The sequence below is a fragment of the Trachypithecus francoisi genome, unplaced genomic scaffold (genome assembly GCF_009764315.1).
Source record: "Trachypithecus francoisi isolate TF-2019V2 unplaced genomic scaffold, Tfra_2.0 Lachesis_group7, whole genome shotgun sequence".
In the NCBI taxonomy this organism is placed as follows: domain Eukaryota; kingdom Metazoa; phylum Chordata; class Mammalia; order Primates; family Cercopithecidae; genus Trachypithecus; species Trachypithecus francoisi.
The window spans coordinates 74158572-74230660 of NW_022681472.1; the positions used below are offsets into that span (position 1 = coordinate 74158572).

At 40.1% G+C, this 72089-nt stretch overlaps 1 protein-coding gene across 1 annotated transcript in view; it reads left to right on the plus strand.

The window, feature by feature from the left end:
• Positions 1-1718, plus strand: part of CCN3 (cellular communication network factor 3) — a 7783-nt gene extending 6065 nt beyond the window's left edge. Inside the window, exon 5 of the mRNA XM_033202911.1 lies at positions 189-1718. Within this exon, the coding sequence (XP_033058802.1) occupies positions 189-485 (297 nt within the window). The 3' untranslated portion in view covers positions 486-1718. The remainder of the gene's footprint in view (positions 1-188) is intronic.
• The last annotated feature ends 70371 nt before the right edge of the window (positions 1719-72089 follow it).

Sequence of the window (72089 nt, forward strand, 5' to 3'; positions counted from 1 at the left end):
TCCCAGCTAGGCTGTGGAAGCAAATACTTTTAGCTGGCTATATTGCTCAAGCAAAATTAATGTTCTGATAGCAAAGAAGAAAGACCAATAGATATTGGGTGGGCAACTAGCAGGTAATTCCATACTCTAAAATTGTCCCTCAGAGGAATAGTAGCCATTCAAAACATCACTTCTTTTTTCTTTCTTAGAAAGGAAAAAAGTGTCTCCGCACCAAGAAATCACTCAAAGCCATCCACCTGCAATTCAAAAACTGCACCAGCCTGCATACCTACAAGCCCAGGTTCTGTGGGGTCTGCAGTGATGGCCGGTGCTGCACTCCCCACAATACCAAAACCATCCAGGCAGAGTTTCAGTGCTCCCCAGGGCAAATAGTCAAGAAACCAGTGATGGTCATTGGGACCTGCACCTGTCACACCAACTGTCCTAAGAATAATGAGGCCTTCCTCCAGGAGCTGGAGCTGAAGACTACCAGAGGGAAAATGTAACCTGTCACTCAAGAAGCACACCTACAGAGCACCTGTAGCTGCTGCACCACCCACCATCAAAGGAATATAAGAAAAGCAATGAAGAATCACAATTTCATCCTTGAATCCTATGTATTTTCCTAATGTGATCATATGAGGACATTTATAGCTATCTTTTTATTTAACAAAAAATGTAATTAACTGTAAACTTGGAATCAAGGTAAGCTCAGGATATGGCTTAGGAATGACTTACTTTCCTGTGGTTTTATTACAGATGCAAATTTGTATAAATTTAAGAAAACAGGTATATAATTTACTTTGTAGACTGTATCACATCGCACTCATTATATTTTGTTGTGCACTAGTGCAATTCCAAGAAAATGTCACTATAATGACTCAGTGAAGTCTAGAATCATACTGAACATGTCGTTCGTTTTACAAGTGTTTCAACCATATATTGAGGTTTGATGGGAAGATTCTCTATTGGCTCCCTTTTTGGGTAAACCAGCTCTGAACTTCTAAGCTCCAGATCCAAGGAAACATACAGCTCTTCAACATGATGTTCAGAGATGACTATTAATTTTCTGTTTAGTTTTACACTAGGAAACATGTTTTATCTACAGTAATGATATGTTGGCTAAGTGGACTTGTGTCATAAACTTTCTCCGTTTAAGACACATTGACTCCTTTCCAATAGAAAGAAGCTAAACAGAAAACTCCCAATACAAAGATGACTGGTCCCTCACAGCCCTCAGATATTTACATACTGGAAGCGGCTGAGGCCCCCAAGTTTTTTAATTTAGCAGAAACAGATCGTATTAGCAAGGATTATCTCATCTCACTGATGAGTAAACTGAGGTCCAAAACACTTGCTTACATCCTCTGATGGCTGTTTCAAATGTGCATTTTGTGGAATTTTGAGAAAAAAAGAGCAAAATCAACATGACTGGTGGTTGAGAGACCACATATTTTATGGGAGTTTGGAATTATTGTAGACATGCCCAAGACTTATCCTTGGGCCATAATTATGAAAACTCATGATCAAGATAGATGTGTATACATACGTATATCTGGTTTGTCAGGCTACAAGGTAGGCTGCAAAATTAAATCGAGACATTCTTTTAATGCCACCACACGTGTTCCACTTCTCTCTTTTAAAGTATTTATAAAAATATAAATTGTACATTTTGTAAAATATTACGTTTAGTTTCTCTACTTGTCAGACATCACTAAATAAACATGATTTTATTGCTGTGCGACTCTGTTACTTTGGGGCATAAAAGTTGAACATTGTTGTTTACTGAAAATAAAATTTAAATGTATGAATTAAATGAGACATCAATCAATAGCATCTATTGAAAGCAAAATGAGTATTTCTGGATGAGCTTACGACTTCTTATCAGAAGGGAAACAAAAGACAACTCAATATTACTGAGTTAGATGTTTCTCACCATCACAGCCTCAACTAGCCTCCACACTACTTACTCAGACCATCATCTCAAGCCCTGATCTCTTTTTTCTGGACAACCCACTAGACACCTCTATATACTGAAATTTAAACTTGTTATCTGACCAAACAAAATTCAGCTCTGTGACTTCCTTATCTAATCAAAGGGCATCCCATCCTCCCAACTGCACAGCTTAAATGGCCAGCACTTTCTTGATCAGCGTTATCTTACCAAGTACCCAGAAAAGCATATTTCCATTGATCATGGGGAGTTGCATGACAAACTGGGCTGCCCAGTGGGCAGAGTCACAGGTAATAGAAGTTTTGTGTTTGGAAGCTTCTTGCTGATACAGTGTGGCTCTCAAGTTCTATAATTTGTAAGGAAAGATCTTTTTATAAGAGTTTTACTATTACCAACTTCACTTCCGGGGTCTGCCCCCTCCTTCCTGCCCCTCTCTTTAGCTAGTTTCTGTTTGTCCTTTAAGATGGATTAGAAAGAAACTTTGCCTTTTAGGAGTTTATTCACATGAAATTTTCAAGGACAGTAAACATGTATTGCTCAACAACATTGTGCTAAAAGCTGTACTTGCATTATGTTGTTTAACTGGCACAATAGCTCTATGAAGTAGGCATTCTTCATGTACCCATGTTATGGATGAGGAAACCAAAAAAAAAAAAAAATGTTAAAAGAAACTGGTGGATCTAGAATTCAAACCAAAGTCCTTTTACTTTCTACTTGCTAACACATGGATCCTATCAAAGATGATCTATCTTTCATCCATTAGGATGAAAAACAAAGCAATCTTCAAGCTGAGAATATAAGAAAAGATATATGAAAATATACCCCAGAATGGCATGAAACTAGGAAAAGAGTGATTTGGTTTTGTTCAAAAGTATCTATGCACATGAATCAAAAGAGACCTAGGACAGAACGTGTAACAAAATCTGATTAGTGATTACATCAGGCTAGTCTCATTTTTGTTCTTTTTTGTCACTTCTTTACCAACTTTTTTTTAAACTGAGGATATACTACCTTTATCACCAGAAAAACAAAAATTAAGGCTGACTTATGTCCCTTCTGGCATAGTTCTCCTTGCAGTTCTATTTACTCATATAGACATAGCTGCTCCTTTCAGCAGCCAAAGCATTTGTTAAGTCATTCACTTCGTTCATTCAAAAACTACTTACTGATTGCTTCTGTGTGCCTAGCATTGTTTTAGATCCTGGGAACACAGCCATGAGTAAAATAAACAATAAAAATAAACACGTTCTCTCTTCTTCCAAAAATTTACATAATGCTGTTGGGAAAGGCGGGCAAAAAAGCAGCAAACAAAGAAGGTAAATTCCAAATAATGCATAAATAAATCTGTGAAGATCATCAAAACAGGGTGATAACATAGAAAACTTCTGGGTGGCTAATTTAGCTTGAGGCAAGGAAATTCTTTCTAAAGAGGTGACATTTCAAAAGAGAAAGAGTCTTCCAGTGAGATGTAACATCTACTGTAAAACAAAACAAAACAAAACAGTGTCAGGGAGTATTAAGGACGATCCATGAGGCTAGAGTACAGAATGGGAAGAGAGGTGGGAGATGATGTATTTGCAGGGGCAAGAGTATCAGGACTTGCCTCTATCATCAAAGTTCTCACAGTATTTACAACTGATACTCTATAACCCCATTATGAGTATCTTGAGGCCAGCATTTTAGTCCTCTGTATCTGCCCAAGTCCCTGACACACAGTAAGACCTCACTGCGCATACCTGTTGAACGAATGAATAAATATATGAATGAATGGTCTCTGCATTGGCAGAAGGCAGAATGGTCTTTGAAAAAAATGTTAGGCTATCATTTTCATTATCACTATCACCTGGAGAGCTCTCCAACTTACATAAATACACACGCATGCATTCCCGAAGTTATAATTAAAGGCAGTCAGAAAATGTGGTCTGATGTACAAATACTTGCAAATTTCAGAATGTTCTAGTAATACAGCAAGGCAAGAAACATTGACTGAGCAGAGTTTAGGGCTGCAGAAAGAGCACAGGCTTGAGAATTATCCAAGCCTGGGTCTGAATGCCAGGCTTACTCTTTCCCAGCTATGGGATACCAGGCCCTCTGCACAGCCGCTGGAACTCAGTTTTCACATCTGTAACATGAGACCACGTATGGATAGGGTGACCAACTCCTCCAGTTTATCTTGTTTCAGGAGTCAGGACTTTTCAGTTATAAAATCAGGGCAATCCCAGGTAAACTGGGAGAAGTTGGTCACCCTAAATATCAACCTCATAGTATTATAACATATATTCATAAGCGCTTGACTGTGCCTGGCACACAGTAGGTCTCCAAATGGCAGATGTTGATATAAGTATTTCGTAGAGCCAAATATTTAAAGTTCAAAGACATTATTGACCTCATTTTTACATGGAAAGATGAAGAAACTCAAAGAAGTTAATGACCTATTAAGGACACAGTAAATGAAGGAGCTAGGATTCAAACTCAGGGTCTGTCTGAGCTCAGAGCCAAAGCTCTTTCCTTTACACAGTGCCACAGACGCTGAGGCCAAGTGTATTTTCAGCAACCAAAACAATTCCAACAGTTTCATTTTTGTGCTATTTTCCCAAACTATAAATGTTCTCCTTTAGTAACAGCATTGCAAAGTAGTGAGATGGTTGAGATCATTCTGTGAATGTCAAATTTTGAAAGCACTTAATTGCTGGTGTAGTGATAACTCACATTTCATTGAAAATTACTTGGAGATTTTTCTTTTCTTTTTCCACACAAAGATTCAATTCAACAATGAGGTAAGAACATCTTTAACTATACAAAGAGCTAATTTGTTACATACATATCTGCACTTGATGAGATTGTCAATGAAGCTTTGATGGAGATTTCTGGGCAGTACTAGATTTCCCTCACAATGTCTTCCTTGTAGGTACATGTTGTCATGTTTCCAAATGGGTTTCACTCCAAAATGTTCAACATCACAAGTCAAATCATCAAAACAGTATGTCCTTTTGGCTATGGACTATAGGGTTTAGTTTGACGATCCAATATTGTTGGAAATGTATTCATCTTAACCACACTGCACAGTTCTTGCAGGCATTTTTATGTTGTCTGGACCACAGAGGGTTCACAAAATTCAATTACTACTTCAATAATGCCGCTGGCACTTGCTGAACTCTGAATAATGAAGGATTATCTGCAGCCTTCCAGCTGAGGACCGTGAATTACTGTTACATTAAGCCAGCTGTTCTGGGGATAATCAGGAGATGCAAAGGGTAAGGATGGCAATGTTGTACCAGTCTTCCTAAAGAATGTGTGTCTTTCTCCTTAGGACAAAAAAACAAAGGTCTGAATTTCAGCCCAGTATACAATTCCATTCAAATGACAAGGTTTCACAGAATGAACAGCCCACAGGTCCTACTGGAAGGAACTTGGCAACAAATATTTTATAATCCAAGCAGAAAATGTGGCTTGGACTTATATTTTATTAGCCAAATCTGAGAACCAGACTCTGCTTGTAGCATAGAATCAGAAGTTTGGAAGAAGTTACAAAGTTCTTAGCTTGGGTTAAATATGGGTCAGTATGCTCCAAGCTGACCCAGGTTTGTCCTGCTGAAGCAAGGCCACCTACAAGATCCTGGGAGGACTTTGATACAGGAGATGCCAGTAAGTGGGCATTCTAGCTCCTCTGAAAGTTGAGCAGTGGCACTCTTCCACAGTAATTTGTAGAAAATCACAGTCCCCAGAAAAGAGGATAAAGACCACAAGGATCATATTGACTGTGCCATGTTACCTACCCAAATTCCATTTCATGGTTCAAGAATCCACTTTAAGTTCACCTTCCCTAAGAAGCCTTCTTCACCAGCACCCTTTTGACTACAACAGGCCTGACCAACCCTCTTTTGTACCCAACTGCTCTTTGTAACAATTACTATCATAGCAGCTGAAACACCATATCTCTGTTACTTGTTTGCATGTGTGTTTCCCACTAAACCCTAAGCTCCATGAAAGCAAGGACCTTGTCTAGTTTTCTCACCACTGTTTTACACAGTGCTTCTCAAGGTTGTTGAGCACAGTATTCCAAACAGCTAAACAGACTGAACACTTATTATCTAACCATCTAGCAGCAAAAACCCAATATTTCAGGCCAAAGTTTCAATAGCTTCTCACATTTTCTCCTAAAAATGCAAGTAATTTTTGACTTCTTCTTAGTCGATTATTCAACTTTCCCCACCAAATCTTCAAGTAAAATTGATGCTCCAGAAAAACGAACCATGTTTACACTGAGGCCTCTTGCATCTTCTTGCATATTTCATGTAGTCAAATTAGCAGTAATAATAAAAAAAAGATTCCAAATTCTCTCTCAATTTAGGTGCCATCGATTGTAAGGTATACTATTAATGTACATATCAAAAAGAAATTTTAAAATTCTGTCAATTGACCCAGGACACATCATCAATTGGAACACTCATATCACTTCCAGAATTGAAAAAAAAAAAAATCCAGTGTTTATTTTAGAATATATGAAATTTAGAAAAAAAAAAGATGAAAAAGGAGGAAATGGAGGAAGAGGAAAAAACTGACATTTATCAAGCTTATTAGGTACTAGACACTATGCAAAGTGCTGTACATAGATTACTTGATTTGCTTTAATTCTTATAGCAATCCTTTGAGGTCAGTACTATTTTATCTCAAAATTACAGATGAGGAAAATGAAGCTTTAGAAAGAAAAATAGCGTGCATGGCATCATAAACCTATTATGTGGTAAAGCCAGAATCTGAATCCTCACATTCTGAATCCAAAATGTGCATATCTACTCTGCCTTGTTGCCTATATTCTGGGTTACCTGTACTCCATTTGGAGAAACAAGTAATGATCGCACAAGAAACTTGAAAGAATGAATGAATGAATGACCAGCTACTAAGCCGTAAAGGATTTGTGCCTGCATATTGGCCACCACCTAAGGAACTTCCCCAACAGGATGCATGGGGGCCATATGTAAATCTTTTGCCAAGGAAAACCGTTGACTTAGGCCAAAAATTTTGTGACCAAGAACTGTTAGGAATATGGTCCTGAGCTTTTCAGTGGCCCCTGAAATTAAGGTAGTGGTCTTTCCTTTCTGTATTAAGTAAGTAATTGATCAATTCAACAAAAATGTAGTGATCATCTACCATATTCCAAGTCATTCGCTGGAACTGGGAATAAAGCAGTGAACAAGGCAGATACAGTCCTTGCCCTCCTAAAGCTTATATTCTGGTGGGTTGTATGAGTTTTTCTTTCAACCTTGATTCCCTGGACTGAATTATCTAGGTTTGGTTTTTTTCTTTGTTGTAGTTGTTGTTGCTTTTTGTTTTGTTTTTGGTGGTGTCGTTTTTTGCCTTTCCGCTTACCACTTTATGCTCATAGGAGTGGACTCCTTAGAATTGAGCCCCACTATTGGTGCCCCCAAATTCCAGAGGAGATCCCTAGAGCTGAGTCTGAAGCATTTCAGACCCCTTCCTGTAAGCCAGCTCATCATCTGAAGCCTCCTCAGATGCGAATTTCTCATGTGAAGGTCAGATAATTATGTAGGTCTCTCTGCAACAACCATGGGGAAGGAGAATCTCTTATACCTACTAAATACACACCTGGACAATTCCAGAAGTACACAGAAAGTTAGGGGTTTCAGAGATCTCCCCTGTAAGACCTCATTCATTACAAGAACCATCCAATCCCCAAGCCTATGTTCAACAGTGTATTCAGAAACATCATGTAGTGCTCTTTTTCCCTTTGACAGAAAGGCTCAAGTTATATTGTGCCCATATCCTTCTTGGTACTATATTATCTACCTGGAGTGTCTTCCTTGCTTTAACTTCATCTTTTGAAATCATTTTTATTGTTCAAGATCCACCCACTATGAAATGCTATTTATATTTACTAAGTTTTTCCCAATCCCCACCCTACCTCTTCAACCAAGGCAAAACGTGGTAGCAGAACATATTGGCAAACACTGAACTTGGAGTCAAAGAACCAAGCCATGTCCAAGTTGCTTAGCTTCTGGGCTTCTACGTCCACAAAATGAGGATGTTGACTTCAGCAACTTTTGTGGTCCCATCTATATTAACACTTACAGGGTATCTACTATGTGTCATATCATTTTTATAAACCTATTTTTCCTACAAGTACAAGATGAGTACTATTGCCTCATTTATTGATGAGACTGGAACAGATTCCAACTCAGGGGTGCCTGACTCTACAGCCCAAACTCTTAGCAGCATGACACACCACAGCTCCCAAGAGCTTGTGGTGCCCTTCCTCCTCTTTTTCTCTTTTACTATAATGATCATTCTAAAGGCTCACCTCATTGTAGTAGTACTGCTTCTGGTTTTTGGATTAGAAAATAACCACCATAGCCTTCAGATTCATCCTGGTCTCTCTAGGCAAGGAGTGACAAATCAGCAATGAAAATATTAATTACAATTGTATCTACACAACATCCCAGAAAATGGTAGAGACGTAGAAAAGCCAACTATGAAGCCAGTCGTTAAAACCATGTCCAACCAGGTGTGGTGGCTCACTCCTCTAATCCCAACACTTTGGGAGGCTGAGGCGGGCAGACCATTTGAGGCCAGGAGTTCAAGACTAGCCTGGCCAAAATGGTGAAATCCAATCTCTACCAAAAATACAAAAATTAGCTGGGCATGGTGGTACGCACCTGTAATGTGAGCTACTCAGGAGGCTGAGGCATGAGGATTGCTTGAACCCAGGAGGTGGAGGTTGCAGCGAGCCAAAATCACACCACTGCACTCCAGTATAGGCAACAGAGCGCGACTTTATCTCAAGAAAGAAAGAGAGAGAGAGAAAGAGAGAGAGAGAAAGGAAGGAAGGAAGGGAGGGAGGGAGGAAGGAAGGAAGGAAGGAAGGAAGGAAGGAAGGAAGGCAGGCAGGCAGGCAAAGAAAAAAGAAATCCAATGAACAAATTTTACTTCTCTTTTTATGGGACCATTTGCTTTGGCAGTCTGCTCAGATGAGATATCAAGGTGCATCTATAAATGTAAAGCATAGACTGATTCATTGAATTGGTCAGATTATTTTTTTAACAGGTCATTTCAGTCAAACAATTTGTTTGTAACCCAAGTTACTAACTAGTTATTGCCCATTTGATCTATTAAAAACAATTCATCCATTTGGTAAAGCCTCACTAACATTTTAAAAATCAATCTGTACAATGTACCTGAGAAAAAATATATTAGTTAATACCTTCACTCAATTAAAACTTGGGCATGTCCAAAGTCTGACCACACACCTCTTGTCATATTGCATTGCTCATCACAGATAAATTCTTCCAATGTTGGACACAGATTCTTTAACAAAACTGTTGAACTTCAGTACTCTCCAAAATGGTTAATGCAGTACACACTGCTCAAGGTTAGACTAAACACCAGGTCCAAGAATTATTTTCCATGGCCCTTCTTAATGACACAAAACCCTACCTTTCAACGGGCATTTTTTTTCTCACAAAACTTTGTTTTGATTTATACATTTCTTCAATTCTATGTAAGTGGGTTGTGAATTTATAAGATCCTCAAATCTCATAAGTCACACATCTTTTTCTTCAGTTTCCATCTACTCATTAGTTCTGTGTTATCTCTTATTTGAAGACTAACTTTGCAAATGTGCAGAGAAGGTATTCTATCGTATTCTGAGGGGAAAAAATGGCGTTGTTTGACTTGGATGTCCCTGGACTTTACAGTCTCACTCCAAATAATATAGTAATAGCCAAGGCCCCCTGATTTCTGCTAGGAGCCCTCAACCCCACGTTGGCTAGCTAGGTGTATATAGCATTTTGTACATGGGCTTCTAGTAAGCCTAGAAATGAACTGTCATCTAGAGATTTTTATAGGTACTTGGCCAAATTCTAAATTGCTCAGGATTTGCATCTTCTAAAGAATAAAAGCCTATTTACATGTTTGCACTATTTCAGAATTCCCGGCTAGCTACATGAGAACGTTTTAAAGGGTTGGTAACAATACAACTCGCCATGGACCGCCTAGATTAATATTAAAAAGGTGTTTCTTTGTTTCCAAGATTTTCATGTTTGCCTTCCCCCCTCTTCTCTCTCTCCAATGTATCAATGCCTTGCTTTCTTTTCTTCAAAGGTTTTTGGAAAGCACAGGCACTCCCCAGGCCATTGGTCCACTGGATGACATTGAACCTGCTCTGTGTGCTCACTGATGGCCTCTTTTCTAGGATAAACCATCACGACTGCCTTCATCAAGCTTGGAAAGTCATCTTTGGGATCATCCTTAAACTTGAGAGGTAGAAGGCAAACATAGGCGAAATCTCTAGATAACGACAACTAAGAAAGAATCTTGATCCATCAATAATAGAGTACATCAAGCAGCTTCATGCTCGATCTGAAATTATCATAGTCCTTATTATAGGTCACAGATAATACCTTATGGGGTGTGTTTAACCCTTCACATCTCTACAAAATGTCAAACAATATTCCGCACAAAATAAGCACTCAACAAACGTTAGATTAAAAAGAGGAATAAATTAATGAAAAACTAGAAGGATGTTAAGTGGAGAAATTAGAAGGGTGGATAAAGGTATTAATTAGATGAACAAATGAGAACTAGAACTTTATGACTACTATTTCCTCCTTTTTCTTTTTCTTTTTTTTTTGAGACGGAGTCTCGCTGTGTCGCCCAGGCTGGAGTGCAGTGGCGCGATCTGGGCTCACTGCAAGCTCCGCCTCCCGGGTTCCCGCCATTCTCCCGCCTCAGCCTCCGAGTAGCTGGGACTACAGGCGCCCGCCACCGCGCCCGGCTAGTTTTTTGTATTTTTAGTAGAGACGGGGTTTCACCGTGTTAGCCAGAAGGGTCTCGATCTCCTGACCTCGTGATCCACCCGCCTCGGCCTCCCAAAGTGCTGGGATTACAGGCTTGAGCCACCGCGCCCGGCCCCTCCTTTTTCTAAAAACAAAATATGCCTTTGTAAAGCTGATGCTAGAAGTGTAAAAAGTTCCAATAACATTCATCTCAGAATCTGTACAGAGTTCATACTTCCTCCCATCAAGGACTCCACATTCCTTTTCCTGGTTCTCAGCACTTCTCCTTTTGGTTCTGTGCCTCAGTGTACATTGTTTCTACTGATTCCTATTCCTAACCCTACCCTGGAACAATTTCTGATGTATATCTTTCAGCCATGATCTCCCCAATTTGCCCCTTCCATCTTCATGAGCTTGGCCAGGTAGGTTGACTCTCTTTCTTCCAACTTGTCCATCAAGTTGTGGGAACTGGATCATTTACTTGAGTTGTTAAACTTAAGACCAGCATTATTTTAATTGATACTGTTTATTCTCTTTGCCTTTGCCTGAATAACAAAGGACTCTCACATCATTGTGAATTACAGGTCTGTCTTTGCCATCAGATTTTTAATTTTGTTCAGGATTAAACCCATAGTAGTTTAAGGAAGGCAGTAACCTCTTCAACTCTATGGGAAAATGTTGTAAAAGCAGTTTGCAAATTCTAAATCCTCATTGAATTAAGTTACTATTTGCGGTCACAAGCTGCCTACACAACCCTAAGAGGTTTGAATATAAATTTGAAATTTTGATCGTCCAGATGGCTGCTATTTGAAAAAGCCCATTTGGCATTCTAGACCTAACCCCCTGAATGATTAAAGAAGCAATAATCAGGAAGAGTCAATATTTGTTATCTTGTAGACATTTTCTCTATAATGCTTAAGTACCCTAACTGTGATGCAGAGACTAAAATATTATAGCTAGATTTTTAAAAATTTGACCATATGTAAAAATCAGCAAGCAATGTGGATCATTTAACTGAAAGAATAAATGACAAGTGGCAGATAAGATAATTATCTTGGTTTTGGATATGTTTCCGTTCTTTGTGGATCATATCAAATGCTTCAGAGAGTAACTCCTCTTACAAGTATTCTTTGTGGTGCTAAGAAGGTAAAAGTTTATATGGGCAAACTTCTCTGTATCCTGATTTAATTTTAAAAGACAATATTTATTAAGCAACCAGCATGTGTAAGGTTATTCCCATAAAGGCGATATGCAAAATGCCCAAGGATCTTGATGTCTAAGATCCTCATACTTAATTCCACTAAGATGTATTATATCATCTGAGAAGTAATAACCTAACATTACTGAGCACTTTTGAAAGTCAAACATGACAATGTCCTCCTTTCCTATCACAGAAGATAGTCATTGTTAAATTCTGAAGGATATTGGAAGAATTCAATTGTATTTTTCCTCCAGCCTGGAGAGAACTCCTCTGCTGCCATTATCAGATTCTGGGTCTCTAACGGGCTGTCATTACCCCAATACTTGTGATACTTTCATTTGGCAATTTACAGTAGAGTGAGAGAGAAAATAGGGGAACTTAGCTCTCCCAATTATATCACCACAAGAGTGACATAACACACTATATCTCCCTTGAGAACCATCTTACCTTTCTTCCTCATGCCAAATATCTCCTGGGCTATGATGGGAACAAGTGAAGGATAAAGTAGGGTAGATCTCAAAAGAACAGTATGTGGTAATAGGAGGACAGGTTAACTTTGTCCAACTTACTCATTCCTTTGTGGCTCACTAGGAAAGGAAATTCTTAAAAGAAAGGTATCCTATATGAATTCTATACATTTCCTTAATATTCTTTTATTTGGTTCACACAACCCTCTTTCAAATTCTCCACTCCAATGTCCAATCTGTTTTCTCAGATAACTCTGCCTTCCCCATAAAGCCTTAACCTCTAGAAACCCAGGTGCCTCAGGCATTGGCCTGAGTTAATGGAGGTTCCACTCTACTTGGTTCTGTTTGACTTATGAGGACAGTGCTAGAAGAGATTCCTGTGGATGAAGCAGAAAGTAAATGTTTTGAATTTCATCTTTTGTCATAAAGAGGTTCAGCTGATTTCAAAAGTTTACCTAAAAAGAGAGAAAACCTCAGGGCAAGGATTGACTTTTCCTCAAAAAATAAACCGAAACCAAAAAATACAATCTATTCTGGTATCATGAAAAATGAAATGTCTCGTTTCAGCATGACGTTGACTTCACCCTTTGGGGAAACAAGGATCCTAGAATTATTGAAGGAGGGGCACATGACCTTTTCTTAGGCCTGATTGACTCTCCTCCATTTTGATAGGTCGCTCCAGTTCTAACTAGGTTAAGTTCCATTTCAAACATTTTTACATGCTTTATCTCATTCAACGTTCAAAACTACCCACCGAGCATGGATATTTCTGCCCATTTTATTTGTTAAGGTACCTTAAAAATGCTTACATTTTAATTAATGCTTCTGGCATTTGAGAGAAAAACATGCAATCTGTAAGTTCAAAAGAGATAACATATAATAAGTTCATTTGAACCATCAGCCATGTTTCCCACGAACAACTTAAACCTTTAACTGTCTCACTTTTTCAAAGGAATAGAAAGGCCTCCTCCTGGTTGTGTGACTTTTGCCCTTTTCTAGAAAGCTCTTAAGCAGTCTTCATTAGATAACTTACAGAATACAATATTCATTAAATAGACATCAATCCGTCATCATGGACCGAGAGTGTACCCATTTCTCTGTACTATAAGGCATAGAAAATACGTTATCTAACACACTTTTACAGAGTTTACAAATGATAACTCACTTTGCAGATGACTGACCTACCCAAGAAAAATTAAGAAATGAGGGTGAGCATTCTATGCTCTCTAAATCATGTTTCATTTCAATTTATTCTCAATATCCAGAAGGATAACTGATGCTTTTTGGATGAGCTCATTTAAACATGTCAAACTCTTTTTACAAAGATTAACTAGAATGTGTCAGCTACGCTGGTGGCAAAGCCATCTTGTTTAAAGTCTTCAAGAAGTAATATACAAAGCAAGATTACAACTGCTCAATCTTTAGCATGACATGCATAAAATCAATATTTCAAGTTCCTTTGGGAGTTACAGCCCAACATGCTGCTTATAAATCGTCATAATGACCTCAGCCAGCCCCTCCTGTCCAGTGGGGAAAGTGGAATTACTCAGACTTCAAGGGGAGACTTAAAGACTGGGCAGTTCACAAGGGCTGTGAATAGCCTGATGGTTTTCTAGAAGAAAAATGTCAGATGTAGAAGTTTCCTAGATGCCATGCCATAATCAGTCCCATCTGCTCCAAACTCAGAGAGCCAAAGTCACTCATTGAAAAAGCTTTGGAACAGCAAAGCATGGGCATGTTCAGAGAGCATAGTGAATGACTTCTCACTATCCAAGAGATTTCAAGTAGCAGAATTTCTAAACGTTCCATGCAGAAGAGGACACCAAAATATCCTCTGGGAGATCTTTTATATCTCACTTAGTGAAAGCAGTTTCTGTTAACTGGTCTCTCTGGATTAATCAATATCTTTAATTTCTGGACTGCTCAACTTTGTGAAAAACTGAGGTTCTCCTTTACAATTTGGACAAGTCTAATGTTTTCTGTTTCTTCCGGTGGTGTGTTGAAACTCTATCTCTACTTGAGGATATTTTAAGAACAATCTGAAGAATAGGAGCTTTAGAATTTACTAGTATAGCATTCTGAACCAGAGATAATTTTAGTCCCCAGACAATATTTAGTAATATCTGGAGACATTTTTGATCATAGCAAACTGAGGGAGGACTGCCACTGGCATCTGGTGGGTAAAGGCTAGGGATAATTCTAAATATCCTACACAAGACAGCCCTCCACAGCAAGAAATTATCTGCCCCAAAATGTCAATAATGCCACGGTTGGAAAGCCTTGCACTCGCAAAATGGCAAAAACCCAAGTTTGACCAATGGCCAAAGCTCAATTTTAACCACAGATAAAAATTCCCTCATACCATGTTGCAGGAAGCAGAGTAAGAAAGCAGTCTAATTATTTCAATGGTGAATAAGAAATCTCTGAAAAGAGATGTTGCCGAGACCACTTTTGTGACACAATCAACCAAGCTAAAAGAAAAAAAGGCCTTCCAGTTGGGTCTTACAATACAACTTGGAAAAGTAAATGCCAGAGACAACTGGAAAAAAGAATTGATGCCCAAACAGATTTCCCTGTTGTGATGCATGTTAACTGACTTAAGAGCCTCCAAGTCCCCAAAGTGTAATTTCCAGAAAAATTGAAAGAGGAGGATAGAGGGGTTAAGTTAAACATCGACTGTGAGTTGCTCTTACACTACAGTTGAAGAGAGATCTTGAAATATATTTTTCATTCATTTTCTCTCTTTGTGTCTCCCTGTGTGAGAAACATGGCATGCACAATTGGCGCCTATATTATCCTCTGGCCAATACTTTATCCCAGTTGCCTTAGCAACTGTCAATATTTGTCTGGTATGTCACAGCCCCAGTTGGCTGATGGCTGGTTGAACATCTACTTGTAAAGTTTAGGGAAGAGAGACACCCAGTGGTCTAAATTAACTGAGTTGCTGAAAGCCATTTCTTGCTTCATTTTATTTCACTTCAGAAACATTTATTAATTTTTAAATCTGATCTGCTGTTAATCATCAACAATCCCCACAGTTAAACTTATGAAAGCAGAAAAGAACACGAGTTGGCACACTTACTTTCTCTGTAAAGGGCCAGACAGTAAATATTTTAGGCTTTGTGAGCCATATGGTCTCTGTTGAAACTATTCAATTCTTCCGTTGTAGCACAAAAGCAGCATTAAACAATATGTAAACAAATGAGAATGGCTGCATTCCAATAAAATTGTACTTACAAAAGCAGATAGCAAGCCAAATTCAGCCCATTAGCAACCGTTTGTTAACCCCTGCATGAGAAGATAGAATGTATATGCTCTTTCAATCTGCACATACAACTGCCCCTTTCCCTCCCCCAAATTTTAAGGCAACTGGAAGAATCACTGCAAAAAGACACATCAATATTCAGTCACTAACATTAATACAACTATTTAGCATGTTCCAGACACTGTTCTAAGTGCCACAGTCACAGCAATGTAGAAGACAGTTGCTCTGGACCAAGTGCTGTATCCCCTCAAAATTTAATGTTGAAATGTTGAAATTCTAGTCTCCAGTGGGATGGCATTTGGAGATGGAGCCTTTGGGAGATAAGGAGGTATTGAGGGTGGAGTCCTCATGACAGAATTAGTGTCTAAGAAGAGACAGGCTGGAACTTACTTCATCTCCATCCTTCTGCCATGCAAGATTACAACAAGCTGGATATCTACAAAGCAGCAAGAGGGCCCTCACAAGATACCAGACTGCCAGCACCCTGCCTTCCCAGCCTTCAGATTGTGGAAAATAAATGTTTGTTGTTTAAGTGACCCAGTATCTGATATTCTGTTACAACCACCCAGACTAAGACAGCAGTTAAAGACCTCTCTGTCTTTGTGGAGCTTATATTTATAGTTAGTAACATAATATATAAATAATAGGTTTTGTAAATCAAATGATAGTAACTACTGTTAGAATATTTCAAGGCAGAAGCGGGACAGGGAATAATGAGTTTTTAAAAATGTTGTAGATTGGATTGCATTTCCCCCCAAAATATTGAAGAACTAGTTCCTTGTACCTGTTAATGCAATATTATTTGGAAATATGATCTTTGAAGATGTAATCAAGTTAGGAAGAGGTCATTAGGTAGGCCCTAATCCGGTATGACTTGTGTCCTCATAAGAAGATGAAATGCCACATGAAGACAGACCCTGGGAGAGTCCCATCCGATGACAGAGAAAGAGACTGGAGTGATGCAGCTGCAAGCCAAGGAATGCCAAAGATTGCTGGCCATATTCAAGCTGGGAGGAGGAAAGAAAGGATTCTCAGAGGACCATGGTCTTGATGACACCTTGATGTCAGCTGGTTTGCCTCCAGAACTGTTAAGGAATAAATTTCTGTTGTTTTAAGCCACACAGTTTGTGGTACTGTGTTAAGACAGCCCTAAGAAACTAATACAGGAACAGAGAGAATTGTTACTGTTAAAAGGGTGGCAAAGAAAGGCTTCAGTGAGAGGGTGAAGGAGCAACTCATAGGGATGTGTGCGACAGTAATCAAAGCAGACGAAACAGCAAATGTTAAGGCCCTGAGGCAGGAGGATCACAAGGGTGTTCTTGTGCCTGGGGCAAAGTGAGCCACAGGGAGAAAGGGGAGTAATAAATCAGAGAGATAAATGGAGCAAGATGAAAAAAGTCCTGTGGGTCACTGCATGGAATTTGGCTTTTATGCTGAGTGAAATATGATATTAAAGAATTTTGAGTAGAAGAGTGACATGTCATATGACATTTATGAAAAGCATTGTTCTGGCTGTCCTATTGAGAATATACCCCATAGAAGCAAAGATGGAAGTAGAAAGACCTATTATGAGGATACTGTAATTAACCAGGTGAGAGATGCATGGGGTAATAGTGGAGGTGGTGAGAGGTGTAGGATTTGTTGTTAGAAGAGAATCTACTGACATATTAGATATGAGGTGTGAGGAAAAGTGAAGGTCAAGGATGAATTCAAGGGTTTTGCTTCAGGCAACTTGTAGTTTGAACTTGTGATGAGGAAGACTGGGATAAGAGGAAATTTCCTTGTAGGGGTGTGTCAAGAGTTCACTTTTGAGCATGTTATGATAGGGATATTATTAGATAAATAGTTAGATCTCTGAGTCTGGAGTTCAGGAGAAAGTTCTAGGGTGAAGATTTTAAATGTGGGTTATAATTAGTACAGGTGGTCCTCAGCATTTGTGAAGGATTTGTTCCAGGACCCCCCCTTACATACCAAAATCTGCAGATGCTCAAGTCCCTTATGTAAAATTACATGGTATTGGCATATAACCTACACACATCCTCTCATGTACTATACTTTAAATCATCTCTAGATCATTTGTAATACATAAAACAATGTGAATTCTATGTAAATAGTTGTTAAACTGTATTGCTTAGGGAATAATACAAGAAAAAAAGTCTGTACATGTTGAATACAGACACAATTCTTAAAATATTTTTTATCTACTATTGGTTGAATCCACGGATGTGAAATCCATGCATATGGAGGGCCAACTGTGCATAAATGGTGTCTAAAGCCATGAGACCAGATGAAGTTAACAAGGAAATTAGCGTAGATGGGGTAGAGAAGAAGAGTATTTAATTGATTGAGCCCTGGAGGACTACAACCCTCACTATTAAGTCTACAAACAGAAATGAGCCAGTTAAGAAGATAAGAAACTGCTTGAAAAGTAGGTAAATCAAGAGATCATACGGTTCTGAAGCCAAGAGAAAGACAGACATGAAAATGTGTGTTAAATACTAGTAGCTTAACACATAGGAAATATGTAAGTTAAGTGCTTATAATCAGAACTGAGAGCTGGCTGCTGGATTTATCAGTGTGGAGATCATAAATAGTCTTGAACATATAATTTATCATCCAAATAACGTCACTTTAAAATAATAATTTCAATTATTATTATTTCAGTAATATTCAAATTATTATTTCAATAATAATAATTGAAAACTTATTCCTAGAGAATAGGCAAGGGCCAGTATTTTCTCCACAAATTAAGATGTACAGTCACCCTTGTCATGAAAATATTAATAAGAGCAGTTTTATTGGTGTGACAGGATATTTGACTGAATGAATTAGAGTCTATGGATAATGGATGGAGAGAAACAGGGGACAGCGATTGCAGATAACATTTCAAGGAAAGTAAAGAGAATGACATAGTCAGAGGTTGGTTAGCAAATTCAAAAGTATAGCTAGAGAGGAGAAAAAAGTTATAGTGTTTTATAGCACTATAGAGTGACTATAATAAACATCAATTTATTGTGTATTTTCTTTTTTGTTTGTTTGGTTTTCTGTTTTGGTTTGGTTTGGTTGGTTGGTTTTTTGTTTGTTTGAGACAGAGTCTCACTCTGTCACCCAGCCTGGAGTGCAGTGACACCATCACAGCTCACTGCAGCCTCAATCTCCCAGGCCCAAGTAATCCTCCCACCTCAGCCTCCCAAGTAGATGGGACTACGGGAGCACACCACCACACCCAACTAATTTTTATGTTTTTTGTAGAGACAGTTTCACCATGTTGCCCAGGTTGGTCTTGAACCCCTGATCTCTAGGAATTTGCCCGCCTCAGCCTCATCAAAGTAAAAACTTTGAAGCCACAAGAGGAGAAGTTCTGCAAGTTCCTACAGCATCATCTAGCCATCTGCTTGAATCTGTGCTTATTTTCTGCCTTTCCTCCAGTTATTATGGATAAAATGTCTATATGCTTATATAAGGCCAAGCCTTCTGTTTGTGCTCTATCTCTGTTGACTCCAGTAATTCTCTCTCCCATCTCCCTACCCTCAGGCAATTTCTTTCTTTCTTTTTTTTTTTAATTGAGACGGAGTCTCACTGTGTCGGAAGGCAGTGGCATAGTCTTGGCTCACTGCAACCTCCATCTCCCAGGTTCAAGTGATTCTCCTGCCTCAGCCTCCAGAGTAGCTGGGATTACAGGCAAGTGCCACCACACCCGGCTAATATCTGTTTTTTTTATTAGAGACGGGGTTTCATAATGTTGGCCAGGCTGGTCTTGAACTCCTGAACTCAAGTAATCCGCCTGCCTTGGCTTCCCAAAGTGCTGGGATTACAGATGTGGTGAGCCAACACACCTGGCCCAGGTAATTTGTCTCTGTTTTTCTATTTGGTGACTGTCTAGAGCCCAAGTCTTTGACCTCAAATTCCAGTTAATATCAGATAAATGAATGAGAAATGTTTGTAATACATTTGCATTCTGTATAAAAGCTGAATTTTTAGGTAAACACAAAATATGTACATATTTTTAGATCATTCTGAAGACAGTGTGACCTAAATGATTATTTTTCCTACCTGGAGAAGAATTTCACATTTAAGTGTCAAAGTGCTGGGATTATAGGCATGAGCCACTCTGTCCAAATATTGTTTATTTTCAAATATCTAGAAAAGCAGATTTTGAATGTTGTAGACATAAATAATAAATGTTTGAGTAATGGGGTATGCTAATTACCCTAATTTGATCATCATATATTGTATACATGTGTTGAAATAGCGTACTATACCCCATAAATATGTACAATTATTATGTGTAAACTAGAGATAACAATTTTAAACTTAAAAAAATTTGAAGAATGATATGGGGTAAACAGGTTGGTTTGGGGTTATTGTTGTTTTTTCAATAATGAAGTACATTATAGAATGTTTATATGCCGATTGGAATTACCTAGGCAAAGAAGAAAAAAAAATTACCTGAATTAGGGGTGGGGAGATGGGAGACAGAATTGCTGAAGTCATGGGATCTTGGGCACAAACAGAAGGGTTGGCCTTATATAAGCATATAGACATTCTCTCCATAAAAACCGGAGGCAAGGCAGAGAAAATAACCAGATTCAGGTGGATGGATAAATAATGTGGTGGGAACTTGCAGAACTTCTCTTGTTGCTTAACATTTCTCACCCTGATGAGAGTGAGGAGGAGAGAAGAAGAGGGAGCAGGAACTAGAGGTGGAGAAGATAGACTAGGGGTAAAATAGGGGAACTTGTAGGCAGCACTAAGGCTGGTTGGATTGGATAGGGCACAATCTATTGACATTGGGAGTGCGATCAACCTAACCCAAGGTAGTCATGGACTGTGTGTGGGGGAGCACTGATTTCCCAAGGAAAAATCTGAAATTGAGGAAATACTAGATGAAGGTGGAATGAATACCGGGAAGGCAAGCTCAATAGGCTGTAAGTTTTGATGGGTTTTGTTTTGTTTTGTTTTTTGGTTTGTTTTTTGAGACAACATGTTGCTCTGTCATCCAGGCTGGAGTGCAGTAGCACAATCTCAGCTCACCGCAACCTCTGCCTCTGGGGTTAAAGCAACTCCCCTGCCTCAGCCTCCCAAGTAGCTGGGATTACAGACAGGTGCTACCATGCCCAGCTAATTTTTGTATTTTTGCAGAGACAGGATTTCACCACGTTGGCCAGGCTGTTCTCAAATTTCTGACAAGTGATCCACCTGCTTCAACCTTCCAAAGTCCTGGGACTACAGGCATGAGCCACCACACCCAGCCAATAGGCCATAAGTTCTGGTCCTGGCTTTTTCATTTATTATCTGTGTAACTTTGAACAAGTTCCTTAACTTCTTTGAGCCTCTGTATGCTGATATACAAAATGCAGATCGTAATACCTGCCTCACCATGACAGTTGACTGAGATAGCATATGTACAAACACTAAATACTGTTTTCCATAAGGGCTTTTGAATGGAAAAGATCACCTAATTTTGCTGCTGTTACATAATAATTACATTATTATTATTATTATGCTTTCAAAATATTTGGCCACTGTCTATAGGCCGAGTCTTTGACTTCAAATTGCAGTTTATATCAGATAAATGAATGAGAAATGTTTATAATACATTTGCATCCTACAGGAAAGCTAAATTTTTAATTAAACACAGAATATATACATATTTTTAAATCACTCTGAAGACAGTATGACAGAAATGACTTTTATTTCTACCTAGAGAAGAATTCCACATTTAAGTAGCAGGCCTAAAGTCCTTCCAATTCTAAGTTTCTATATACAAGTCTACTCAGGTTTATTCAGATCAATGACTTATCAGTTTTGCACAAATTGCTCCCTGAATCCAACAGTGCAGTAACTCAAAGTCACCATGTCCTTCCTGTCTCCAGACACAAATGAAGTGACCTTTACACCTATAACCAAAATTTCTGCTCTTGACTGCTAACTTCATCTTTAGACTTTCTCTTGATCTCTCTCTCTCTCTCCTCCCTTACACACACACACACACACACACACACACACACACAATCCTTTCCTCAAGGATTTTAATAATGTTCCAAAACATTCGCATATGCTCACAATTCAGTCTGTTAGCTATTGACACCATTTGAAACTCTTCTACAGTCTTTCTATCAGGTTCTGATTTCCCTGAGTCAATACTTGTCCCTAACATTGCTTTAGACAGACTTCTCATTGTCATTGTTAACAACCCACCTGGAGAATGCCAGTACAATATACAAGGGAGCTGTCACAGGAAGCTGCCAAAGCTCATCAAGTTTCAAGTGTCAGAGATGTGCTGGGTTCTGGGCAGAGGTGAGGAGAGGGAGCAAAATTAGAATCCTCAGACTCATTCATTTATTCAACATTAATTGACCACCTGCTGCATATAGCAGTGAAGTTTAGTGGTTAAAAGTAAGGACTTTGGTGTCAGACATTCCTGATTCAAGTCATACTCTGCCACTTATGAGTTTTGTGATCTTGGTTGGGTCCCTTATTCGCTCTGTGCCTCAGTTTACTTTTCTGTAAAATAAGAATTATAATAGATCTCTTTTGTGGAGTTGCTATGAGAATTATATGAGATAATCTATGTAATATTGGAACCTGGATGGAAATACAGCAGTTTTTATCCTCGCCTAGGTTCCAGACTCTGATTTGACTCTGCGGATAAAAATGTTTATTACATCTGCAGCATTTTGTCGTTTTAAACACACCCAGCAAGCCCACTCAAGAACCAGATCAAGAACAATTCCAGAGATCTATAGGAATATTTGAGAATTACTTTAGGCCAGTGTTCTTTCCATTCATTTAAAACCATTTGACATCTTGGCTTCCGAAGGTCTTTGTTTTGTTTGGCTTCATACTTTGGTCTTTCTCTTTGCCTTGAGAAGACTTTTCCCCCCATACTTTTTGGGAGTGGTGAAAATTTTAATCCCTTCGTTATTTCTTTTATCTTTACCACAGTACTCTCAAAATATAGTTTAAATGTGCACATGTCTTTCTCCCCATTGCTTCCATGCTGGTTCAAGGCACAAACAATTCTTTCCTGGACCATTTCAGGAGCTCTCTACCTAATCTTCCCATTTACTTTCTAACCATGTTCTATCGTTTTCACAACAAAGCATATGTATTATTCATTTCTGTCTTTAAAATCATTCAGCAGCTCACTGTTTTTTTTTTTTTATCAAAACCCAAATTCATTACTATAAGGTGGAGAAGATAACTCACAATTTACTAAAATCTCTTAATCTCTTCTTTCCTACCATAGAAATGGAGTTGTGTCAGAGAAGCAGCTGCCAAGTCAGGGTTACAACCCTGTGGCTACATGTCACCTGTGTGTTAGTTATCTACTACTGCATAACAAATCACCCTGGAACATAGTATTTAAAACAATTAAAACGTATTATTGTGTAGTTGCTGTGGAGCATGAATTCAGAGGCAGCTTAGTTGAGTGATTCGGGCTCAAGGTATTTTATGAGCTTGCAGTCAAGATGTTGGACAAGGCTGCAGTCATGATGTTGGACAAGGCTGCAGTCATCTGAAGGTTTGATTGGAGCTAAAAGATCCTCCAGCCTCATTCATGTAGCTATTGGCAGAAGATTTCAGTTTCTTGCTGTCTGATGGCCAGAGGATTGACTTCTTTGCTATGTGGATCTCTTTATCGGTGAGTATACTCATAACATGGCAGCTGGCTTCCTCCAGAGCAAGTGATACAAGAGAGAAGCTAGCAGGAATTCACAGTGTCTTTTATAACCCAGTCTCTGAAGTCACAAAAGACCATTCCCCCACTCTCTTTTCTATTCATTAGAAGTGAATCATTAAATCAAACTCACACTCAAAGGGTGCAAAATTTGGCTCCACCTTTTAAAGAGATTGTTAAGAAAAAGTCATAGACATATTTTAAACTGCCATACCTGTGACTGGTTTTCCCAATAGAATGTGAGCAGAGGTGAGTTTTACTACTTCTGAGTCAACTCTTTTAAGAAGCAAGTGGCTTCTTTCATACTCTAGTTCTCCTTTCATTGGCAGGGTGCAAAAATGTGACTAGACCCAGGAAATGGCAAAGCCAAATGATGATTGCAGGGCCATAGGTTTCTGAATCAATATATTGAAGGGAGCTTCCCAACTACCAGACACTTTGGATATGAACTTGAATGAGAAATAGAATCCTTTTGTGTTTGAGTCTTTATTTTGAGGTCTAATTGTTAACAGCAGTTTAGCCTACCCTTACTTACACTTATGGCTTACAAGGCCTGGCATTAACCAGCCCATCCTTACTCTCAGACCACTTTCCTTGAACCATCTAACCCAAGTTACAACAGTGTCCTTCAGTTACATGAGCATCCCAAGGTCTCAGAGTCTTTCCAGGTGCTTCTGTCTCTGCTGTTGCCTCCTAACATTACATGGCTGACTCCTATCACCCATTGGGACTTGGCTTAATTACAAACTCCTCAGAAAAGATTGGTCCGGCCATTCTAATTAAATAGCTCTCTACCTTATGCACACCATTCACTTATTCTATAGCACTTATCATAAACTAGAATTATACATTTATTTATTTGTTTAATGTCTATCTCGCATATTAGTCAGTTAGCTCCTTGAGGCTAGAGTCCATGTGTTGATGTGTTGTAGAGTGTATATATATATTTTTGTTTTTCAAAATATTCGCTTCCTCATCCAATGTGAGAATTTCATATTCCCGCCCTATTGCAGTCAGATGTGGTCATGTAACTCTCTTTGGCCAATGAAATATGAATGTAAATTACATGTGCCGTTTCTGAGAAGCAGCTTTAAGTTCTTCTTCTTCTTCTTTTTTTTTTTTTTAGACGGAGTCTTACTCTGTTGCCCAGGCTGGAGCGCAATGGTGTGATCTTGGCTCACTGCAACCTCTGCCTCCTGGGTTCAAGCTATTCTCCTGCCTCAGCCTTCCAAGTAGTTGGGATTACAGGTGAGCGCCACCATGCCCAGCTAATTTTTGTATTTTTAGTAGAGACGGGGTTTCACCATGTTGGCCAGGCTGGTCTTGAACTCCTGACCACTCGTGATCCACCCACTTCAGCCTCCCAAAGTGCTGGGATTACAGGCATGAGCCACCATGCCTGGCCAGCTTTAAGTTTTTCATCTGGTTCATCTAACACTATTTCTGCTCAGGGAGAGGAAGGATTAAAAGGGAAAGTCATGAGTTGCTGCTTTTCTTCTTAAATTGAAGTGAAATTCACATAACATAGAATTAACCATTTCAACATGAAGAACTCTGTAGTAGATAGTACACTTATTAGTTGTTTTTGTTACTAAGTAACTCAGAACAATGTGAGGCTCCTACTGAAAGCAATTATCAGAGAATTTGGAAATGGAAACTACTAGGAAATGCCCCCTACCTGGTAGATTATACTGGTTGGAGGTCAAGATCCCCATGCCCCATCACATGGGAGAATGAGAGAAAGGGAAATTCCTGAATTTACTAAAGATGGCTGGGGTACAAAATTAACTATAAAATAAAATTGGAAAGGAGATACTCTGTATAAATTTAGGGTTTCCTTTGAAATTGTAGTTATCCCAAAGAAGGTAAGAATGACCAAGTAACTATTAAAGCTCTAGTTATCAGAATTTTCCCCATTGGATTTAAAAGATTTTGAATGAATGACAGATCAGTCTCTTTTCATACACTCCCACTATCAGGTAGCAAAAGGGAGAAACTAGCCATGAAAAGAGAAGAGAGATATGGAAGTGAGGATTAGAGGTGCTGACTGGCTCTCAGTTTTATTTGAACTTTTAAATCATCCTGTCTTTCATCTAGAGAATAATGATGTTGGGAAAATTTCCCCGTTAGAATAACTTTACCGCAAATAAAGAACAATGAAACTAGCAAACCCTTAGTCAAAATTTGGAGGAACTCACAGCTTGAAGTATTAGAAGATTACTATAAATTTCTCCCCAAAGCTATGATTTCTGTTTCACAGAAGAAATATGCCCAATGACTACAATATTATAAGTTAGAATGGATATCAGTTCCAACATTTTTATTTCATAGGTAAAGACACTGGAAACCCCTGACTCCACTCAACAGAAATATTTTTGATCCTGGATAGAGTTACTAGGGACATATTCCAATAAATCTTTATGAGTGTATTTTTAATGTCAGCATAAGCTAATTCATTAATATAAATTAGCATTTCTGCCAGTTAATAGAGAAAAAAGAGGAACAGAAATATAGCTACATACAATGATCTATTCCTTCCTCATGAGTTTTATAAATAATATTTGATCATTGAAACAAAACTTATAACATCTGAAACTCAAGACAATGATATTTAAAAGTGTAAAAGGTAAAAGGAACCTAAATGGAAGTAAGGTTTCCACGTTTTACTTGAAGTAATAAAGTACTGATACATTGACTGCAATGTCACATATGTATATTATAATATCCAGAGCAGCCGCTAAGATAATTATACAAAGATATGCACCAAAAAGCACTATAAATCAATCAGTGGAGGCCAGGTGCGGTGGCTCACAACTGTAATCCCAGCACTTTGGCAGGTCGAAGCGGGTGGATCACTTGAGGTCAGTTCGAGATCAGCCTGGCCAACACGGCAAAACCCCATCTCTACTAAAAAAAAAAAAAAAATTAGCTGGGCATGGTGACGCACACTTGTAGTCCCACCTACTCAGGAAGCTGAAGCAGAATTGTTTGCACCCCTGAGGTGGAGGTTGCAGTGAGCCGAGATGGCACCACTGCACTCCAGCCTGGGCGATAGAGTGTGACTGTGTCTAAAAAAAAAAGAAAAAAGAAAAAAAAAGACAGAAAGAAAGAAAGAAAAAGAAAAAGAAAAGAAAACAAAAAGCCCTGACACTAGGTAATTTATAAAGAAAAGAGGTTTGGTTGGATAAAGGAAGCGTAGTGCTGACATCACTCAGCTTCTGAAGAGGCCTTGGGGAGCTTTCAGAATAATGGCAGGTGAGTGCGAAGCAGGCATGTCATGCAGCCAAATCAGGAACAAGTAGGGTTGGGTGGGGGGAACTGCCACACACTTTTAAATGACCAGATCTTGCAAGAACTAGCTCCAAACCACAAAGACAGCACCAAGCTATGAGAGATCTAGCCCCATAACCCAAACACCTCCCACCAGGCCCCAACTCCAGTACTGGGGATTACAATTTAACGTGAGATTTGGGTAGGGACAAATATCCACACTATATCATGTTTCTTGCTTTCCAGTCACACTAAGCCTTCTTTAAAGAATAGTTTATGCTCCCTTCTCTACTTAATTGTTGTATCTTACTTATGGCTGCAAGAAACAGACTACTCAACTAAAAATTTCCCCAAACAAATTGGATTCTATTGACTCACATAATAAGCTAGGAGATAGATGGCCCCCAGCATTGGTTTAATGCATAATAATATGTTCAGATATGTAAGTTCATTCCTCTCTTTGATTCCCTCATCCTCAGATGGTGGTCTCTTGTCTTTAAGAGCATCTCCATGGTTATAAGATTGCCACTGCAACTTCAGGGATCACATCCTTACACAACTGCTTCCATAGACAGGAGGAACAGGAGGAACAGGAGACAAGGAAGAAGGCTCTTCTTAAACATTGTTTTCTTTCTCTTTTCTTTTTGCTTTTTCTTTTTCTTTTTTTGATAGAGTCTTGCTCTGTCATCAGGCTGGAGTACAGTGGCACAATCTCAGCTCACTGCAACCTCTGCCTCCTGGGTTTAAGTGATTCCCCTGCCTCAGCCTCCCAAGTAGCTGGGACTACAGGTACACGACACCATGCCTGGTTAATTTTTTTGTATTTTAGTAGAGACGAGGTTTCACCACGTTGGCCAGGATGGTCTCGATCTGACCTCGTGATCTGCCCACCTCAGCCTCCAAGAGTGCTGGGATTACAGGCGTGAGCCACCATGCCCGGCCCTCTTTCTTTTCATCCATGAGAAAACATTCCCTAGCAGTCTTCCTGTAGTTCCCCTTGATCAGATTTAAATCACATGGCCATCTCTACTAACAAGGAAAACCACAAAAGCATTTTAAGACTATCTCAGCGGGAGACCCTGCCTGTAGGGAAGAAGTGAAGAGAGTGACCCTTGGTAAATTGGCCAGCAGAATTGGCTATGTTCACCAGCCTTTTACATTAAAGACAGAGAGTGTCTGGGGAGTGCAGTGGTCGGTCATGCAAACTTTAAGCCCCTTTTCTGCTTGAACCTTATAGAATTTTAACATATTGACTACTTCCTTCTTCCCACAAATTTCTACTGGAACAAGTAACTTCACATCACCCTATCCTAATGTCCCAGTATCCCTGTGCCCTTTTCCATTCAGTCTTGCTTTTCCATTGTGTCTTAAATGTAAATAAGCCTTTTTTTTTTTTTTTTTTTTTTTTTTTTTGAGACAGTCTCACGCTCTGTCACCCAGGCTGGAGTGCAGTGGCGAGATCTCAGCTCACTGCAACCTCCATCACCCAGGTTCACACAATTCTCCTGTCTCAACCTCCCAAGTATCTGGGACTACAGATGTGCACCACCATGCCTGGCTAATTTTTGTATTTTTAGTAGAGACGGGGTTTCTCCACGTTAGCCAAGCTGGTCTCAAACTCCTGAACCTCAGGCGATCCACCCACCTTGGCCTCCCAAAGTACTGGGATTACAGGCGTGAGCCACCATGTCCAGCTGTGAATAACCTCTTATCATTCTGCCCTTGGCTCTATTCTTTTCTTGCCCTGTATCAGTCCGTCATGTCCTTTTTAGATTATAGGTTGCTTTGAGAAAATGGAAGAAATTATCTTTAAAATGCACAAACCCACAACCTATAGGTGAGTGTATAATTTTGGGGAATTTAGGGACCCCCTAAAACCCATCCATCAATCACTTTAGGGCTCCCTGGTCCATACTTTGGAAGTCCCTGCTCCATGCATTCTCCCTGGGCACTCTCAATAATGCCATGTTTTCAGCTCCATCCAACGTTCCTCACATAGGTAGCACCACCTTAGACCTCTTTGTTGAGTTCCAAACTTATAATTTCAACTATGTAGTAAAATCCCTCTCAACATTTATTGTAGATGTTTCGTACCAACCTCATCCCAAAATAGACTATCTTTGATCATTATCCCTCCTTGCTCCGGTCTGCTCCTCCCCTTATATTCTTTCTCTATGTTAATAAGATTTTTATCCAAGCAGATCAGTTCTGAGTAGTGTCACCTCCCATTTTTTCCCCTCTCCTACATTCAGTTGGTCTCCATGTCCATTCAAGGGTATTACAAAGGCTCTCTGGAATTTGTCTCCTGTTCTCCGTCTCTCCTGCAACATTCTGAATAGGTACTTCATGATTTTCTTCCTGGGTTATCACATCAGACTTATACTAATGATTCCCTCCTTTCATCCCCGCTCCATGCTAACACCAGGGATCTCTCACTAAAACCAAATTTTAATCACTTTCCAGATTAAAATCTACTGTAACCCCCATTTCCAACACAAACCAAAATTCCTTAGTATTACATCCGTGTCTTCACATTGTCTGACTCTTGTAGCCATCTCCTTCCAATATTTTCTGTCAGCACCCCACATGTAGCCTATGCTCAGGCCACTACTGCCAAGTGCCTGAGTAAGCCATGTGTCTCGCTCATCCGTGTACCTCATCCACCTGGAATTCCCATCGCCTACTGCTCTACCTAATAGATGTATAGTCACCCTTTAAAGCATAAATCGGCCGGGCGCGGTGGCTCAAGCCTGTAATCCCAGCACTTTGGGAGGCCGAGACGGGCGGATCACGAGGTCAGGAGATCGAGACCATCCTGGCTAACACGGTGAAACCCCGTCTCTACTAAAAAATACAAAAAACTAGCCGGGCGAGGTGGCGGGCGCCTGTAGTCCCAGCTACCCGGGAGGCTGAGACAGGAGAATGGCGTGAACTCGGGAGGCGGAGCTTGCAGTGAGCTGAGATCCGGCCACAGCACTCCAGCCTGGGTGACAGAGCGAGACTCTGTCTCAAAAAATAAATAAATAGGAGGGGCGGAGCAAGATGGCCGAATAGGAGCAGCTCCAGTCTCCAACTCCCAGCGCGAGCGACACAGAAGACCGGTGATTTCTGCGTTTTCAACTGAGGTACTGGGGTCATCTCGCTAGGGAGTGCCGGACAATCGGTGCTGGTCAGCTGCTGCAGCCTGACCAGCGTGAGCTGAAGCAGGGCGAGCATCGCCTCACCTGGAAGCGCAAGGGGGAAAGGAATCCCTTTTTCCTAGCCAGGGGAACTGAGACACACAACACCTGGAAAATCGGGTAACTCCCACCCCAATACTGCGCTTTAAGGAAACAGGCACACCAGGAGAATATATCCCACACCTGGCCGGGAGGGTCCCACGCCCACGGAGCCTCCCTCACTGCTAACACAGCCGTCTGCGGCGATCTATCCGCAAGGCAGCAGCGAGGCTGGGGGAGGGGCGCCCGCCATTGCTGAGGCTTAAGTAGGTAAACAAAGCCGCTGGGAAGCTCGAACTGGGTGGAGCTCACAGCAGCTCAAGGAAGCCTGCCTGTCTCTGTAGACTCTACCTCTGCGGACAGCGCACAGCTGCAGCCCATTAGGGGAAAGAGCGGGGGCGGTGCAGATGCGAACGACTCTGTCTGACAGCTTTGGGGAGAGCCGTGGATCTCCTAACGCGGAGGTTGAGATCCGAGAACGGACAGACTGCCTGCTCAGGTGGGTCCCTGACCCCTGAGTAGCCTAGCTGGGAGACATCCCCCACTAGGGGCAGTCTGACACCCCACACCTCACAGGGTGGCGTCACCCCTGAGAGGAAACTTCCAAAGAAAGAATCAGACAGGTACACTCGCTGTTCAGCAATATTCTATCTTCGGCAACCTCTGCTGCTGATACCCAGGCAAACAGGGTCTGGAGTGGACCTCAAGCAATCTCCAACAGACCAACAGACAGTCCTTCTGACTGTCAGACGGAAAACTATCAAACAGGAAGGACACCTATACCAAAACCCCATCCGTACGTCACCATCATCAAAGTCCAGAGACAGATAAAACCACAAAGATGGGGAAGAAGCAGGGCAGAAAAGCTGGAAATTCAAAAAATAAGAGCGCATCTCCCCCTGCAAAGGAGCGCAGCCCATCGCCAGCAACGGATCAAAGCTGGTCAGAGAATGACTTTGACGAGATGAGAGAAGAAGGCTTCACTCCATCAAACCTCTCAGAGCTAAAGGAGGAATTACGTACCCAGCGCAAAGAAACTAAAAATCTTGAAAAAAAAGTGGAAGAATTGACAGCTAGATTAATTAATGCAGAGAAGATCATAAACGAAATGACAGAGATGAAAACCATGACACGAGAAATACGTGACAAATGCACAAGCTTCAGTAACCGACTCGATCGACTGGAAGAAAGAGTATCAGCGATTGAGGATCAAATGAATGAAATGAAGCGAGAAGAGAAACCAAAAGAAAAAAGAAGAAAAAGAAATGAACAAAGCCTGCAAGAAGTATGGGATTATGTAAAAAGACCAAATCTACGTCTGATTGGGGTGCCTGAAAGTGAGGGGGAAAATGGAACCAAGTTGGAAAACACTCTTCAGGATATCATCCAGGAGAACTTCCCCAACCTAGTAGGGCAGGCCAACATTCAAATTCAGGAAATACAGAGAACGCCACAAAGATACTCCTCCAGAAGAGCAACTCCAAGACACATAATTGCCAGATTCACCAAAGTTGAAATGAAGGAAAAAATCTTAAGGGCAGCCAGAGAGAAAGGTCGGGTTACCCACAAAGGGAAGCCCATCAGAATAACAGCAGACCTCTCAGCAGAAACTCTACAAGCCAGAAAAGAGTGGGGGCCAATATTCAACGTTCTTAAAGAAATGAATTTTCAACCCAGAATTTCATATCCAGCCAAACTAAGCTTCATCAGTGAAGGAGAAATAAAATCCTTTACAGATAAGCAAATGCTTAGAGATTTTGTCACCACCAGGCCTGCCTTACAAGAGACCCTGAAGGAAGCCCTAAACATGGAAAGGAACAAGCGGTACCAGCCATTGCAAAAACATGCCAAAATGTAAAGACCATCGAGGCTAGGAAGAAACTGCATCAACTAACGAGCAAAATAACCAGTTAATATCATAATGACAGGATCAAGTTCACACATAACAATATTAACCTTAAATGTCAATGGACTAAATGCTCCAATTAAAAGACACAGACTGGCAAACTGGATCAAGAGTCAAGACCCATCAGTCTGCTGTATTCAGGAGACCCATCTCACATGCAGAGACATACATAGGCTCAAAATAAAGGGATGGAGGAAGATCTACCAAGCAAATGGAGAACAAAAAAAAGCAGGGGTTGCAATCCTAGTCTCTGATAAAACAGACTTTAAACCATCAAAGATCAAAAGAGACAAAGAAGGCCATTACATCATGGTAAAGGGATCAATTCAACAGGAAGAGCTAACTCTCCTAAATATATATGCACCCAATACAGGAGCACCCAGATTCATAAAGCAAGTCCTTAGAGACCTACAAAGAGACTTAGACTCCCATACAATAATAATGGGAGACTTCAACACTCCACTGTCAACATTAGACAGATCAACGAGACAGAAAGTTAACAAGGATATCCAGGAATTGAACTCATCTCTGCACCAAGTGGACCTAATAGACATCTATAGAACTCTCCACCCCAAATCAACAGAATATACATTCTTCTCAGCACCACATCGCACTTATTCCAAAATTGACCACATAATTGGAAGTAAAGCACTCCTCAGCAAATGTACAAGAACAGAAATTATAACAAACTGTCTCTCAGACCACAGTGCAATCAAACTAGAACTCAGGACTAAGAAACTCAATCCAAACTGCTCAACTACATGGAAACTGAACAACCTGCTCCTGAATGACTACTGGGTACATAACGAAATGAAAGCAGAAATAAAGATGTTCTTTGAAACCAATGAGAACAAAGATACAACATACCAGAATCTCTGGGACACATTTAAAGCAGTGTGTAGAGGGAAATTTATAGCACTAAATGCCCACAAGAGAAGCAGGAGAGATCTAAAATTGACACTCTAACATCACAATTAAAAGAACTAGAGAGGCAAGAGCAAACACATCCAAAAGCTAGCAGAAGGCAAGAAATAACTAAGATCAGAGCAGAACTGAAGGAGATAGAGACACAAAAAACCCTCCAAAAAATCAATGAATCCAGGAGTTGGTTTTTTGAAAAGATCAACAAAATTGACAGACCGCTAGCTAGACTAATAAAGAAGAAAAGAGAGAGGAATCAAATAGACGCAATAAAAAATGATAAAGGGGATATCACCACCGACCCCACAGAAATACAAACTACCATCAGAGAATACTATAAACACCTCTACGCAAATCAACTAGAAAATCTAGAAGAAATGGATAATTTCCTGGACACTTACACTCTCCCAAGACTAAACCAGGAAGAAGTTGAATCCCTGAATAGACCATAACAGGCTCTGAAATTGAGGCAACAATTAATAGCCTACCCACCAAAAAAAGTCCAGGACCAGATGGATTCACAGCTGAATTCTACCAGAGGTACAAGGTGGAGCTGGTACCATTCCTTCTGAAACTATTTCAATCAATAGAAAAAGAGGGAATCCTCCCTAACTCTTTTTATGAGGCCAACATCATCCTGATACCAAAGCCTGGCAGAGACACAACAAAAAGAGAGAATTTTAGACCAATATCCCTGATGAACATCGATGCAAAAATCCTCAATAAAATACTGGCAAACCGGATTCAGCAGCACATCAAAAAGCTTATCCACCATGATCAAGTGGGCTTCATCCCTGGGATGCAAGGCTGGTTCAACATTTGCAAATCAATAAACGTAATCCAGCATATAAACAGAACCAAAGACAAGAACCACATGATTATCTCAATAGATGCAGAAAAGGCTTTTGACAAAATTCAACAGCCCTTTATGCTAAAAACGCTCAATAAATTTGGTATTGATGGAACGTACCTCAAAATAATAAGAGCTATTTATGACAAACCCACAGCTAATATCATACTGAATGGGCAAAAACTGGAAAAATTCCCTTTGAAAACTGGCACAAGACAGGGATGCCCTCTCTCACCACTCCTATTCAACATAGTGTTGGAAGTTCTGGCTAGGGCAATCAGGCAAGAGAAAGAAATCAAGGGTATCCAGTTAGGAAAAGAAGAAGTCAAATTGTCCCTGTTTGCAGATGACATGATTGTATATTTAGAAAACCCCATTGTCTCAGCCCAAAATCTGCTTAAGCTGATAAGCAACTTCAGCAAAGTCTCAGGATACAAAATTAATGTGCAAAAATCACAAGCATTCTTATACACCAGTAACAGACAAGCAGAGAGCCAAATCAGGAATCAACTTCCATTCACAATTGCTTCAAAGAGAATCAAATACCTAGGAATCCAGCTTACAAGGGATGTAAAGGACCTCTTCAAGGAGAACTACAAACCACTGCTCAGTGAAATCAAAGAGGACACAAACAAATGGAAGAACATACCATGCTCATGGATAGGAAGAATCAATATCGTGAAAATGGCCATACTGCCCAAGGTGATTTATAGATTCAATGCCATCCCCATCAAGCTACCAATGACTTTCTTCACAGAATTGGAAAAAACGGCTTTAAAGTTCATATGGAACCAAAAAAGAGCCCGCATTGCCAAGACAATCCTAAGTCAAAAGGACAAAGCTGGAGGCGTCACGCTACCTGACTTCAAACTATACTACAAGGCTACAGTAACCAAAACAGCATGGTACTGGTACCACAACAGAGATATAGACCAATGGAACAGAACAGAGTCCTCAGAAATAATACCACACATCTACAGCCATCTGATCTTTGACAAACCTGAGAGAAACAAGAAATGGGGAAAGGATTCCCTATTTAATAAATGGTGCTGGGAAAATTGGCTAGCCATAAGTAGAAAGCTGAAACTGGATCCTTTCCTTACCCCTTATACGAAAATTAATTCAAGATGGATTAGAGACTTAAATGTTAGACCTAATACCATAAAAACCCTAGAAGAAAATCTAGGTAGTACCATTCAGGACATAGGCATGGGCAAGGACTTCATGTCTAAAACACCAAAAGCAACGGCAGCAAAAGCAAAAATTGACACATGGGATCTAATTAAACTAAAGAGCTTTTGCACAGCAAAGAAACTACCATCAGAGTGTACAGGCAACCTACAGAATGGGAAAAAATTTTTGCAACCTACTCATCTGACAAAGGGCTAATATCCAGAATCTACAAAGAACTCAAACAAATATACAAGAAAAAAGCAAACAACCCCATCAAAAAGTGGGGAAAGGATATGAACAGACATTTCTCAAAAGAAGACATCCATACAGCCAACAGACACATGAAAAAATGCTCATCATCACTGGCCATCAGAGAAATGCAAATCAAAACCACAATGAGATACCATCTCACACCAGTTAGAATGGCAATCATTAAGAAGTCAGGAAACAACAGGTGTTGGAGAGGATGTGGAGAAATAGGAACACTTTTACACTGTTGGTGGGATTGTAAACTAGTTCAACCATTATGGAAAACAGTATGGCGATTCCTCAAGGATCTAGAACTAGATGTACCATATGACCCAGCCATCCCACTACTGGGTATATACCCAAAGGATTATAATTACTCTACTACAAAGACACATGCACACGTTGTTTATTGCGGCACTATTCACAATAGCAAAGACTTGGAATCAACCCAAATGTCCATCTGTGACAGACTGGATTAAGAAAATGTGGCACATATACACCATGGAATACTATGCAGCCATCAAAAAGGATGAGTTTGCGTCCTTTGTAGGGACATGGATGCAGCTGGAAACCATCATTCTTAGCAAACTATCACAAGAAGAGAAAACCAAACACCGCATGTTCTCACTCATAGGTGGGAACTGAACAATGAGATCACTTGGACTCGGGAAGGGGAACATCACACACTGGGGCCTATCATGGGGAGGGGGAGGAGGGAGGGATTGCATTGGGGAGTTATACATGATATAAACGTCATGCACATGTACCCTAGAACTTAAAGTATAATTAAAAAAAAAATAAATAAAAATAAATAAATAAATAAATAAATAAAATAAAATAAAGCATAAATCAAAGGCCAGCTCCCTTTTATACCATCCTTGACCTGCCCTCTCTCCTTTCTTTTAATTTTATGCGAATTCATATTATTGAATTTATCCCAGTGAGTAGTAGTTTTTGTTTATGATGTTGTAAACCCCATAATATTCTGAGCACTTTGGGAGCACAAGTCATGAGTAATTAACCTTTCTGACTGTCAGACAGCAAATGTCAATATGTTGGTGGAAAGAAAGAAAAATTTTAGTTTGTATATGATTTTTTATAATGAAGTAGGTTTTATTTCTTCGGCCAATATTATGTACATTTATGAGTGATTGGAATGTTTTCTGGGGAAAGGGAAACTTTCTTGGATTTCTGCATGGGCAACTTTGACTTCAAAAAAAAAAAACCGTAGTCTCTGCATTTCAGAATACCCAACACACCTATTTGTTGAATACCACCTCAATTTTCTTCTTTGCTCTGGCAGAAAGTGACCACTAGGGGGCATTATAGTTGCATATATTTATTTGTACACATTCGAGTGATTTATCATCTTAGGGCAAAAACTAGTTTTGAAAACAAAAAGCTCTTTATATCTACATTTGCTTAGCTATTTTTTTATTTTTCCTAGCAAATTAAAATGTAAATGTCCTGCCCCTTATCTCCATTCTTCATACCAGTCAGAAATCCTTCCACAAATAATTGTATTTGGAATATTTCCAAAGAAGAAACTGAACTTCTTGTTCCTCTTGTGACTCTAGCGATTTCTTCATTTATCACTTTATCTCCAAGTCTCCAATTATGTGCAAGCCACAGAAGATATGAAAGACAGAAAATTTTTCAACCAGCATTTATTGGGCACCAGGCCCTGTACTGGAGTGTAAAGGTACAGGAAAAGTAAGAGGTGGTGTTACCCACACAACGGATAGATTCAATTGCTTGGCAGGTGACAGCCCAATGACCATGACCAAGAAGGGCTTAATAAAGGGATTTTATTATTTGCAACAAGGAAGGAGGACACCACAGACAGTTCCCCAAAACAATGCCTCCTAGAACAATGGTGAAAACAGGGCTGTTATGAGGCTGGCTGGCTGAGTCATTGTATGCAGAGATGGAGTCAAGTCAGCTCAAGTGCAGTCACTGATCATTCTTCCACATGTGTCGCATATATAGAAAATGGTGAGTAAGCTCCTCCTTGGCCAGGGCTTTTAGTATGGCAATGAGTTCGCCAAAATTCATCTCCAATTCAGGCATCTCTGGATCCAATTGTTTTTTGTTTTTCTGGGGCTGAGTTTCTTCCTGGAACTTTTTGAAAAAACAAGAACTCAAGGTGCAACAGTTACACATGGTTACTTTTTCACAGTTGTACCCCCAAAAACTTGGGGACCCTGGGTTACAGTGGTATGTATCCACCATGAGTGGGAAAGGTCGGTTACCCACAAAGGGAAGCCCATCAGACTAACAGTAGATCTCTCGGCAGAAACTCTACAAGCTAGAAGAGAGTGGGGGCCAATATTCAACGTTCTTAAAGAAAAGAATTTTAAACCCAGAATTTCATATCCAGCCAAACTAAGCTTCATCAGTGAAGGAGAAATAAAATCCTTTACAGATAAGCAATGCTGAGAGATTTTGTCACCACCAGGCCTGCCTTACAAGAGACCCTGAAGGAAGCCCTAAACATGGAAAGGAACAACCGTACCAGCCATTGCAAAAACATGCCAAAATGTAAAGACCATCGAGGCTAGGAAGAAACTGCATCAACTAATGAGCAAAATAACCAGTTAATATCATAATGACAGGATCAAGTTCACACATAACAATATTAACCTTAAATGTCAATGGACTAAATGCTCCAATTAAAAGACACAGACTGGCAAACTGGATCAAGAGTCAGACCCATCAGTCTGCTGTATTCAGGAGACCCATCTCACATGCAGAGACACCATAGGCTCAAAATAAAGGATGGAGGAAGATCTACCAAGCAAATGGAGAACAAAAAAAAGCAGGGGTTGCAATCCTAGTCTCTGATAAAACAGACTTTAAACCATCAAAGATCAAAAGAGACAAAGAAGGCCATTACATAATGGTAAAGGGATCAATTCAACAGAAGAACTAACTATCCTAAATATATATGCACCCAATACAGGAGCACCCAGATTCATAAAGCAGTCCTTAGACACCTACAAAGAGACTTAGACTCCCATACATAATAATGGGAGATTTCAACACTCCACTGTCAACATTAGACAGATCAACGAGACAGAAAGTTAACAAGGATATCCAGGAATTGAACTCATCTCTGCACCAAGCGGACCTAATAGACATCTATAGAACTCTCCACCCCAAATCAACAGAATATACATTCTTCTCAGCACCACATCGCACTTATTCCAAATTGACCACATAATTGGAAGTAAAGCACTCCTCAGCAAATGTAAAAGAACAGAAATTATAACAAACTGTCTCTCAGACCACAGTGCAATCAAACTAGAACTCAGGACTAAGAAACTCAATCAAAACCACTCAACTACATGGAAACTGAACAACCTGCTCCTGAATGACTACTGGGTACATAACGAAATGAAAGCAGAAATAAAGATGTTCTTTGAAACCAATGAGAACAAAGATACACATACCTGAATCTCTGGGACACATTTAAAGCAGTGTGTAGAGGGAAATTTATAGCACTAAATGCCCACAAGAGAAAGCAGGAAAGATCTAAAATTGACACTCTAACATCACAATTAAAAGAACTAGAGAGGCAAGAGCAAACACATTCAAAAGCTAGCAGAAGGCAAGAAATAACTAAGATCAGAGCAGAACTGAAGGAGAGAGAGTCACAAAAAACCCTCCAAAAAATCAATGAATCCAGGAGTTGGTTTTTTGAAAAGATCAACAAAATTGACAGACCGCTAGCAAGACTAATAAAGAAGAAAAGAGAGAGGAATCAAATAGACGCAATAAAAAATGATAAAGGGGATATCACCACCGACCCCACAGAAATACAAACAACCATCAGAGAATACTATAAATGCCTCTACGCAAATCAACTAGAAAATCTAGAAGAAATGGATAATTTCCTGGACACTTACACTCTCCCAAGACTGAACCAGGAATAAGTTGAATCCCTGAATAGACCAATAACAGGCTCTGAAATTGAGGCAACAATTAATAGCCTACCCACGAAAAAAAGTCCAGGACCAGATGGATTCACAGCTGAATTCTACCAGAGATACAAGGAGGAGCTGGTACCATTCCTTCTGAAACTATTCCAATCAATAGAAAAGAGGGAATCCTCCCTAACTTATTTTATGAGGCCAACATCATCCTGATACCAAAGCCTGGCAGAGACACAACAAAAAAAGAGAATTTTAGACCAATATCCCTGATGAACATTGATGCAAAAATTCTCAATAAAATACTGGCAAACCGGATTCAGCACACATCAAAAGCTTATCCACCATGATCAAGTGGGCTTCATCCCTGGGATGCAAGGCTGGTTCAACATTTGCAAATCAATAAACGTAATCCAGCATATAACAGAACCAAAGACAAGAACCACATGATTATCTCAATAGATGCAGAAAAGGCTTTTGACAAATTCAACAGCCCTTTATGCTAAAAACGCTCAATAAATTCGGTATTGATGGAACGTACCTCAAAATAATAAGAGCTATTTATGACAACCCACAGCTAATATCATACTGAATGGGCAAAAACTGGAAAAATTCCCTTTGAAAACTGGCACAAGACAGGGATGCCCTCTCTCACCACTCCTATTCAACATAGTGTTGGAAGTTCTGGCTAGGGCAATCAGACAAGAGAAAGAAATCAAGGGTATTCAGTTAGGAAAAGAAGAAGTCAATTGTCCCTGTTTGCAGATGACATGATTGTATATTTAGAAAACCCATCGTCTCAGCCCAAAATCTCCTTAAGCTGATAAGCAACTTCAGCAAAGTCTCAGGATACAAATTAATGTGCAAAAATCACAAGCATTCTTATACACCAGTAACAGACAAGCAGAGAGCCAAATCAGGAATGAACTTCTATTCACAATTGCTTCAAAGAGAATAAAATAGCTAGGAATCCAGCTTACAAGGGATGTAAAGGACCTCTTCAAGGAGAACTACAAACCACTGCTCAGTGAAATAAAAGAGACACAAACAAATGGAAGAACATACCATGCTCATGGATAGGAAGAATCAATATCGTGAAAATGGCCATACTGCCCAAGGTGATTTATAGATTCAATGCCATCCCCATCAAGCTACCAATGATTTTCTTCACAGAATTGGAAAAAACGGCTTTAACGTTCATATGGAACCAAAAAAGAGCCCGCATTGCCAAGACAATCCTAGGTCAAAAGGACAAAGCTGGAGGCGTCACGCTACCTGACTTCAAACTATACTACAAGGCTACAGTAACCAAAACAGCATGGTACTGGTACCACAACAGAGAAATAGACCAATGGAACAGAACAGAGTCCTCAGAAATAATACCACACATCTACAGCCATCTGATCTTTGACAAACCTGACAAAAACAAGAAATGGGGAAAGGATTCCCTATTTAATAAATGGTGCTGGGAAAATGGCTAGCCATAAGTAGAAAGCTGAACTGGATCCTTTCCTTACTCCTTATACGAAAATTAATTCCAGATGGATTAGAGACTTAAATGTTAGACCTAATACCATAAAAACCCTAGAAGAAAATCTAGGTAGTACCATTCAGGACATAGGCATGGGCAAGGACTTCATGTCTAAAACACCAAAAGCAACGGCAGCAAAAGCCAAAATTGACACATGGGATCTAATTAAACTAAAGAGCTTCTGCACAGCAAAAGAAACTACCATCAGAGTGAACAGGCAACCTACAGAATGGAGAAAATTTTTGCAACCTACTCATCTGACAAAGGCTAATATCCAGAATCTACAAAGAACTCAAACAAATATACAAGAAAAAAACAAACAACCCCATCAAAAAGTGGGGAAAGGATATGAACAGACATTTCTCAAAAGAAGACATCCATACAGCCAACAGACACATGAAAAATGCTCGTCATCACTCGCCATCAGAGAAATGCAAATCAAAACCACAATGAGATACCATCTCACACCAGTTAGAATGGCAATCATTAAGAAGTCAGGCAACAATAGGTGCTGGAGAGGATATGGAGAAATAGGAACACTTTTACACTGTTGGTGGGATTGTAAACTAGTACAACCATTATGGAAAACAGTATGGCGATTCCTCAAGGATCTAGAACTAGATGTACCATATGACCCAGCCATCCCACTACTGGGTATATACCCAAAGGATTATAAATTACTCTACTACAAAGACACATGCACGCGTTTGTTTATTGCGGCACTATTCACAATAGCAAAGACTTGGAATCAACCCAATGTCCATCTGTGACAGACTGGATGAAGAAAATGTGGCACATATACACCATGGAATACTATGCAGCCATCAAAAAGGATGAGTTTGCGTCCTTTGTAGGGACATGGATGCAGCTGGAAACCATCATTCTTAGCAAACTATCACAAGAAGAGAAAACCAAACACCGCATGTTCTCACTCATAGGTGGGAACTGAACAATGAGATCACTTGGACTCGGGAAGGGGAACATCACACACTGGGGCCTATCATGGGGAGGGGGGAGGAGGGAGGGATTGCATTGGGGAGTTATACATGATATAAACGTTATGCACATGTACCCTAGAACTTAAAGTATAATAAAATAAATAAATAAATAAAAAACAAATTTAAAAGGACAGGCCATAAATTTTCACGATTGGAAGCCTATTTTCTACAAAACAATTAATCCTGCATAAAAATATACCTTCTAAATGGAGGAAGAAAAGGTAAACTTCAAGTTCTCCTTTAAAAAAACAATGAAGAAAAATGAAGGATAATCTCAAACTGATTGAGGGACAAGTAAGAAAAGGCAAAAGCTGAAACTGCATTAAGACCAGTCACCCAAAGTTAAGAGCAACCTCTGCCTTCAAATAATAGCAAATACACATTTTCTCTGGAAGAAAGTATCCTTAGCTTAGATTCTGAGAATCCCCACAAATTAAAACCAACTATATCTGAGCTTATACTCAAAGATCTCCAAACACACAAGATAAGCCACCATGAGTGAAAGTCATTAGAAGCAACAAATCTATGATTTTGAGACTTTACTACTATAGATATTAGAATTGTCAGACACAGAATATAAAATAGCTAGGTATAGACAGTTTAAATAAAGCTAAGATAAAAATTAGTCAAAGAGCAAAATAATGAGCCCACAGACTTGGAAAACAACAAAGACAACTTTTTTTTTTTATTATACTTTAAGTTCTAGTGTACATGTGAGTAACGTGCAGGTTTGTTACATATGTATACTTGTGCCATACTTGTTACATATGTTGGTGTGCTGCACCCATCAACTCATCAGCACCCATCAACTTGTCATTTACATCAGGTATAACTCCCAATGCAATCCCTCCCCCCTCCCCCCTCCCCATGATAGGCCCTGGTGTGTGATGTTCTGCTTCCCGAGTCCAAGTGATCTCATTGTTCAGTTCCCACCTATGAGTGAGAACATGCAGTGTTTGGTTTTCTGTTCTTGCGATAGTTTGCTGAGAATGATGGTTTCCAGCTGCATCCATGTCCCTACGAAGGACACAAACTCATCCTTTTTTGGAATACTATGGAATACTAAAGAATTCCTTTATGGAATACTATGGCTGCATAGTATTGCATAGTGTATATGTGCCACATTTTCTTAATCCAGTCTGTCACTGATGGACATTTAGGTTGATAGCAAGTCTTTGCTATTGTGAATAGTGCCGCAATGAACAAACGTGTGCATGTGTCTTTATAGCAGCATGATTTATAATCCTTTGGGTATATACCCAGTAATGGGATGGCTGGGTCATATGATACTTCTAGTTCTAGATCCTTGAGGAATCGCCATACTGTTTTCCATAATGGTTGAACTAGTTTACAATCCCACCAACAGTGTAAAAGTGTTCCTATTTCTCCACGTCCTCTCCAGCACCTGTTGTTGCCTGACTTCTTAATGATTGCCATTCTAACTGGTGTGAGATGGTATCTCATTGTGGTTTTGATTTGCGTTTCTCTGATGGCGAGTGATGATGAGCATTTTTTCATGTGTCTGTTGGCTGTATGAATGTCTTCTTTTGAGAAATGTCTGTTCATATCCTTTGCTCACTTTTTGATGGGGTTGTTTGTTTTCTTCTTGTAAATCTGTTTGAGTTCTTTGTAGATTCTGGATATTAGCCCTTTGTCAGATAAGTAGATTGCAAAAATTTTCTCCCATTCTGTAGGTTGCCTGTGCACTCTGATGGTAGTTTCTTTTGCTGTGCAGAAGCTCTTTAGTTTAATTAGATCCCATTTGTCAATTTTGGCTTTTGCTGCCGTTGCTTTTGGTGTTTTAGACATCAAGTCCTTGCCCATGCCTATGTCCTGAATGGTATTACCTAGGTTTTCTTCTAGGGTTTTTATGGTAGTAGGTCTAACATTTAAGTCTCTAATCCATCTGGAATTAATTTTCGTATAAGGAGTAAGGAAAGGATCCAGTTTCAGCTTTCTACTTATGGCTAGCCAATTTTCCCAGTACCATTTATTAAATAGGGAATCCTTTCCCCATTTCTTGTTTTTGTCAGGTTTGTCAAAGATCAGATAACTGTAGATGTGTGGTATTATTTCTGATTTCTCTGTTGTGCTCCATTGGTCTATATCTCTGTTTAGGTACCAGTACCATGCTGTTTTGGTTACTGTAGCCTTGTAGTATAGTTTGAAGTCAGGTAGTATGATGCCTCCAGCTTTGTTTTTTTGACTTAGGATTGTCTTGGCAATGCGTTCTCTTTTTTGGTTCCATATGAACTTTAAAGCAGTTTTTTTCCAATTCTGTGAAGAAAGTCATTGGTAGCTTGATGGGGATGGCATTGAACCTATAAATTATCTTGGGCAGTATGGCCATTTTCACAATATTGATTCTTCCTATCCATGAGCATGGTATGTTCTTCCATTTGTTTGTGTCCTCTTTTATTTCACTGAGCAGTGGTTTGTAGTTCTCCTTGAAGAGGTCCTTTACATCCCTTGTAAGTTGGATTCCTAGGTATTTTATTCCCTTTGAAGCAATTGTGAATGGAAGTTCATTCATGATTTGGCTCTCTGTTTGTCTGTTACTGGTGTATAAGAATGCTTGATTTTTGCACATTAATTTTGTATCCTGAGACTTTGCTGAAGTTGCTTATCAGCTTAAGGAGATTTTGGGCTGAGACGATGGGGTTTTCTAAATATACAATCATGTCATCTGCAAACAGGACAATTTGACTTCTTCTTTTCCTAACTGAATACCTTTGATTTCTTTCTCTTGTCTGATTGCCCTAGCCAGAACTTCCAACACTATGTTGAATAGGAGTGGTGAGAGAGGGCATCCCTGTCTTGTGCCAGTTTTCAAAGGGAATGCTTCCAATTTTTGCCCATTCAGTATGATATTGGCTGTGGGTTTGTCATAAACAGCTCTTACTATTTTGAGATACATTCCATCAATACCTAGTTTATTGAGCGTTTTTAGCATGAAGGGCTGTTGAATTTTGTCAAAGGCCTTTTCTGCATCTATTGAGATAATCATGTGGTTCTTGTCTTTGGTTCTGTTAATATGCTGGATTACATTTATTGATTTGCATATGTTGAACCAGCCTTGCATCCCAGGGATGAAGCCCACTTGATCATGATGGATAAGCTTTTTGATGTGCTGCTGGATTCAGTTTGCCAGTATTTTATTGAAGATTTTTGCATTGATATTCATTATGGATATTGGTCTAAAATTCTCTTTTTTTGTTGTGTCTCTGCCAGGCTTTGGTATCAGGATGATGTTGGCCTCATAAAATAAGTTAGGGAGGATTCCCTCTTTTTCTATTGATTGGAATAGTTTCAGAAGGAATGGTACCAGCTCCTCCTTCTACCTCTGGTAGAATTCAGCTGTGAATCCATCTGGTCCTGGACTTTTTTTGGTTGGTAGGCTATAATTATTGCCTCAATTTCAGAGCCTGCTATTGGTCTATTCAGGGATTCAACTGCTTCCTGGTTTAGGCTTGGGAGAGTGTAAGTGTCCAGGAAATTATCCATTTCTTCTAGATTTTCTAGTTGATTTGCGTAGAGGTATTCATAGTATTCTCTGATGGTAGTTTGTATTTCTGTGGGGTTGGTGGTGATATCCCCTTTATCATTTTTTATTGCGTTTGAGTCTTCTCTCTTTTCTTCTTTATTAGTCTTGCTAGTGGTCTATCAATTTTGTTGATCGTTTCAAAAAACCAACTCCTGGATTCATTGATTTTTTGGAGGGTTTTTTGTGTCTCTATCTCCTTCAGTTCTGCTCTGATCTTAGTTATTTCTTGCCTTCTGCTAGCTTTTGAAAGTGTTTGCTCTTGCTTCTCTAGTTCTTTTAATTGTGATGTTAGAGTGTCAATTTTAGATCTTTCCAGCTTTCTCTTGTGGGCATTTAGTGCTATACATTTCCCTCTACACACTGCTTTAAATGTGTCCCAGAGATTCAGGTATGTTGTATCTTTGTTCTCATTGGTTTCAAAGAACATCTTTATTTCTGCCTTCATTTCGTTATGTACCCAGTAGTCATTCAGGAGCAGATTGTTCAGTTTCCATGTAGTTGAGCAGTTTTGATTGAGTTTCTTAATCCTGAGCTCTAGTTTGATTGCACTGTGGTCTGAGAGACAGTTTGTTATAATTTCTGTTCTTGTACATTTGCTAAGGTGTGCTTTACTTCCAATTATGTGGTCAATTTTGGAATAAGCGCAATGTGGTGCTGAGAAGAATGTATATTCTGTTGATTTGGGGTGGAGAGTTCCGTAGATGTCTATTAGGTCCACTTGGTGCAGAGTTGAGTTCAATTCCTGGATATCCTTGTTAACTTTCTGTCTCGTTGATCTGTCTACTGTTGACAGTGGGGTGTTGAAGTCTCCCATTATTATTGTATGGGATTCTAAGTCTCTTTGTAAATCTCTAAGGACTTGCTTTATGAATTTGGGTGCTCCTGTATTGGGTGCATATATATTTAGGATAGTTAGCTCTTCCTGTTGAATTGATCCCTTTGCCACTATGTAATGTCCTTCTTTGTCTCTTTTGATCTTTGATGGTTTAAAGTCTGTTTTATCAGAGACTAGGATTGCAACCCCTGCTTTTTTTTGTTCTCCATTTGCTTGGTAGATCTTCCTCCATCCCTTTATTTTGAGCCTATGTGTGTCTCTGCATGTGAGATGGGTCTCCTGAATACAGCAGATTGATGGGTCTTGACTCTTTATCCAATTTGTCAGTCTGTATCTTTTAATTGGACCATTTAGTCCATTTACATTTAAGGTTAATGTTGTTATGTGTGAACTTGATCCTGTCATTATGATATTAGCTGCTTATTTTGCTGGTTAGTTGATACAGTTTCTTCCTAGCCTCTATGGTCTTTACATTTTGGCATGTTTTTGCAATGACTGGTACCAGTTGCTCCTTTCCATGTTTAGTGCTTCCTTCAGGGTCTCTTGTAAGGCAGGCCTGGTGGTGACATAATCTCTAAGCATTTGCTTATCTGTAAAGGATTTTATTTCTCCTTCACTTATGAAGCTTAGTTTGGCTGGATATGAAATTCTGGGTTTAAAATTCTTTTCTTTAAGAACGTTGAATATTGGCTCCCACTCTCTTCTGGCTTATAGAGTTTCTGCCAAGAGATCTGCTCTTAGTTTGATGGGCTTCCCTTTGTGGGTAACCCGACCTTTCTCTCTGGCTGCCCTTAACAGTTTTTCCTTCATTTCAACTTTGGTGAATCTGACAATTATGTGTCTTGGAGTTGCTCTTCTTAAGGAGTATCTTTGTGGCATTCTCTGTATTTCCTGAATTTGAATGTTGACCTGCCTTACTAGGTTGGGGAAGTTCTCCTGGATGATATCCTGCAGAGTGTTTTCCAACTCGGTTCCATTTTCCCCCTCACTTTCAGGCACCCCAATCAGATGTAGATTTGGTCTTTTCACATAATCCCATACTTCTTGAAGACTTTGTTCATTTCTTTTTCTTCTTTTTTCTTTGGACTTCTCTTCTCATTTCATTTCATTCATTTGATCCTCAATCACTGATAATCTTTCTTCCAGTTGATCGAGTTCGTTACTGAAGCTTGTGCATTTGTCACATATTTCTCATGTCGTGGTTTTTATATCTTGTCAGTTCGTTTAAGGCCTTGTCTGCATTGATTATTCTAGTTATCCATTCTTCCATTCTTTTTTCAAGATTTTTAGTTTCTTTGTGCTGGGTACGTAATTCCTCCTTTAGCTCTGAGAAGTTTGATGGACTGAAGCCTTCTTCTCTGAACTCATCAAAGTCATTCTCCATCCAGCTTTGATCCATTGCTGGCGATGAGCTGTGTTCCTTTGGAGGGGGAGATATGCTCTTATTTTTTGAATTTCCATCTTTTCTGCCTTGCTTTTTCCCCATCTTTGTAGTTTTATCTGCCTTTGGTCTTTGATGATGGTTACGTACTGATGGGGTTTTGGTGTGGGTGTCCTTCCTGTTTGTTAGTTTTCCTTCTAACAGTCAGGACCCTCAGCTGTAGGTCTGTTGGAGACTGCTTGAGGTCCACTCCAGACCCTGTTTGCCTGCGTATCAGCAGCAGAGGCTGCAGAAGATAGAATATTGCTGAACAGCAAGTGTACCTGTCTGATTCTTGCTTTGGAAGCTTTGTCTCAGGGGTGTACCCCTCTGTGTGAAGTGTGGGGTGTCGGTCTGCACCTAGTGGGGGATGTCTCCCAGTTAGGCTACTCAGGGGTCAGGGACCCACTGAGCAGGCAGTCTGTCCCTTCTCAGATCTCAACCTCCTTGTTGGGAGATCCACTGCTCTCTTCAAAGCTGTCAGACAGGGTTGTTTGCATCTGCAGAGGTTTCTGCTGCTTTTGTTGTTGTTGTTGTTTAGCTATGCCCTGTCCACAGAGGTGAAGTCTACAGAGACAGGCAGTCCTCCTTGAGCTGCTGTGGGCTCCACCCAGTTTGAGCTTCCCAGTGGCTTTGTTTACCTACTTAAGCCTCAGCAATGGCGGGCACCCCTCCCCCAGCCTCGCTGCTGCCTTGCAGTTAGATTGCAGACTGCTGTGCTAGCAATGAGGGAGACTCCGTGGGTGTGGGACCCTCCCGGCCAGGTGTGGGATATAATCTCCGGGTGTGCCGTTTGCTATGACCCTTGGTAAAGTGCAGTATTGGGGTGGGAGTTACCCGATTTTCCAGGTGTTGTGTGCCTCAGTTACCCTGGCTAGGAAAAGGGATTCCCTTCCCCCTTGCGCTTCTCAGGTGAGGCGATGCCTCGGCCTGCTTCAGCTCTCACTTGTCGGGCTGCAGCAGCTGACCAGCACCAACTGTCCGGCACTCCCTAGTGAGATGAACCCGGTACATCAGTTGAAAATGCAGAAATCACCCGTCTTCTGTGTCACTCTCGCTGGGAGCTGGAGACTGGAGCTGTTCCTATTCGGCCATCTTGCTCCACCCTCTCACAACTTTTAGGAATAAAATAACAGTTGTTTAAATATAGAACTACATACATGGATAAAAGAGCAAAATAGACATAACAGAAGCAATTAAAGATAGATCTCAAGAAGATATAGTGAATGTAGCACAAGAAACTAACATGGAAAATATATAAGTCGAGAAATACAAAACATAGAATTAAAATGCCTGATTTCTAATCAAAGTTCCAGAAAGACAGAACAGAGAGAGTTAAGAAAGTGCAGTATGTGAAGAGATAATGCCTTAGAACTTTCCAGGAATAGTCGGATTTATTATTTTATTTTACTTTTTTATTTTATGTTGAGACAGAGTCTCTCTCTGTTGTCCAGGCTGGAGTGCAGTGGCACAATCACGGTACATTCCAGGCTCTACCTCCCAGGCTCAAGCAATCCTCCTACCTCAGCCCCCCCAAGTAGCTGGGGGTTCCTGGAACTACAGACACACATCTGTAGAGATGGGGTCCCATTATGTTGCCCAGGTTGATCTTGAACTCCTGGGCTCAAGTGATCCTCCTACCTCATTCTCCCAACGTGCTGGGATTAAAGGCATGAGCACCTAGCCTAATCAGATTTAAATTAAAGTCATGAATCTCTAGATAACACAAAGTACAATATGTTAAGCAAGACATATCATCTATGTAATACTCTATCACACATGGTACAGGCTGAAGTGCTGTAACAAAGAGATCCCAAGTTACAGTGGGATTAGGAAGATGAAATTTCATTCATTATCACAAAACAGTCCCACAGGTTGGTAGTTTAAGGGGCTAGTAGCTCTGCTCTTCAACGGGACTCAGGAATGAAGTTCTGCCAGTCTTAAATTTAACTTTTGTTCTGGGTCCTAGACAGTTGCTCTGGTTGTCACTAATTCCTAGCCATTAAGAACAAAGGAGAAAGAAGCCCACAAGCTTTAAGCATATGACACACATGTTGCACACATCACTTTGAGAAGAAAGTAGCCCAGCTTTTGACAACCCCATGGGCTGGCATGCCAGATTTGAAAATGGAGGCGCCCCAGATATAATCTTTTTTGTCCAGTAATTTTCTTATATGGGGATTTTTCAAAGTAAGCAAAGGCGAGGGTGGGGCTGGAAAGCAAAAGTTTCCTGAATTTACAGCCTTATGGTTCTGAGTTCTCATGACTTCACAGTATAAAAGCCTCACCATCTAGCAAAACCTGAATCTAACAATCTTAAGGTTTCATAGTTCAGTTTTAAGGTGAAACAGGTTCTCAATGTTTGGTCCCAGGAAACTTCTAAAGGGTGAACCCTGAATCACCTTCAAAGCATTTAATGACATTGAGCCAAATCTGCAACCAAAATCCCAATATAACTTCTGATAAAACCAATATCTCAGTCTTATGGCAGCAAGGAGGTTGGGGTTGGAATGAAAAGAAGTAAAATCACCTTGGACTCTTGGTTTTTTAATGGCCTTAATAGAGAGATCAAATTCAAAACACTACTCTAAAACAGATCACATCCTGATTGGTACTGATTAGCACCCCCATCAGAGCTACCAAAAAGGGTGTAGAACATTCCCTCAGCCAGTGGAGCTGAAGCAAGACCCAATTACATGCTATTTACATGAGAAATATTTTCAGTATAAATGGATATGCAGAATGTAAAAGTACAGAAAAACATGTGGAAACACTTAAGAATAAGAATGTAGATGTATTTTAAAATAAGATAAAGTATATTACAATAAAAGTTGTCATCAAAAAGAAGACCACTCCATAATGTCAACATAGTTAATTCAACAAGAAAAGATAACACTTCAAAATGTGTATGCCCTTAATATTAGAGCTTCAAGAATATAAACCAAAAATTGACAAAAACTGAGAAATAGACACATTAACAATCAGAATTGGAGATTTTAATATACATCTCTACATATTTGACATAAGTGTATTAAAAATCAATAAGGATAGGCCGGGCACGGTAGCTCATGCCTGTAATCCCATCACTTTGGAAGGCTGAGGTGGGCCGATCACAAGGTCAGGATATCGAGACCATCCTGCCTAACATGGTGAAACCCCATCTCTACTAAAAATACAAAAAAAAAACAAAAAATAGCCAGGCGTGGTGGCGGGCACCTGTAGTCCCAGCTACTCAGGAGGCTGAGGCAGGAGAATGGCGTGAACCCAGGAGGCAGAGCTTGCAGTGAGCCAAGATGGCACCACTGCACTCTAGTCTGAGCGACAGAGCGAGACTTCTTTGTCTCAAAACAAACAAACAAACAAACAAACAATAAGGATATAGAAGATGTGAATACTCTATCAACCGATTTAATCTAATTTAAATTTGCATAAGACTACACTAAATAGCTGCAGAATACACATTCTCTCAAGTGCACCTGGGAATATTAACCAGGATCTCCCATGTGGTAGATCATAACACGAGCTTCAAAAATATTTTTTAAAAGTCATTTCACAGAGTGTATTCTCTGACTAGATCACTATTGAGTTGAATTCAAATCAATAACAGACCGAGTGCAGTAGCTCACACATGTAATCCCAGCACTTTGGGAGGCCGAGGTGGGTGGATCACCTGAGGTCAGGAGTTTGAGACCAGCCTGACCAACGTGGGGAAACCCTGTCTCCACTAAAAATACAAAAAAAAAAAAAAAAAAATTAGCCGGGTGTGGTGGTGAGTCTCTGTAATCCCAGCTACCTGGGAGGCTGACGTAGGAGAATTGCTAGAACCCGGAGTCAGAGGTTGCAGTGAGCCAAGATCAAGCCACTGCACTCCACCCTGGGCAACAGAAGGCAAACTCCATCTCAAAATAAATCAATAAATCAATAACAATACAAATATCTACAAAATCTCCAATATATTGGAAAAAAAAAACAGTTAAACATCTCTTAATAGCTCCTAATCAAAGAACAAATCACAAGGAAAATTAGAAACTATTTCATACTAGATGATAATAAAAATATAAAAGACAGAGAGGGCAAAATGGCTAACTAGACACAGCCCAGTGGAAGAGCTGCCACCTAGGGACCAAGACGACTGGCGCACTCCTAATAGATCTTCAGAGAGAAGGCACCAAGAACAGACAGAGGAAACACACAGAAGCTGGGCTTCAGTGGAAGGACCTAGGAATGCTGCATGGGGCTACTATGCACCAGGACTCACTCTTGGCCGCTAGCAATTTTGGGAGAACCAGTGAATTGAACCGTCAAGAAGAAATCCATTCTCATCACGGGCCTCTGGAATTACAGCAGGAAAAGACCCCTTGACCACCACAAACACTCGAGTTGGCAGGAAGAGCTCCTTAGAGAAGTGGTAGGGGTAGCACGCCAGCTGATGTGGAGCCCAGAGGGTTTGGTGTGGGAGTCTCCATAGCGGAGCACCGCCAAAGAAGCCTATCTCCCCAGGCTTGACTTCCTTCCACAGGAGACTTCAGCCCTAGGGGAACTGGCAGACCTGAACTCTGCAGGGATGTCTTGCCCATCAAATGAGCTGTTGCACTGGAGCACCCTTTGGTCTGCCGGCCTCTCCCAGGGCCCCAGGCTGGCCACGGCTACTTGCAGGACAGCCTCTGGCACCCTGGGGGCCAGCATGATAGCTCTAGCACTGGCAGGCCATGACTTACCTGCAGAGAGCTCTAGCAGGGTGGCCCACACAGTCATGCACCAGCCCACCCATTCCCTCCCCACAGTACATCTTCCCCCAGGCACAAAGCAACTCCCTAGATTGCTTTCCCTGAATGTGTGCATGGAAAGATTCTTCCCTTCCTTGCTCCACCAGCACATGTGTGTGTGTATATCCTGTCCTGCCACTGCTACAGTGAGAGTGTAGACTACCCCCAACCCCTCCCACCTCCCCCACTCCCGCCACTGACCACCACTGCAATCAAAGCCTTGGTAGGCACAGAGCCAGCCAGTCCCACCCCCACCAGCAACCTGCCTTTGTGCCAGTACTGCTGCAGGAGTGAAACTAGGCACAGAAAACAGTGGACCCTCCCCAACCCTGAGCAACCACCCCTGCCTTTGGTGCACAGAGGACATACAAAGAACTGCACCTGCCAGCACCCTGCCCCCATACCAACACAACCACCAGTGTGACCCCATGCACAGTTGCCAGCAAGGACCATCCTCCAGCCCTGCGAGTCACATTGCCTCTGCCACAGTAGTGAATACCCACACAGAGGCAGGCACCCTGGTACCTGCTAGCACTCTCCCTTCAGCCAACAAGCACGCACCCCACTGCACTGCCACCACTGCTGCCACTGCTGCTGGCAAGTGCAAACAAGGATGGATCCCACTGCCACCACACTACAAAATACTGTGGCTGACACCACCCATTGGAGTGTAGTAACCAGCAGTCCAGGAGCACCTTGCGCCCCACCCCAGCACAATAGATTCTTAACCTCAAGGAGACAGAGAGCAAAGTTGGGCCCTGACAAAAATTCTCTAGAGTTAGAGCTCATAGTCCTGGAGCTGAGAGCTGAGTGGTGCCTCCCTAAAATCTTCCAGAAACAAAGCCAGTCAGCTGAATCCACCTCATATACATTCAAACCCTTAAGTCATCAAATAGAATAAAATTTCTAAAAACCCATCCAGAGGTCAGCAACTTCAAAGACTGAGGGAACATCAACCAACAAAGATGAGAAAGAGCAAGCACAAGAACCAACTCTGCAACTCAAAAAGCCAGAGTGTCTTCTTTCCTCCAAAACAACAACACCACTCCAGAAAACATTCTGAACCAGGCTGAGTTGGTGGAAATGACAGAAATAGAATTAAGAATATGAACAGGAATGAAGGTCATTAAGATGCAGGGGTATGTTGAAACCCAATTCAAGGAAGCTAAGAATCATAATAAAGCAATACAGGGGCTGACAGACAAAATAGCCAGTATAGAAAAGAACGGAACAAACCTGATAGAGCTGAAAAACATACTACAGAAATTTTATAATGCAATCATAAGTATTAATAGCAGAATACACAAAGTAGAGGAAAGAATCTCAGAGCTAGAAAACTGGCTTTCTGAAATAAGACAATCAGACATAAATAGAGAAAAAAGAATAAAAAGGAACAAACAAAACCTTAGAGAAATATGGGATTATGTAAAGAGACGAAATCTAGAATTCCTTGGTGCCCCTGAAAGATATGAGAAGAGTGTAAGCACTTCAGAAAACATATTTCAGGATATCATCCAAGAGAAATCCCCCAACCTAGCTAGACAGGCCAACGTTCAAATCTAAGAAATGCAGAAAACCCCAGTAAGATGTTTCACAGGAAGACCATCCCCAAGACACATAATTATCAGATTCTCCAAGGTCAGAATAAAATGAAAGAAAAAATGTTAAAGGCAGAAAAGTCAGGTCACCTGCAAAAGAAGGCCCATCAGACAAACAGTGGACTTCTCAGCAGAAATCCTATAAGCCAGAAGAGATTGGGGGACAATATTCAACATTTAAAAAAAAAAAAAAAGAAAAGAAATTTCAACCCAGAATTTCACATCCAACCAAACTAAGCTTCATAAGCAAAGGAGAAGTAAGATTCTTTTCAGACAAGCAAATGCTGAAGGAATTCATTGCCACCAGATCTGCCTTACAAGAACTCCTGAAGGAAGCGCTAAATATGGAAAGACCATTACAAGTCACTGCAAAAACACACTTAAATACACAGATCAGTGACACAATAAAGCAATGACACAAACAAGTCTGCATAATAACCAGCTAACTTCATGATGATGAGGTCAAATTGACACATATCAACACTAACCTTGAATGCAAATGGGCTAAATGCCCCCAATGAATAGGCACAGTGTAGCAAGGTGGATAAAGAAACACGACCCATTGGTATGCTGTCTTCAAGACACTCATCTCACATGCAATGACACCCATAGTTTCAAGATAAAGGGGTGTAGAAAAGTCTACCAAGCAAATGGAAAACGATGAAAAGCAGGAGTTGTAATCTTAAGACAAAACAGACTTTAAACAAAGGGCAAAAAAGACAAAGACAGGGATTACATAATGATAAAGGGTTCAATTCAACAAGAAGACCTAACTATTCTAAATACATAAGCACCTAACACAGGAGCACCCAGATTAATAAAGCAAGTTCTTAGAGGCCTCTAAAGAAACTTAGACTCCCATACAATAATAGTGGGAAACTTCAACACTCCACTAACAGTATTAGACAGGTCATTGAGGCAGAAAATTAACAAAGATATTTAGTATCTGTACTCAACACCAGATCAAATGGATCTGATAGACATCTACAGAACTCTCCACTTAAAAGCAACAGAATATACATTCTCCTCATTGCCACATGAAACATACCCTAAAGTTGATCATATAATTGGACATAAAACACTCTTCAGCAAATGCAAAAGAAATGAAATCATAACAACCATTCTCTCAGACCAAAGCACAATCAAATTAGAAATCAAGACTAAGAAATTCACTGAAAACTATACAATTACATGGAAATTGAATAACCTTCTCCTGAATGGCTTTTGGGTAAATAATGAAATTAAGGCAGAAATCAAGAAATTCTTTGAAACTAATGAGAACAAAGATACAACATATCAGAATCTCTGGGACACAGTTAAGGCGTGTTGAGAGGAAAATTCATAGCACTAAATGCCAACACCAAAAAGTTAGAAAGGTCTCAGTTTAACAGTGTAACATCACCACTGAAGCAACGAAAGAACCAAGAGAAAAACAACCCAAAGCTAGCAGAAGACAAGAAATAACCAAAGTCAGAGATGAACTGAAGGAAATTGAGACACGAAAAAATATTCAAAAGATCAGCGAATCCATGAGTTAATTTTTTGAAAAAAATAATAAAATAGATATGCTGCTAGCTAGACTAATGAAGAAGAAATGAAAGAAGATCAAAATAAACAAAATTAGAAACAACAAAGGGGTAATCATTGATTCACAGAAATATATATCATCATCAAAGAATATTATGAACACCTCTATGAACATCAACTAGAAAATCTAGAAGAAATGGGTAAATTCCTGGACAGACACCCTCTCAAGACTGAGCCAGGAAGAAATTGAATCCCTGAATAGACCAATAACAAGCTCTGAAATTGAATCACTAATAAATAGCTTACCAACCAAAGAAAAGTCCAGGACCAGACAAATTCACAGCCAAATTCTATCAAATGTACAAAGAAGAGTTGGTACCATTTCTACTGAAAGTATTTCAAAAAATGAGGAGGAGGGACTCCTCCCTAACTCATTGTATGAGGCCAGCAACACCCTGATACCAAAACCTGGCAGAGACAAGACGAGAAAAGGTAACTTCAGGCCAGTATCTTTGATGAACATCAATGCAAAAATCCTCAACAAAATACTGGCAAACCAAATCCAGCAACACATCAAAAAGCTTATCCACCACAATCAAGTAGGTGTTATCCTTAGTATGCAAACTGGTTCAACACACACAAATCAATAAATGTGACTGATCACACAAACAGAACTAAAGACAAAAGCCACATGATTATTTCAAAAGATGCAAAAAAAGACTTTCAATAAAATTAACACCCCTTTATGTTAAAAACTCTTAATAAACTAGATATCAAAGGAACAGATCTCAAAATAATAAAAGCCATCTATGACAAACCTACAGCCAACATCATACTGAATGGGCAAAAGCTGGAAGCATTCACCTTGAAAACTGGCACAAAACAAGGATGCCCTATCTCACCACTCCTATTCAACATAGTACAGGAAGTTCTGGCCAGAGAAATCAGGCAAGAGAAAAAAAAAGGCATTCGAATAGGAAGAGAGGAAGTCAAACTATCCCTATTTGAAAATGACATGATCTTATATCTAGAAAATCCCATACTCTCAGCCCAGAAGCTCCTTAAGTTGATAAACAACTTCGACAAAGTACCAGGATATGAAATCAGTGTACAAAAATCACTAGTAATCTTATACACAAACAACAGTCAAGCCAAGAGCCAAATCAGAGCCATTCACAATCACTGCAGAAAGAATAAAATACCTAGGAATTCAGCTAACCAGGGAAGTGGCAGATCTCTACAAGGAGAACTATAAAATGTTGTTCAAAGAAATCATAGATGACACAAACAAATGGAAAAACATTCTATGTTCATGGATAGGAAAAATCAATACCGTTAAAATGGCCACACTGCCCAAAGCAATCTATAAATTCAATGCTACTCCTATTAAACTACCAATAACATTCTTCACAAAACTAGAAAAAAACAATAAATTCATATAGAACCGAAAAAGAGCCTAAACTGCCATGGCAATCCTAAGCAAAAAGAAAAAAGCTGAAGGCATCATGCTACCTGACTTTAAACTATATTACAGGGCTACAGTAACCAAAACAGCATGGTACTGGTACAAAAAACAGGCACATAGACCAATGGGAACAAAACAGAGAGTCCAGAAATAAGGCCACATGCCTACAACTATCTGATCTTCAACAAAGCTGACAAAAACAAGCAAAGGGGAAAGGAATCCCTATTCAATAAGTGGTGCTGGAAATAACTGACTAGCTATATGCAGAAGATTGAAACTGGACTTCTTCCTTACACCACACACAAAAATTAACTCAAGATGGATTAAAGACTTAAATTTAAAACCCAAAACTATAAAAACTCTGGAAGACAACACAGGCAGTATCATTCTGGACATAGGAATGGGCAAAGCTTTCACGACAAAGATAATAAAAGCAATTGCAACAAAAACCAAAAATTGACAAATGGGATCTAATTAAATAAAAGAGCTTCTACACAGCAAAAGAAACTATCAACAAATAGACAACCTACAGAATGGGAGAAAACTTTTGCAAACTATGCATCTGAGAAAGGTCTAATAGCCAGCATCTGTATATTTGAATGAGGAACTTAAACAAATTTACAAGCAAAAAACAAACAACCCCACTAAAAAGTGGGGATAAAATATGAACAGACACTTTTCAAAAGTAGACATACATGCAGACAACAATCATATGGAAAAAAAGCTCAACATCACCGATCATTAGAAAAATGCAAATCAAAACCACAATGAGATACCATCTCACACCAGTCAGAATGGCTATTATTAAAAAGTCAAAAAAATTACAGATGTTGGTGAGGTTGTGGAGAAAAAGAATGCTTATATATTGTTTAGTTGGAGTGTAAATTAGTTCAACCATTATGGAAATCAGTGTGGAGATTCCTCAAAGACTTAAAACAGAAATATCATTCCACCCAGCAATTTTATTACTTGGTATTTACCCAAAGGAATATAAATTGTTGTTCTATTATAAAGACACATGCATGTGTATGTTTATTGTGGCACCATTCACAACTGCAAAGACATGGAATCAACCTAAATTTTCATCAATGGTGGACTGGATAAATAAAATGTGGCGGCCAAGTGCAGTGGCTCACGCCTGTAATCTCAGCACTTTAGGAGGCCAAGGTGGGTGGATCACAAGGTCAAAAGAAGACCATCTTGGCCAACATGGTGAAACCCCATCTCTACTAAAAATATAAAAATTAGCTGAGCATAGTGGTGTATACCTGTAGTCCCAGCTACTAAGGAGGCTGAGGCAGGAGAATCACTTGAACCTGGGAGGTGGAGGTTGCAGTGAGCCAAGATTGTGCCACTGCACGATCATGTCCTTTGCAGGATCGTGGATGGAGCTGGAAGCCACCATTCTTAGCAAAGTAATGGAAGAACAAAAATACAAATACCACATGTTCTCCCTTATAAATATAAGTGAGATACCATCTCACACCAGTTAGAATGGCAATCAAAAAAATCAGGAAAAAACAGGTGCTGGAGAGGATGTGGAGAAATAGGAACACTTTTACACTGCTGGTGGGACTGTAAACTAGTTCAACCATCGTGGAAAACAGTGTGGCAATTCCTCAAGGATGTAGAACTAGAAATACCATTTGACCCAGCTATTCCATTACTGGGCATATACCCAAAGGATTATAAATCATGCTGCTATAAAGACACATGCACATGTATGTTTACTGCAGCACTATTCACAATAGCCAAGACTTGGAACCAACCCAAATGTTCATCAATGATAGACTGGATTAAGAAAAGGTGGCACATATACACCATGGAATACTATGCAGCCATAAAAAAGGATGAGTCCCTGTCTTTTGTAGGGACATGGATAAAGCTAGAAACCATCATTCTGAGCAAACTATCACAAGAACAGAAAACCAAATACCGCATGTTCTCACTCATAGGTGGGAATTGAACAATGAGATCACTTGGACACAGGAAGGGAAACATCACACACCAGGTCCTATCGTGGGGAGGGGGGAGGAGGGAGGCATAGCATTAGGAATATACCTAATGTAAATGACGAGTTGATGGGTGCAGCACACCAACATGGCACATGTATACATACATAACAAACCTGCATGTTGTGCACATGTACCCTAGAACTTAAAGTATAGTTAAAAAAAAAAAGCTCATTGGTGGAAAAAATAGAGATATGTGAATAAAATCTATGGTTTCGCTAGTGGTATTTTATAAACATTTAATTCGTAGTTTTGATCATTGTATCAATTATGTTAGATGTTAAGGGAAAACTGGATGTAGGCTATATAAGAACTCTGTAATATTATGCCACTTTTCTATAGGTCTAAACATTTCAAAATAAACAGAAATATAAATTATATAAACTTACGATTGATTAAAAGTAGAAGATAATAAACTACTGACATATGCAAAAACATGGATGGATCTCAAAAACATTTCCAGAGTCAAAAAGAGCACATGCTGTATAATTCTATTTATATGCACTTCTAGAACAGGCAAAATCAATGGTGATAGGAATCTTATCTGTGAGTGTCCCTGGATAGGAAGGGACTGACTGAAAAGTCTGCGTTCATGGAAATATTCCGTATCTTAATTGGGGTGGTGGTTACATGAGTGTTTACATTTGTAAAATCTCATGGAACTATATACTTTAAAGGTTGTATTTATTATATGTGAATTATACCTCAATAAAGTTGCTTTTTAACAAATCGTGGAGTGGAAAAATGAATAAAAAAGAAGTACTTATAAAATATATGAAGCATAAATTAAATAGCACTAACTTGGTCAAGAACAGGCTTGGGTTTGTTTAAAGCTTTGAAAATAACCATAACCCCCAAATTGACCCTAACCTTCTGAGCACTGAAACTGGGAAATGTTCTAAATTTCCAGGAAACAAGGGTGAGAGCAGGCTGTGCCCACACCTCCAGCTAGTTCTGGCCTCCATGTATATTTGAGATTAATTTACAACTATTAAAGCATGCTAATAAACGATCAGAACTTATGGCACCACGCAAGGCTCGCTTTGAAGTTCAGACCATTTCCTTCCTCTGCTTGGAAGCACTTGAGGCCAAAAACTGCTGTGTTGTCCAAACAGCCAGTTATGCTGACCTGAAATCAGGCTGGGCACTGTATCCAAAGAGTTAACCCAAGCACACCCTGGTGTCGCCATCACCCACACCTCCAGTCCCAAACAAAGATCTGCAGGGGGGCTGCCAAGTCTAGAAAGCCATTGACAGGGAAAATCTAGATGACAGGAAAAAAAATGGAGAGAAGATGTGGAAAAGGTTGACTTTGAAACCTCTTTCTGAGATCATTAGCAATGAAAGAGTAGGGAGATGGAGAAGAGATTAATCTGACTTGGAGAAAAGAGCCTGAACTTAGGTATCAGAGGGGTCAGAAATCTGGAAAATGAACTCTTGGAAAACCTATTTAAACCCTCTGGGCTTCAATTTCCTCACCTGAAAAAAAAAATGAGCACATTCATGACATAAGGAGACTCTTCTTTTGAGTGGCCCTCCCTTGAGTTCTGTTGGGTATGAAGCATTTAAGGAAAAGGCTGGGTTTTTCATGTCTCCCAATCCAGTGATTGGACTTAAATGGGTTTGATCTTCACAGGTTTCTCTGATTGACAACTTCCCTTTTTGTTTGCACTGTTTAGCCCACTGATTCTCAAAAGTTGGACTCTGTATACCACCCTGCATCATACCTCCTAAAAATTAATTTTAAAAGACAAATTTCAGGAGCCCCACCACGACCCTGCCCAAGACTCCCTGAAGAATCTCTAGGGGTGAGAACAGAGAAATGTGCTTTTTAAAAAGATATTGTTTTTATTTTGGAATAATCCCAAACTCACAGAAAAGCTGCAAACACAGTTCAAAGACTTTTTAATAAAGCCTTCAGGATTCAGAAGCAAGTGTGATGCTTCAACTTCCCAAATGTGCATATCCTACAAGCAAGGACATTCTCCTGTAACCACAAAGCAACCATCGGAATCAGGAAGTTAGGCCTGGCATAGTGGCTCATGCCTGTTATTCCAGCACTTTGGGAGGCCAAGACAGGCAGACTGCTTGAGCTCAGGAGTTTGAAACCAGCCTGGGCAACATGGTAAAACTCCTACTCTACAAAAAAAAAAAAAAAAAAAAATTAGGCAGGCATGGTAGCACATCCCTGTAGGTAGTCTCAACTACTCAGAAGGCTGAGGTGGGAGGATCATCACTTGAGCCCAGGAAGTCAAGGCTGCAGTGAGCCATGATTGCACCACTGCACTCCAGCCTGGACAACAGAGCCAGACCCTGTCTAAAAAAGAAATAAAAATAAAAATAAAAAATCAGAAAGTTAAGACTGACACAGTCCTACCATTAATCTTCAGGTCTTGTTCAACTCTCACCAACTATCTCATTCAAATAAAAAGAAATCATATATTGCATTTAGTTACCAAGTTTCCTGAGACTTTTTCAGTGTGTAACAGTTTGCTTTTTCTTGACTTTCATGATCTCAATTCTTTTGGAAGTTACAGCAAGTTGTTTTGTGGAATATTCTTCAATTTAGGTTTGTATAGTCATGTTTTTTCATGATTAGATTCAACCTATCCACCCTTTGCAGAAGTAGCATGAAAGCACTGCCGAACTCTTCAATGCCTCTTATTAGGGGGCACCTGATTTCAATTTGTCCCGCTACTGATGATGTTAATTTTATCACTTAATTGAAATGGTGTTTCCTAGGCTTCTCAACTATTATTTTTTTCCTTGCAAATTAATACGTATTTTGAAGAAAAGAGGTTTAAGACTATGTAAATATTCCATTCCACCCCAAATTTTCCATTTATTCATATATTTATGTCTGTATCAAATCTAGTTTTTTACTTTACTCATGTATACATTATCACCTATTTATACTAATGTATATTACTGTCATCCCCACTTCCCACTAAAAAACCCTTCAAACTGGCTGTGATGTTTCTTTGATGAGACTCCATTATTGTTTGAGCATTCCTTTGCTTCCTTGAGAATGTTCTAGGTTCATGTTACATTTTCCCTGCTCTAGACCTGAAATCAGCCATTTCCTCAAGGATCCCTGGCTCATTTTACTGGAAAACAATATTTAGAAGCCAAGATGTGGGTGCTAAGCATGTTTCCTGCTACTGGGATGTCTCAGTGGACAGAGATGGGGAGTGTGTGTGTGTGTGTGTGTGTGTGTGTATATGTATACCTATACCCATGCATTCCTATATTTGTTTATATATCTCTATGTATTGAAAACCATACCAGGCGCAGTGGCTCACACCTGTAACACCAGCACTTTGGGAGGTTGAGGCGGGTGGATCACCTAAAGTCAGGAGTTCGAGATCAGCCTGGCTAACATCGTGAAACCCCGTCTCTACTAAAAATACAAAAATTAGCTGGGTGTGGTAGCACATGCCTGTAACCCCAACTACTCAGGAGGCTGAGGTCACTTGAATCCAGGAGGCTGAGGCTGCAGTGAGCTGAGATCATGCCATTGCACTCCAGCCTGGGTGACAAGAGTGAAATTCTGTCTCAAAAAATAAAAATAGAAGAGAAAACTGGCCAAGCACAGTGGCTCACACCTGTAATTCCAGCACTTTGGGAGGCCGAGGTGGGCAGATCACCTGAGGTCAGGAGATCGAGACCAGCCTGACCAACATGGTGAAACCCCCTCTCTACTAAAAATACAAAAATTACCCAGGCATGGCGGCAGGCACCTGTAATCTCAGCTACTTGGGAGGCTGAGGCAGGAGGATCGCTTGAACCCAGGAGGCGGAGGTTGCAGTGAGCTGAGACCATGCCATTGCACTCCAGGCTGGGTGACAAGAGTGAGATTCCATCTCAAAAAAAAAAAAAAAAAAAAAAGAAAGAAAGAAAAAGAAAAAGGAAAGAAAACCATAAGGTCACGATATACTTCCAATTTCAATTCAATACCACCAAATTAATTTGAGTATTCTTTCTTTCCATATTTGTGACTCCTTTCTCCAACAGGGAAATCTGACTCACTTATCTTTAATATGTTTACATACATGAGCAATCCCACTTTCTGTGCCAAATCTCTCCTCTTACACACCACCCCCTCCCCCATATAGAATGCCCCTCACCCACTCAGGCATCAACACTCAATCCAGGGTCATATCGTCATGCAAACATCCTCCTCATCTCACTTGGTTTCTGACTTCACACGCCAGGGTCCCTCATTCAAGAAGATGCCCTCCTCCCCCTGATTCTACCCTAGATCACCCATCTGGGGGTGCTATCCCCATTACGCCCCATGCATAGACATCTTCTTCAACCCAGTCAGGCCCCACACTCTGCCCCTCTTGCATGGATGCCCTCTTCACCTTGCCTAAGCTTTGGGGACCACACTTCGACAAAAACTTCATGAAGATTTCAGTGTCCAACCTGAGTTAAACTTTTTAGCATAAAATCAACTCCAACAGAGCTCCTGAGCTATGTAAATGTCAAGTGTAAAATACTGTGATGAAGGCTGATGAATCAGCTCTCATTATCTGACCAATTCATGAAGATCTCTACTTTCTTCCTCCATTAGAGAATCCTGGCTGCTCAGGAAAATAGGACATGAAATTTACATTTCAATTTGCAATTCCATTAAAGTAATAACAGCAGCCAAGGGACACTTTATTGCTACCCTTGCCACATTATCAGTGGCCTGGGACCAAGCTTCCAAGTGCATTTATTGATATGATGCCTGTAGAAAAGATACAGAATCCTTTGTGTTCTTTTGTTATGGGGTATGGAAATCAACTTTACATAGATCCTGTGTGTTCTTGGTTTATAAATGGCAGTCCTGCATATGGAAATAAGAGTAGCGTCTGCCTCCCTCTAGCTCATGTAGCCACTCCTAGGTACCAAGACAAACAGAGATATTGTCTACAGATTTCACCAGACCAGTAATAAGGAGCAAAGAAGGCAAGAAGCAGGGGAGAGAGAGAGGCACAAAGCAAGATGACAGAAGCAGTAGAAACACAATGACTGCAGATGAAACATGTGACCATCTCGTTGCTCACTCTACCAGCCATTCTTCTCTCATCAGCACCTGAGGCATTCCACTCCTAATGGCTGTTTCTCAGCAGCACACAGCATGTCCAAGTCTCTTCCAGCTCTAAAAATCTGTCTCTTTGACATATACAGTTCTTTCTTCATCACCCTTTATCTCTGACTCTCTTCACAGCCAAGCTACTTTTAAAAAGAGCATTTGATACTGTTTTCACTTTCTCACCTCCTTTCACTTTGCTCAGTTTTGAGCCAGCCTCTTTCCTTGCCATTTCTGAAGTTGCCATTGCCAAAATCAGCTATTTTCATCCTGTTGCTAAATCCAACAGACAAATATTTATCAATCTCTACACATTAGCCTTTTCAAGATTATCTGTCTCTGCATACCATTTCCTCCTTCTTTAGAGTCTGGCTGCAATTGGTTTCTGGAGCATCACTCCCTCCTGGTTTTTCTTCTATCTCTATGGCTGCTCCTTTTTAGTTTCCTCCACTTTTACCTCCCATCCCCTGCCAAGGTGTTCACAAAAGTTCAATCTTCTGTCCCCTGAGTGATCACATGCACTCACTCTCCTGCCTTTAACACAGACAGTGAACCCAGATCTATATCTCCTTCCTGGAGCTCACTCCTAAAACCCAGTTCTCTAGACAAAACTGTTAATGTGCATCTCTGTTGCATCTCAGAGTGCTGGAGAATTCATCTCAAACCTAGCATGTCAGAAATTGAACTCTTTAGCCAGAAACACAAAATCTATGCCTCCTATATCACTTTCCTTCTTTTGGAGCACCATCAATGTAGAAACCAAGCCAGAAACCTAGACATCTTTCTGGACTCATCATTCTCCCTCACCTTTCACACCAAGTCCCACTGAGGCTGCCTCATAAACATCATTTGACTCTCTCTTGTGCATTTCTGCTGCCACTGACATAATTCAAACACTCGACTTCTCTGAATCTAGTCACTGAAATAGCCTCCAGACAAGCACTAAACATGTCCTTTTTCCATCAATGTGGACTTTCTTTCTTTTTTATTTTGTGGTTTTTGTTTTGAGATGGAGTTTGACTCTTGTTGTGCAGGCTGAAGTGCAATGGAATGATCACAGCTCACTGCCACCTCCGCCTCCTGGGTTCAAGCAATTCTCCTGCCTCAGCCTCCCAAGTAGCTGGAATTACAGGCACCCGCCACCATGCCTGGCTAATTTTTTTGTAATTTTTAGTAGAGATGGGTTTTTGCCATGTTGGCGAAGCTGGTCTCGAACTCCTGACCTCAGGTGATCTGCCCACCTCGGTCTCCCAAAGTGCTGGGATTACAGGCATGAGCCACCACACCCCACCTCTTTTTTTTTTTTTTTTCTTTTTTTGGTTTGTGCCTCAGGCTGTAGTGAAGTGGCACAATCGTGGCTCACTGCAGTCTTGACCTCATGAGTTCAAGTGATTCTCCCATCTCAGCCTCCTGAGTAGCTGGGACCACAGGCACACACCACCACATCCAGATAGCTCTTGTATTTTCTGTAGAGACAGGGTTTCATCATCCTGCCTAGGCTGGTTTTGAACCCCTGCGTTCAAGCTATTCACCTCCCTCAGCCTCCCAAATAGTTGGGATTACAGACGTGACCCATCGTGCCTGATCCAGCTTGGACTTTCGAAACTTCAAATTATTCTAATCCTCTGCTTAAACTTACTCAAAAACTTCCTATTGCCTGCAGAATAAATTCCAAAACCCTTAGCAGAATGTTCAAGGTCCTTTATGATCTGGTAGCAACCTAATTCTCAAGTTTCATCCTTTAAGACTCCCTAGCTTGTATGCAATGAGTCGGTCCCGCTAACATTTCCTGTCATCCCAGCAATCCATTATTTATATGAGCTCCTGCCTTTGGACATGCAGTCTCCTTAGTAAAGAACTCATACTTCACTACGCCTCCCTCTAACTAACTAACCAGCACTGTGAGGATACAGTCAACTCCGTTTTTTCCCACTTATCATGGTAAGCCCAACAGAGCACTCTGCATGTAATGGGTATGCACTAAACAGATGCCGTCAATCACTCCAATCACTAGTCTATGAAGGTGACTGCAATGGCTGGGTCTGGGCCTCTGTCCACATTTGCCAAGTGGGAAAGAGGGCATTGCTGGAGACATTTTAGAGAAGAGAGGTAGCAAGCTCTTGCAATCCTGCTGCTGTGGCTCTGGGCATCCTACTCTGGTAACATTGCATATTTGATGAATGAAAGGTTGGCCCAAAGTTTCTAAACAGGATTTTAAGAAAGAAAATATTTTTCCCCATTCTGAGAAGATGGCATTTTTCTTTCTCTTTGGAGAAAAGATCAAGTTTAAAGATCAGTTTCCTCAAAGAGCTAAAGATTTTTGTAACAGTTTCATACTGAATCTGTAACCATAGCTGGCCTTATTCCATTTCCAAGTTGGTCGGTATTATTGAAGAGTAATACTCAAGCCTGTGGTTTTCTGGGAGAAAAAAACAAAACAAAAAACAACTCCTAAGAATAACAGAATAACAGTTGAAGGAAACAAATGTTATTTCAAAGGTGTTTCGCCTCACTGACTGAACTTCCCAGGTGAGCACATGGCTTCTGGAGCAGTCCTGGCATTAACAAGCCAGCATCTCCCTATTTGTCTAGGAGGAGGAGGTGCCCTTACCCTTGAGCTACAACTGCACTGAAGCCTCAGTTCCAAAATAAGAACTACTCCTTTCCCATCTTTCCTTAGTTGGCTGGCCCAGGCAGAACTTATTTTTGTTCTTTTTTATTCTTTCCTACATCCAACACCCACTTGCACACACGCACACACACACACACACACACACACACAGAGGCACATACTCACATTTTTCTTCTTTCTCTGAGAACATTCACTGTTTTAGATTTATGCCATATCCTTGCAGAGTTACCTTTCATTCTTTATTTTTCTTATGGTTCAGAAATAGAGAGTTTGGATAACTCCAGTACAATTATTTCCATTTCTAGACAAGATTGTATTAATAGCATGAGCTTTGAGGTCAGACAGAGCTATGCTCATATCCTGGTGCTAACACTTCCTGGCAACCTCAGTCAAGTCACTTAATTTTACATTATAAGTAAATTAGGATGCATCAATTTGGGACAACATTGAACATTATTATAAATATGAAAAATATTTACAGTGCTATACAAACACAAAATGTCTTTCATTATCAATAAAACGAACATTTGTAGAATGCTTTTTAGTTGGCAAAGTCCTTTACAAATATATTTTCTAAATAAGGTAACGACTAATAATGATCTCAATTGGGTGATATTCTCATAAGTTTTATTCTACACATCAATAATACCAGATAGCCAACAGTGACTTGCTGAGGGTCATACACTTAGTAAACAACAGAATCAAGACATAGCCTCCGGAATCCATGTGATAGTTTTTATTTTAAAGATAGTTTTAAATGTCAGAAAATAATGTAACTACATTATGGAAAGTTTACAAGATTCAGAGAAATGATCTCAAATCTTGCACTGTAAAATAAATAAATAAATAAATAAATAAATGGTACTTTCTCCTTCTTACCTCTCCACCCACCCCATCTTATTTTATATAGTGGAAAACAGTTCTCCTGCTATTCGCCCACTACTGCCTAACAGTCCCACCGTCGGTAAATTCATGCCATCTTCCTGAACCATTCCCTTCCTTTGGGGCATCCATCGACCCTAGGATTTTATCTCATTTTCATTAAAGAATAAATATTTATTTGAGTAAGTGACGATACTGTGATGAGAGATGGATAAATGCCCTATGAATCCAGCTCATAATTCTCTTCTTTCCCCCATCACCTGCCAAGATCCCACCACCTACACATCTGTAGGCTCAACATCTGCCCATTTTTTCTAACTCCTATGATCTGCACACTTCTCTTTTAGAGTCAAACACATACAAGGGTATTCCTTGATCTAAGTTCTCATTTGGAGCTGTTCCATTTTTAGACAGCCGAAAACTCAGAACCTATGAAGTCTAACAAATTTGAGTTCAACCCTGAAATCTATTACTTATTATTATTGTAACATAGAGCAAACTGGTTATTAGCTACCATCCTCAATGTGCATATATAAACTGGGAAATATTTATAATTAATATTTGATCATCAGCGGATCAATTTGAAGTTATATTCAACGATAGAACTTCCATATTCTGAATAAATCTCAAGGTTTAATACAGCTCAGACTCAAATAAATATGCCAATCAATAAAATGGTTGTTACAAAAATTATTACTGAAATAATTCCATATGTTACTTTCATCTCTTAGAGAAAATTCAGTCAATAATGCAAGGAAAACTTTAAAAAATCTCCTTTATTCTTCTCTCCTATTCTCCCATCCTACAGCTGTTCTAGGGTATAAGTGCACTCTCTGGCTCTTTCTTGTGTGCTCTCTCTCTCTCTCTTTGTGTCTCTCTCTCTTTCTCTCTCTCTCTCCTCTCTCTCTCTCTCTGCCATTTTGCCAGGTTTGCTTCTTCTTCTGTGTCTTTTTCAGCTCTTTAAAATGTAGGTTGGTCTTGCTTCACTGACATTTTCTTTTTGGCTTCACCGTCTGCCATATCTATGGATCATATTCTCCGCAACAAAGGAGAAGACGCTGAAGAATATCTCTTTTCCATCTCCTCCCACCCCTGCAGTCCTGTCTTTTCCTCTCCGATTTTTCTAACTAGGCTTTAAAAATACTTTTTTAAAATCCTTAGGAACCAGATGGACTGGATTGGGCAGGGAAGGGAATGCAATTTATGAGCACATGCAAAATTCTGTATGTATGAAGAGAAAGAAAGTTTGAAAAAACGTACATATGTTAAAATGGGGGCTTCCTAAACCTTATTTATCTATATTCAGGGTAGCAAACTGTGAAATAAACCTCTCTATCCCTAATTTTCTATCCTGGCAATTCTTTCTGCTCTCTGCTCAGTGTGGTCACAGGCCCCCAGCTTTTAGCTTCTTTCTATTTTTTCCATATTTTCATCTTCTCCTGTCCACACTGATTTACTAATCCAGCCTCTCTGTAGAATCCTAGAATCCCTATCCACTCAACTTTTTACTTCTGTTTCTTGTTAAGTCTGAGGCCAAGATGCTCCCAGGTTCCATTGTTTCATCTTTCTTAAATTGTGATGATAACATATAATATGAGACCTGATCTCTTAATAAAGTTTAGGTGTACAGTTGAGGATCATTAACAATGTACAATGTTGTAGCAGCTTTCGAGAACTTATTCATCTCACATATCTAAAACTTCAATGCAATTGAACAGCAACTCCTCACGTCTTCCTCCCCTCAGCCCTCAGCAACCACCATTCTACTTCCTGATTCTATGAGTTTGACTATTTTACATACTTCATATAAGTGGAAACAATCTAAATATCTATTAATAGATGAATGCATAAAGAAAAACTGGTGTATAGATTTATTCAGCCATAATGGAATCGTATTTAGCCATAAAATGAAACAGTACTCACCCATAAAGAAGGAAGTCCTACCATATGCAACAACATGAATGAACTTTGAGGACAGCTATGGTCTGAATATGTCTCCCAAAATTTGCATGTTGAAACTTAATGGCCATGTGGTAGTATTAAGAGGTGGGGTCATTAGAAGTTGATTAAGTCACCAGAGCAGACACCTCATGGATGGAATGAGGGCCCTTATAAAAGGGCTTGAGTGAGTGCTTAATTCTCTTCTGCTCTTCCACCAAATAAGGACACAGCATTTATCCCCTTTTTAGCCTTTCCATCCCTTCCACCATGCGAGGACATAGCAAGAAGCGTGTGCCATCTTGGAAGGAGACAGCAGCCCTCACTCGACATAGAATTTGCCAGAGCCTTGGTCTTGGACTTCTTAGCCTCCAGAACTATGAGAAAACAAAATCCACCTCCTTATAAATTACCCAATTTAAGGTATTTTGTTACAGCAGCACAAACAGACTCAGAGAAGGACATTATGCTAAGTGAAATAGTTGGGTTCTGTTTCTAAATTTGCCAGGGGTCTTTGAGTACAGAAACCTCCCTGAGGGGTCTTACTCATCTCTATGTCCCCATTACACACAAGACACTTAATATTGTTGAATGTATATGAGACAGAATGGATAAGTTTGGCTCTACTAAAATTCTTACCATCAGATCTCTACTAGACCTGCCTGCATGTTAACAATCCTTGTATCCCTTTATAGCTGATTCCTTGTTTAATGTCTGGAGAGACTGTTCCAAATCTTTTATACACCCCTCACACCCAATTCCCACCAGCATCACCCATCTTTTAGTCAGCCTGTTCCCTCCTTTGAAGCAATCTGGTGAGAACAGTCTTTGCACATAATCTTTTAAGGTTATGGCTCAACCTCCAGCTACTCCCTGGGGGTTTCTGCCGACAGAAACCTTTTCCACATCATACTATTATGATTAAGTCCACACTTTTTCCTACGAAATGTCTAAAACATACTTTGAACCACATGGAACAGTTTTTAAACTCAATGTTTTCTCACAGAAGTCTTTATTTCCATTCAGATTACCAGCCTCCAGAACTTCCTTTATGAGAAACCAGAGAAAAGAGAAAGAAAACTCTGTGCAAATAATCAACTAACTTCAGTCTGAGAGTATTTGCTTCTAGAGGCATACCAATTTCCAAACCAAGCTATCCCACATTAGAAAATCGCACATGTCCTTTCTGGGACCTAAATAACCTCCATTTTCTAAAAAAAAAAAAAAAAAAAAAAAAAAACTATCAAAAGGTAGAAGCAAGATAGCCTTCACAGACAGCCACAGGTCAGTCCCTTAAATAAATATGACACTGGATTTCTTCGAGTGAAAGGCCCCTGATAATCCAGCAAGTTCCCTGGGTCCATGTCCGAATGGAGGAAGTTTGACATGATCCAAGATAGAAAAGGCGTTTAACCTGTTTCTGTAGGAATTGTTGTCAAAATACTTTGAGAATTCTTTTAGCTTGGGCCCTTTGATAAGTGTCTTAGGTCTGCTTCCCTAGAAGCCATAACTGGGGTGGCATATAAATGTGATTTATTGAAGAAGAGATCTTCAGGAAGATCTTCAGACCCAGTAATGAAGCAAGACAAGTAGGAAAGAGACAAGAATGTCCAGGTAGGGTCTAGTCTTGGTCTGACCCACCAGGGCTCTCTGGAACGTAAGCTACACTTCAGAGTGATCCCACATTAAAGCCAGGGTCAGTCTTTTGTACCTCTGAGGTAATCTGTCATTGGTTCCAATGGTGTGTACCCTCCTGGTCTAAGTAGCTTTCCCTGCCTGAGAAGGGAACAGACAGCAGTGAGCTGCTGAATACTCACAGCAGCTGGGGATGGGTAAACAGGAGAATGAAAACTAATGTGTATTCACCACCTTCTGCCAGGCACCACACTAGGTGCTTTGCATATATCATCTCCTGCAATCTTCCTAAACCTGTAAGGAAGGTATTATATCCCCATTCTATAAGTAAAGCGAGGCTGAGAAGGGTTAGTCTAAAATTATTGAAGTAGTAGGGATAGCTGAGCTGACTTTCTAAAGAGTTTCAGAATTGATTTGCTCTCTAGATTTTAGGACTTAATAACCCAGTCACTAGCAGACCTCTGACAAACACGGAAACAATCCCATAGATGCCAATTTTATCCTAACCCACATCTCAAAAGTAACCGAAACTTCCTGCACCAAGGAGGCAGCAGCAACACACTCCCAGCAACAGCTAGGAACTCTCTTGAATGAACGCTCTGAGGCTGAAACACTTTAACTAGAGGTTTGCAAAACTAGTCTGACTTCCCCTGGATACGAGCACTGTCTCAAGGCCCTTCTCTAATTTTTTTTGTTGTTGTTGTTCTAAGACAGGGTCTCGCTCTGCCACCCAGGTTGGAGTGCAGTGGCACAATCTCAGCTCACTACAACCGCTGCCTCGCAGGCTCAGGTGATCCTCTCACCTCAGCCTCCTGAGTAGCAGGGACTACAGGTATGCACCACCATGCCCGGCTAATTTTGTGTGTGTGTGTGTGTGTGTGTATGTGTGTGTGTGTGTTTTGGTGCAGATGGAGTTTCGCCATGTTAACCAGGCTGATCTCAAACTCCTGAGCACTAGTGATCCACCAGCCTTGGCCTCCCAAAGTGCCAACATTACAGGCATGAGCCACAGTGCCCTGCCAATAATTTTGTTTTTACTGTCAACTGGCAAACTTAAATAAATTCCATAAGCTAAGCACTGTGCTAAGCCCCTACATAAGATATTTTATTTATCCTCACAATAATCCTATGAGGTAGTGTGACGTTATCCCAATTTTACCAATGAGGATATTAGAGCCCAGAGAGGTTATGTGAGTGGTCCAAAATCATACAACAGAAGTAGTGAGAATGTCAATTAGCAACAAGTGCAAAAAATCCGTCGAAATTGCAACCACCTGAGAACTTCCTTGCTTGCCTGCCTATCTCAAGGTCTAAGTAGGTCTAAAGACTACATTGTATCTGCCACTAAGTACTTAGAAGTTAGCA